This window comes from Dendrobates tinctorius, unplaced genomic scaffold (assembly GCF_039654945.1).
Source record: "Dendrobates tinctorius isolate UK_male_01 unplaced genomic scaffold, ASM3965494v1 ptg000129l, whole genome shotgun sequence".
NCBI lineage: Eukaryota > Metazoa > Chordata > Amphibia > Anura > Dendrobatidae > Dendrobates > Dendrobates tinctorius.
Window position 1 is genome coordinate 44,275,795 of NW_027361797.1, and position 72,089 is coordinate 44,347,883.

General features: G+C 42.0%; 3 protein-coding genes across 6 annotated transcripts in view; all 3 read left to right on the top strand.

Moving 5' to 3' along the window:
* Nucleotides 1–6,939, top strand: part of LOC141047776 (parvalbumin beta-like) — a 17,213-nt gene extending 10,274 nt beyond the window's left edge. For both annotated transcript variants that reach the window (XM_073543063.1, XM_073543064.1), the window contains 2 exons: nt 3,512–3,621; nt 6,741–6,939. In XM_073543063.1, coding sequence (XP_073399164.1) covers nt 3,512–3,621; nt 6,741–6,772 — 142 coding nt within the window. In that variant the 3' untranslated portion in view covers nt 6,773–6,939. The remainder of the gene's footprint in view (nt 1–3,511; nt 3,622–6,740) is intronic.
* Nucleotides 6,940–17,857: 10,918 nt separating this feature from the next.
* LOC141047777 (parvalbumin beta-like) lies at nt 17,858–35,127 on the top strand. 2 transcript variants are annotated; one of them, XM_073543065.1, is made up of 5 exons: nt 17,858–18,150; nt 19,085–19,152; nt 24,145–24,274; nt 31,697–31,806; nt 34,929–35,127. In XM_073543065.1, the coding sequence occupies exons 2-5, from the start codon at nt 19,089–19,091 to the stop codon at nt 34,958–34,960; spliced, it is 336 nt and encodes a 111-aa protein (XP_073399166.1). In that variant the 5' UTR covers nt 17,858–18,150; nt 19,085–19,088; the 3' UTR covers nt 34,961–35,127. The 2 variants fall into 2 exon arrangements, with proteins under 2 accessions (XP_073399166.1, XP_073399167.1); XM_073543066.1 differs by lacking the exons at nt 17,858–18,150; nt 19,085–19,152 and adding an exon at nt 23,138–23,222.
* Nucleotides 35,128–45,526: 10,399 nt separating this feature from the next.
* LOC141047887 (parvalbumin beta-like) lies at nt 45,527–59,294 on the top strand. Of its 2 annotated transcripts, XM_073543206.1 has the most exons (5): nt 45,527–45,776; nt 46,702–46,769; nt 51,857–51,986; nt 55,924–56,033; nt 59,040–59,293. In XM_073543206.1, the coding sequence occupies exons 2-5, from the start codon at nt 46,706–46,708 to the stop codon at nt 59,069–59,071; spliced, it is 336 nt and encodes a 111-aa protein (XP_073399307.1). In that variant the 5' UTR covers nt 45,527–45,776; nt 46,702–46,705; the 3' UTR covers nt 59,072–59,293. The 2 variants fall into 2 exon arrangements, with proteins under 2 accessions (XP_073399307.1, XP_073399308.1); XM_073543207.1 differs by lacking the exons at nt 45,527–45,776; nt 46,702–46,769 and adding an exon at nt 50,858–50,942 and having other exon boundaries at nt 59,040–59,294.
* Nucleotides 59,295–72,089: the final 12,795 nt, after the last annotated feature.

Here is a 72,089-nt window from a genome sequence, read left to right on the forward strand (position 1 = left end):
ATGATGGGACTACTACTGTCCCATCATTGGCTAATGTGTCAATCACTGTCATGGTAGCAGGCATCGCCAGATGGGACTTGTAGTCCCATCGGACGATGCTTGCACAGACCCCCGGACATCAGCACAGCCCCCCGGCAGGCCGGCACAGCCCCCCGGCAGGCCGGTACAGACCCCCACAGGGTGCACAGACCACCGGCAGGCCGGCACAGCCCCCCGGCAGGCCAGTACAGACCCCCACAGGGTGCACAGACCACCGGCAGGCCGGCACAGCCCCCCGGCAGGCCGGTACCGACCCCGGGCAGTCCACACAGCCCCCCGGCAGGCCGGCAGAGACCCCCGGAAGGCCCGAAATGATGGCGCATCATGATGCGCACACACCGCGCATCATGATGACGTCAGGCCGTCAATCAACTTTGAACTTCCGATTCCGATGCCGAATTCCGATATTGAAAAAATATCGGAAGTCGGTATCGGAATTCCGATACAGCAAGTATCGGCCGATACCCGATACTTGCGGTATCGGAATGCTCAACACTAGTAATAACCTGTCTTGGTATTGCAGACCCCCTAGTTCCCTAATAACCTTGGTCGCTCTTCTCTGCACTCGCTCCAGTTCAGCTATGTCTTTCTTATACACCGGAGACCAGAACTGTACACAATATTCTAAGTGTGGTCGCACTAGTGACTTATATAGAGGTAAAATTATGTTCTCCTCATGAGCATCTATGCCTCTTTTAATGCATCCCATTATTTTATTTGCCTTTGCAGCAGCTGCCTGACACTGGACGCTAAATGTGAGTTTGTCGTCCACCCATACACCCAGGTCTTTTTCAATGACAGTTTTGCCCAGTGTTTTACAATTAAGCACATAATTATACATCTTGTTCGTTCTACCCAAGTGCATGACCTTACATTTATCCCCATTAAAGCTCATTTGCCATTTATCAGCCCAAGCTTCTAGTTTACATAAATCCTCCCGTAATATAAAATTGTCCTCCTCTGTATTGATTACCCTGCAGAGTTTAGTGTCATCTGCAAATATTGAAATTCTACTCTCTATGCCCCCTACAAGGTCATTAATAAATATGTTAAAAAGAAGCGGGCCCAAAACTGACCCCTGTGGTACCCCACTGCTAACTGTGACCCAGTCCGAGTGTGCTCCATTAATAACCACCCTTTGTTTCCTATCCCTGAGCCAGCTCTTAACCCACCTACACATATTTTCCCCTATCCCCATTGTTCTCATTTTATGTATCAACCTTTTGTGTGGCACCGTATCAAAAGCTTTTGAAAAGTCCATGTACACCACGTCCACTGCATTCCCTTGGTCCAGTCCAGAACTTACCCCTTCATAAAAGCTTATCAGATTAGTCTGACAGGAACGGTCCCTTGTAAACCCATGTTGATATTGGGTCATAAGGTTATTCTTCTCCAGATACTCCAGTATAGTATCTCTTAGAAAACCCTCCAGGATTTTACCCACAGTTGAGGTTAAACTTACTGGCCTATAATTTCCAAGTTCAGTTTTTGTCCCCTTTTTAAATATTGGCACCACATTTGCTATACGCCAGTCCTGTGGTACAGACCCTGTTATTATGGAATCTTTAAAGATTAAAAATAATGGTCTATCTATGACTGTGCTTAATTCCTGCAGTACTCGGGGGTGTATCCCATCCGGGCCCGGGGATTTGTCAATTTTAGTGATTTTTAGACGCCGCCGTACTTCCTGCTGGGTTAAGCAGGTGACATTTAACGGAGAATTTTTGTCCCTGATCACGTTATCCATCATGGGATTTTCTTGTGTAAATACTGTTGAAAAAAAGTCATTTAGCATATTGTTTTTTTCCTCATCCTCATCCACCATTTCACCCAGACTATTTTTAAGGGGACCAACACTATCATTTTTTAGCTTCTTACTATTTATGTAGTTAAAGAATATTTTGGGATTATTTTTACTTTCTCTGGCAATGAGTCTCTCCGTCTCAATCTTTGCCGTCTTGATTTGCTTTTTACAGAATTTATTTAATTTTCTGTATTTATTTAATGCCTCATCACTACCTACTTGCTTTAATTCTCTAAATGCTTTATTTTTATCTCTTATTGCGCCCCTTACAGCTCTATTTAGCCATAGTGGTTTCCGCCTGTTTCTAACATGTTTATTCCAATACGGTATATATTGTGCACAGGTCCTATTCAGGATGCTAATAAACGTCTCCCATTTTCTTTGTGTATTTTTATGTCTCAGGATATCGTCCCAGTTAATTGCACCAAGATCATCTCTCATCCGTTGGAAATTTGCTTTCCTGAAGTTTAGTGTCCTTGTAACCCCTCTACTACACATCTTATTAAAGGATACATGAAAACTTATTAATTTGTGATCACAATTACCCAAGTGACCCCCAACCCTTACATTTGATATGCGGTCTGGCCTGTTGGTTAATATTAGGTCTAGCAGTGCCCCCCCTCTTGTTGGGTCCTGAACCAGTTGTGAAAGGTAATTGTCTCTCATAGTTGTCAGAAACCTATTACCTTTGCTGGAACTGCAGGTTTCGGTTCCCCAATGTATTTCAGGGTAGTTGAAGTCCCCCATAATAATGACTTCTCCTTGAGTCGCAGCTTCATCTATTTGCTTTATGAGGATATTCTCTGTTGCTTCCATTATTTTTGGACACTTATAACAAACCCCTATCAGTAATTTATTATTTTTCCCCCCTCCCCTTATCTCCACCCACAGGGACTCTACATTTTCATTAGATTCATATATATTATCACGAAGGATGGGTTTTAAGGATGATTTTACATATAAACACACGCCTCCCCCTCGCTTATTTGTTCAGTCATTTCTGAACAGACTATAGCCCTGTAAATTTACCGCCCAGTCATGGCTCTCGTCCAGCCATGTCTCAGATATCCCCACCATGTCATAATTATGTTCCAACAACATTAACTCCAATTCCTCCATCTTGTTGGCGAGGCTTCTGGCATTAGTATACATGCACTTTATGTATCTCTCTGTACCTCTATTCTTTCTTAAATTATTAACTGTTCTAACCCCACCCCCCATGCCACCCCCACCCCCAAATTGTGATATGAAAATATTACGGCCATGTTCACACATTGCATTTTTGCTGCACTTTTTGTGCAAATTTTAAGCTGCATTATGCAGTACCAGCAAAAGTTGTGAGATTTCAGAAATCTCCTGCACACACATTGTTTCTTGTTTCCTGACTGAATTGGAAAACTGCTGTGTTTTAGCAAACTGCAGCATGTCACTTCTTTCAGCATTTTTGCAATGTTTTTTTAAAGCCTTTTTTTCACCCATAGAAAGCAATAAGTGCAAAAATGCAGCAAAAAGTTCAGGTATCAGGTTTTGCAAAAACCTAAGAACGTTGCATCATGTTTTTTGGGGGGCTCTACATTTTACCAGCATGCACAAGAGGCAACAAAAACGCAGCAAAAACACAACATGTGAACATAGCCTAAGACTCACAACACATGTTCTTATTTTCAGAGATTTGCTGCAGAACTTTAGACATGATGCCAGGAAGCTGACTCCTGCTGAGACTGCAGCTTTCATGAAAGCTGGTGACCCTAATAACACGGGCAAAATTTCACCTGCTGGTAAGGAAGGTTTTTATTACATAAATTTTATACATGTTTAGGTTCCTGCCTAATGCATTGATAGTATATTCGCTGTAAATATACGCCGTACCACCTACTTAACTTTGCTATATAAAATAGATATGTTGTACAGTGCACATCATTCACACTTGCCAATTTTTAGGGACGACCTTTCAGGATTCTGAGGATTGTGGAGAGTGAAGCACAGTGTTCATTTTTAGTTTTATTTCTTGTGACCATGCCTCAATTTTCCAGGCATAGCACCTCACCAAATCTCATGTACGCCTGTTACTCACCCCCCTGAATTTTGCCAAATTAATTCCAGATGCTCTGCTTCTTAAGAGGTTTCTGCTATGCCCGACAGATTTGCCAACTATTCTGGGAGTTCCGGAGGACTCTCCTTTCTCTTGGAGCATTTTGAATATTCAAGACGAGCTGTAGTATGACTTTTTTTTAACTAAAGGAGTATTCTCAATTGTCTATTGAGCAGCTCAGAGCTATGCAATCTCCTTATGGTTTCCTCAGTTTTTGGTTTCTAGCAGGGCGGGCTCTCCTCCTTGAATGACAGTTCTGGTGAGTGGATCGAGTGCAATCAGATAAAAAAATTGGATTGCACGCTGACCAATGTTAACCTATGAGTCACTGCTAATCTGCAATTTTTTTTTCTCAGGTGACTTGGACTGAGAAAATAATTGTGGCATGCTAGGATTGTCCTCGTATCTTGGATGAGACTAGCCAATGCAAGTCAATGGGTGCGAGAAAAAAATAAAAAAAACCTCAGAATGGATCTATACACATAGAATAGATATAGAGATGTCAGTCATATAATTAGTACAGTGCTTGTGTAGCTTACGGTACAGGTATTGTTTTACATACTAAGTTATTTTCTGGTAAAAATGATGTTTATAGCATGGGACAGGGGTAATACACAGAGGTTCCCATGCTCTTAATATCAGCTCATAGCTCTATACTTAGCCTTTACTGGTTATTAAAATGGCAGACTCCTAAAAAAAAAAAAAATAACGCAGGGTCCCCTATAATTAATAGCCAGCAAAGGCTAGGCAGACTGCTGTGAGCTGGTATTAATAGCTTAGGAAGGAGCCATGTGTATTGGCCCCTCCCCGACTAAAAATACCAGCTCTCAGCAGCTCCAGAAAGGACGCATCCATAGGATGCACCAAATCTGGCACTCAGCCTCGCTCTTCCCACTTGCTCTGGTACAGTGGCAAGTGGGGTGATAGTTGGAGGGGTTGATGTCACCTTCGTATTGACAGGTGACATCAAGAACAGAGATTAGTAAAGGAGAGGCGTCTATGAGATGCCGCCATTACTATTCCCATAGTGATATTATATAAAAATAGACACCAAGAATAAAGTCCTTTAATTTAAAGAATAACACAGACTCCTTTAATTAATCTAAATTAAACCATACTCTCGTCCTCGCCCAGTCCAGTGAAGCCAATGTCTCCTGTAACAGAATTAAAATAATAAACAACAATATTCCTCAACTGTCTGAGAGGATAATTATCCATATGAGATGAACTCCTATGACCGGACATCACAGCGAGCGTGGGAAAGTTCTGACTCTCACAGTGCCATCAGAAACATCATGGGAAAAAGGCCTTTGAAGTTTGTTTTTAGGGTCTGAAGTTTCCATGTTTGGCCTTCAGTTTGGAACAATTTATGTGTAAATGATCCTGTTCAGTATAATGTAAAATAACTTCAATAAGGTGATGGATTTTGTAAAAATTGCTTTGTTCCTAGGGCAATCCCTTTAAAGGGAATATGTTGTGAATTTTTTCAGAAATGGATAAAATTTAATGCATTAATGTTTTAAGATTTTTTTTCAATATTAACTTTTTGAATGGTATAAAAATCATATAAACATTTAACCCCTTAACGACGGGGAAAATTTCCATTTTTGCCTTTTCACTTTTTCCTCCCCTTCTTCTCAGAGCAAGAACTCTTATTTTTCAGTCCACACAGGCATTTGAAATCTTGGATAAGTTGTACTTTTGAATGACACCATTCACTTTTCCACAAAGTGTACTGGAAAATGGGAAAACAATTCAAAGTGGGGAGAAATTCTGATGTTTTTTCTTGGAAATTGGTTTTACGTCATACATTTTGTGGTAAAAATGACTTGGTAATGTGATTTTGCTTATCAGTGCGATTACAGCGATACCAAACATGTCCATTGTTTCTATTATTTTAGTGGTGAAAATAAAAATCAGAAGTTTGCAAAAAATAATTTTTGGGGTTGTGTCGCCATTTTCCGACACCAGTAACACTTGTGTGTTTTGCATTACGAAGCTGTGTGAAAGCTTGTTTTTTGCAGGGTGAGCTGTCATTTTTATTGATGCCATTTTGGGATAGATATAACATTTTGATCTTTTGTTACACATTTTTTGTGGAATTGCAACGATCGAGAAAAGATAATTTGGGCGTTCTTGATTGTTTTCCATTTACGGTGTTTGCCTATCGGGTTAATTATTTTTATTTTTTCATAGATCAGACTTTTCTTTATCTTTATTTTTTATGGGAGGTAAAGGAGAGTGATTTGAATTTTTTTTCCCATTTTTTAAAACATTTTTTTTTAAATATCCTTTGTACATGTTAGTCCCCTTAGGGTACTTAAGCTGCAATCGCTTTGCATTGCTGTATATAGCAAAAATCACAGTTGAAGTTCGGCCACAGGCAGGGTTTCACAGGAGCTCCGTATTGACAAGCATGGAGGTCTACAGCAGACCCCCTGGTGTTATAGCAATCCAGTAGAGTCCCTCAAATACATCATGGGAACACCGATTTGTGTTTGGAATTATTCCGAATCAACTCACATTACGACTGCAGTAAAAGTGGGTGGGGTCTGCTCACATGTGTCCTATACTGATCCCACTCTAGAATCAAACTTTCCAATGCAAGTGTATGTGCCTGAGAAAATGCTAGACTGCCATCCTGATTGCACCTTAGTGCGGTCTTATTTTAATGCTCAATATATGTAATGGTAATAATACTAATTTTCAAAACTGTTCCATACTTTCAGGTTTCATTAATAGTATTAAATGAATTTATCGAAAGTAAAAAACATACAAATCACAATTCTGTTTCTTCTATTTCAGCTTTCTCTGCAATGGTGCAGGCATCAGATTAACAACACTAAAAAGAGGACAAGAATTTAACCCCTATTGTACTCCTAACAGACAACTTATTAATGGCTTGCAATGATCTGTGCATTTCTGTACTCATGGCATTGATAAATTGATAAAATGTCTGTGTGTAAACTCTTCTTGCAAATATTAAAATATCAACCAATATAAAGGGTTGTCCACTACTTTACATGTTCTATTCATGAAAACTAACTGCAGTAAATAAGCACTTCACTAAATACCTTGCTTTACCAAATACTGCTGTAACATGAGTTGTTCTTCGGGTCACCCGATTTCTGGCCGAGAATCTTCTGGCTTCATGTGATGTCAAGTCAGAGTCTTCCTCAGTTCCAGGCACTGGAAACTGACATATGAGAGGGGCTTGCCACACGGGTGGGCCATGGTGCATTCAGAAGAGGTCACTCTGTGTGTGTCAATCCTGCCAGCTCTCCCTGCACGCCCATCACTCCCTGGCATCTGTATGTATACAGCAATATGTGAATATACATGCACACACACTGCTGTATACTCTGTATAATGTATATACACCCTTCTGTATTCCATTTATAATTTGAATATTGTGGCATAAAGTCTGCTATGTGTGTTGGGGGACACTCAGCAGCGTATCAACATAATCAGGCATGGTTTTTCAGACAAAATAGTCCATACGCTTTATTTTAGCGCCATAAACCGCACTGTAAGCCAGGCTGCACATCACCAGCTTACACATAGTCCATTATTTCATCACATGTGGCTTTACAAAGCATTCACTATTCACACCTAACTCTCTCCAGTCACCGGGTGACCGCACAGTTCAGTAACTGACCATTGTCAATGCACATACCCCATACCCGGGGTTACCTCTCAGGAGCTCCTGCTCCACAGGCTGACTCCTCGTCAGTCCAAGGTCCTCTACAGGACAGCGTCTTTCTCAGTGTGGGGCCATCCCAGGCTCTGCACACACATGTAGCCTGTCCGGGTGCTATTCAGGACGTTCGTCCAACACCCAGGCCACCAGGTCCAAAGTCTCACCAAGTGCTCAAGGAATCCGATCCTTTTCCAAAGATCTTCCAACACAGACCTTCCAGGAGCTTGCACCCTGAACCACACACTCTGTCCATGTGACCTGACCTCAGTCACATTATATGGTTGTAACCACCCCCATGGATGGGCGGTGCATGTGTGGTTAGTCAATTCCCGCCCAACTTCCTGACTAACCCTATAAGCCCCCCTTATAAGTAATACACAAACACTTGTGGAACTAGAAGTCCCAGCATAACCATATCATTTTGGGCTTACAGCACAGAGAACCTCTGCGACACATACCGGCCATTTACAATAATGCCAGTCCCTAATTCACCATCATAATTACACCACCAAGCACATCCTGAAATGCATACACAGCGCCCCCTAGCTTTTACAGAGGTTACTGCATTACATACCCTCCCCCCTGTTCACACTTGTGGGGTTGAACATTTGTCACTCAGTAGGTGCCTCAAAACTGTGTACCCATTGTAACCTTGTTCTAGAAGTCGAGAGGAACGTCTCAGCCTGTTTTGGGCGTTATTCAGCATCATATCTTTGTTAGGCCTCCCCCAGCAGTCAGTATATCGGCTTTGGGCTTTGGCCCTCAAGTCACAGTCTGTCTGTGTCACCAGACCTTTCTTAGTCTCCACACTTTTCCAGTACGCCCCGTCACCTGACTTCTCTCCATGGCTGGCTCCCCTGTTGTGAGTTCATTTTCCCCTTCGTCACTGAGTTCTGGTGAACTCCCTATTCTGGTAAAGGAAGGTAATGAGCCTGATTATCAGGCACCTGAGCCTAATGATGATGATTGGCTGAGTGGAGTCACGGACTGGATATAAGGCTGCCGACGCCCTTCTGCCCTGCGGGTGATTTCTCTGTGGACTTCTAGGAAACCAGTCTGATTCCTGCTCCTCTAAAGCTAAGTTTTCTGCTTTGCCTGTTAGCATTTGTGTTTTGTTTTTGTTTGCCTTGCTTTTCTGGATTCTGCCATTCCCTGCTGGGGTGAGCTGATTCTCCTTTTGCCGGTTGCTCTGTCTTCAGAATATTCCTGAGTACTGACATAGTCTTTTTGAAGCCTAGCGTCTTCAGGGCCTTTTTCACTGTCAGTCTGTTGGCTCTTATTTTCATAGGGTTTTTCACGGATTGCAGACAGCAGCCTTCCTGTCCTTTCCTATCTAGTTAGCTTGGGCCCCGTCTTTGCTCAGTCTTTCTTCTTGCTTCACCGTCATTATATGTGGGGGGCTGCCTTTTGCTTTGGGGTCTGCTCTGGAGAAGTTTAGATTCCCCTTTCTGTCTTTAGGCTATTTAATTCTCCGGCTGTGATCGAGGGGTCTAGGGCATCGTAGAAACCCCCCACGGCTACTGCTAGTTGTGTTGATAGGTTCAGGGGTCTGCAATCCGATAGCTGGGCCTTGTTTTTTTACACGTTTTGATTTTGTGGTCTCTTTTCTTCCTGGAACTAAGAATGTCAAGGCAGACGCCCTCTCTAGGAGCTTCTTTGCTGATTCTCCTGTGGTGACCAAGCCTGCTACCATCTTAGGCGAAGGTGTAGTTCTTTCAGCCATCTCGCCTGATTTGAGACTTGCTCTGCAAGAGTTCCAGGAGGACAAACCTGAGCGTTGTCCCAGTGGAAAGTTGTATGTTCCTGACCAGTGGAAGAAGAGAGTGATGTCTGAAGTTCATTGCTCTGCATTGGCCGGTCATCCAGGTATTTTTGGTACTAGAGATCTGGTGAGTCGCTCTTTTTGGTGTCCCACCTTGTCTCATGATGTCAGGAATTTTGTGCAGTCCTGTAGGACTTGCTCCCGGTCTAAATCTTGTTCTCGCTCTAGTGGGTTGTTGATGCCTTTGCCGGTCCCCAGGAGGCCATGGACCCATATTTCAATGGATTTCATCTCTGATATGCCGGTCTCTCAAAGAATGACTGTTATTTGGGTGATTTGTGATAGGTTCTCTAAGATGGTTCATCTTGTACCACTCCCTAAGTTGCCGTCTTCCTCTGAGTTGGTGCCCTTGTTTTTGCAACAGGTGGTTCGCTTGCACGGGATTCCTGAGAACATTGTATCTGACAGAGGAGTTCAGTTTGTGTCTAGATGTTGGAGGACTTTCTGTTCCAAGCTGGGAATTCAGTTGTCCTTCTCCTCTGCTTTTCACCCTCAGACCAATGGGCAGACAGAGAGAACAAACCAGACCTTGGAGTCGTATTTGAGATGTTTTATTTCCGCTGATCAGGATGATTGGGTTTCATTTTTGCCCTTGGCCGAATTTGCTTTAAATAATAGAGCTAGTTCTGCCACTTTGATGTCACCTTTTTTTGTAACTTTGGGTTTCATCCTCGATTTTCTTCAGGGCAGGTGGAGCCTTCTGCCTGCCCAGGTGTTGACACTGTGGTGGAGAGAATGCACCAAATCTGGGACCAAGTGGTGGATAAGTTATCTCTCTCCCAGGAAAAGGCCCAGCGGTTTTCCAATCGACATAGGACCATTGGTCCCTAGTTTAAGATTGGTGATATGGTGTGGTTATCATCAAAAAATATTGCTATGAAGGTGGCTTCTCCTAAGTTTAAGCCTAGATTTATTGGACCTTACAAGATTTTGGAGATTATTAATCCGGCAGCATTTCCGAACCTGCTTACAGAGACACATATGAAAATTCCAGAAGACGTTTATTGTCAGGCTGAATTCTTGTATTATGCACAATAGTAACACCTATAGCAGGTGAAAAGATAATTCTAAACCAGAGATTTAAGGAGGTGAATCTTGAATGATGGCATAGTGGATTGGGGACAAATATACTGGAATGCTGAAAAAGAGGTCTTAAGGGTGGTGGCTGCACATTATAGTGAGAAGACCTGGTGATGAGTTCCCTTTAACCCCTTTCTGCCATCCGACGTACTATCCCGTCCACGGTACCCGGGCCCGTATGACCGGGGACGGGATAGTACGTCGGTGCGATCAGCGGCGCCCACGTGGTGAGCGCCGCTGATCGCGGCCGGGTGTCAGCTGATTATCACAGCTGACACCCGGCACAATGTGTCAGGGGCGGTCACGGACTGCCCCCGACACGTTAACCCCTTGCACACCGCGATCAAACACGATCGCGGTGTACCGGGGGTTAAAGGGAAGCATCGGCAGGGAGGGGGCTCCCTCCGTGCTTCCCTGAGCCCCCCACGGCTGCGCAATGTGCAGCGCTGCTGCGGGGGACTCCCTTCCTCCAGGCCCCCGAATCCAAGATGGCGATGGGGGCCTTTGGGGGCCTGCGGAAGCTGGCTTCCTCAGTGCCTGCAAAGCGCAGGCATGAGGAAGCCTTCTGCACTGCCTGTGTCAGATCGCTGATCTGTCACAGTGATCTGTGATGTGACAGATCAGCGATCTGTCACAGGACAGTGATGTCCCACCTGGGACTATTTAATAAAGTAAAAAAAAACAAAAAAAATAGTGTAAAAAAAAAAAAAATAAATTAGAAAAAAAAAAAAAATATTCCCCCAATAAATCCATTTTTTGGAAATAATAAAAAAAACAAAACAATAAAAGTACACATATTAGGTATCGCCGCGTCCGTAACGACCCGCCCTATAAAACTGTCCCATTAGTTAACCCCTTTAGCGAATCCCTTAAAAAATAAAAAACGAAGCAAAAAATAATGATTTATTATCATACCGCCAAACAAAAAGTGTAATAACGCGTGATCAAAAAGACGCATATAAATATCCATGGTACCGCTGAAAATGTCATCTTGTCCTGCAAAAAACAAGCCACCACACAGCATCATCAGCGAAAAAATAAAGTTATAGCTTGCTGAATAAAGCGATGCAAAAATAATTATTTTTTATATAAAATAGTTTTCATTGCATAAAACCGACAAAAACATAAAAAACGACCTAAATGAGGTATCGCTGTAACCGTACTGACCCGAAGAATAAAACCGCTTTATCAATTTTACCGCACGCGGAACGGTGTAAACGCACCCCCCCAAAAGAAATTCATGAAACGCTGGTTTTTGTTCATTCTGCATCCCAAAAATCGGAATAAAAAGCGATCAAAAAATTTCACGTGCCTGAAAATGGTACCAATAAAAACGTCAACTCGTCCCGCAAAAAATAAGACCTCACATGACTCGGTGGGTCAAAATACGGAAAAATTATAGCTCTCAATATGTGGTGATGCAAAAACTATTTTTACAATAAAAAGCGTCTTTTAGCGTGCGACAGCCGCCAAACATAAAAACCGCCATAAATAGTAAATCAAACCCCCCGTTATCACCCCCTTAGTTAGGGAAAAATAATAAAATAAAAAAAATGTATTTATTTCCATTTTTCCATTAGGGTTAGGGCTAGGGGTAGGGTTAGGGTTAGGGCTAGGGTTAGGGTTAGGGTTAGGGGCGTGTTGGGGTTCGGGTTGGAGTTAGAATTGGGGGTTTCCACTGTTTGGGCACATCAGGGGCTCTCCAAATACAACATGGCGTCTGATCTCAATTCCAGCCAATTCTGAGTTGAAAAAGTCAAATGGTGCTCCTTCCCTTCCAAGCTCTGCTATGCGCCCAAACAGTGTTTTACCCCCACATGTAGGGTATCGGCCTACTCAGGACAAATTGCAAAACAATTTTTGGTGTCCAATTTCTCCTGTTACCCTTAGGAAAATAAAAAAATTGGGGGCAAAAATATCATTTTTGTGGAAAAAAATGATTTTTTTATTTTCACGTCCGAGTGTTATAAACTTCTGTGAAGCACTTGGGGGTTCAAAGTTCTCACCACACATCTAGATAAGTTCTGTGGGGGGTCTAGTGTCCAAAATGGGGTCACTTGTGGGGAGTTTCAATAGTTTAGGTACATCAGGGGCTCTCCAAATGCACATGACACCCGCAGACCATTCCATCAAAGTCTGCATTCCAAAACGTCACTGCTTCCCTTCCGAGCCCCGACGTGTGTCCATACAGTAGTTTTCTCCCACATATGGGGTGTCAGCATACTCAGGACAAATTGGACAACAACTTTTGGGGTCCAATTTCTCCTGTTACCCTTGGGAAAATGAAAAAATTGGGGACTAATTGATCATGTTTGTGGAAAAAATACGATTTTTTTTATTTTCATGCCCGGGCATTGTAAACTTCTGTGAAGCACTGGGGGGTTCAAAGTGCTCACCACACATCTAGATAAGTTCCTTGGGGGGTCTAGTATACAAAATGGTGTCATTTGTGGGGGGTTTCCACTGTTTAGGTACATTAGGGGCTCTCCAAAGGCAACATGACACCAGCAGACCATTCCATCAAAGTCTGCATTCCAAAACGTCACTACTTCCCTTCCGAGCCCCGACGTGTGCCCATACAGTAGTTTTCTCCCACATATGGGGTATCAGCATACTCAGGACAAATTGGACAACAACTTTTGGGGTCCAATTTCTCCTGTTACCCTTGGTAAAATAAAAAAAATTGAACCTGAAGTATTTTTTTTATGAAAAAAAGTTAGATGTTCATTTTTTTTTAAATATTCAAAAAAATTCCTGTGACGCACCTAAAGGGTTAATAAACTTCTTGAATGTGGTTTTGAGCACCTTAAGGGGTGCAGTTTTTAGAATGGTGTCACTTTTGGGTATTTTCTATCATATAGACCCCTCAAAGTGGCTTCAAATGTGATGTGGTCCTAAAAATAAAATGGTGTTGTAAAAATGAGAAATCGCTGGTCAACTTTTAACCCTTATAACTTCCTAACAAAAAAAAATTTTGGTTCCAAAATTGTGCTGATGTAAAGTAAACATGTGGGAAATGTTAGTTATCAAGTTTTTTGTGTGCCGTATCTCTGTGATTTAAGGGCATAAAAATTCAAAGTTGGAAAATTGCGAAATTTTCAAAATTTTCGCCAAATTTCCTTTTTTCTCACAAATAAACGCAAGTTATTTGAATGAAATTTTACCACTAACATGAAGTACAATATGTCACGAGAAAACAATGTCAGAATCACTGGGATCCATGGAAGCGTTCCAGAGTTATGACCTCATAAAAGTACAGTGGTCAGAATTGTAAAAATTGGCCCGGTCATGAACGTGCAAACCACCCTTGGGGGTGAAGGGGTTAAATATATGACATTTTTGTGTTCATCTTGAGTGATATGCCTACTGTACGTATCTACCCACTATTGTTCCATTGTACTTCTAGTTACTGGATTAATAAATTTCAAAGCTCAACATTTTTGCTCACAATTATGGTTACAGAAACCAGATTGCTTGTATTTCTATTAATCTTCTTTCAACAGATAATAATTTTGTCACTTGTTTTGTTATTTATTGTGTTCTGCCTATATGTGGTGTATATATAGAGAGCGATGAGCCGTCTGTATAACAGAATATCTACTACATCAAGAATACAAGTGACAGGTGAGTATACTGCTGCGCACAACCAGGAAATCTGAAAAAAGACCGGCACCATCCAAAAGGAACTACCTCTATTACGGTCAGAGGAGACTGCTTACAGCTGGTCGATACCGCGGCTGACAGGTGCTCTACCTGATTGCAGAGAGTCTTGAGTATTTGTGTAGAAAAGTTGTCGGTGTCTCTCAGTCTCACATAAAACTCGAAACGGCCGTAGTTCGTAAGGAACCCGCTTCTCCAGATCCATGTTTTAAAGACTTTGCATAAAGAAGAGTTTTACGAGAGACTGAGTGCCACCTTGTAGTAAGAGTTATTTTTATGGTTTCAACACTCCAGTTAGTCAATACTAATTTTTATGGTTTCAATTAGTTTAATATATAATATATATATCCTTAGGGTACCGTTACACCTAGCGATGCACCAGCGATCCCGACTAGCGATATGACGCAGTCAGGATCGCTGGTGCATCGCTAGGTGGTCGCTAGTGAGCTGCCACTCAGGCAGATCTCACCAGCGACATCACTGGGGACGGGGATCGCTACTTACCTATCAGACGTGGCGATCCTGCGTCCTCCCGCCCGGCTCCTCGCGTCGCTCGTCGTCACAGCAGGAAGCGCCGCAGGAAGTGACCGACGGGGAATGATCCAGGAGCTTCTCGCGCGATCAGCGATAACCAGCAGGGAAGCCGGTCGGAGGTAAGTATCACATGCAGCGATATCGCTAGCAATATCGCTGCAACGTCACAAAATCGGTGACTTGCTAGCGATATCGCAGTGTGTAACGGGGGCTTTACTTTCAGGGAGGGTAGCAGAAGGTCATTTGTTGTTATCTTCTAACAAAGGAAAGTAAATGACCGGTTATTTGTTGTTAGTAAATGACCGATTTAAAAATGTAGATCAAAGCTTTTAACTGAGATACATTGGATGCTTTAAGATATTTATTTTTATTTATTTTACTCATTTGTATAGCACCATTAATTCCACAGAGCTTTACAGACATCATTGGCACTGTCACCGATGGGGCTCACAATCTAAGTTCCCTATCAGTATGCAAGTAATTCCTTGCAGATGTTGTCCTTGGTGGGATTTGAACTCAGGGCCCCAGCGCTGCAAGGCTGCAGTGCTAACTGAGCCACAGTGCCACCCCAAGAGATAACGGATGACTGAACTCTTGGGTAGGTAGGGACCTACAGAGACACACAGCTTGATGGACTTCTACCTCACACTTTGCACTGATGAGGGGCAGTACCCCGAAACACACTGGCTGCAAATTGAGATTCTGATTTGGCTTTTATCCTAAGTCATGTGACAAGGCTTGTTAGAGAGTCGATATTGACCCTTAGGATTGCTACTTCCAATAGGTGGCACTAGAGTTCTAGTTCTCTTTCTCTCTGAAGAGACAATTTGCACATTGGTTTTAAAAGGAACTATTTTCACCTTTTGGTTTACTAAATGTTGGATTGGGGGTGGGGTATCTAATTAACCTTTTGTTTGCAGGAGTGAAAGAGGAAACCCTTGGCCGTTTGATTAACATGTGATTGCAGTGCACATTAAATAGTTTGTTTTTGCAGTACTGAATATTTAGGAGTCCATCTACCTAAATTTAGATGATATTTTATTTGACCTCTATTTTTGAGTTTTTCACATTTTTAGTTTTTGGGCGCTTCAGTGCATATTGGGTATTGAAGAATGCATAGGTTAAAGAAATTATTCTAGTGAATGTTTGTTAATGTCTGTCTTTTGTTCTTGGTATAGTTTTGCACCAACACCTGAATAATACATTTCTATCCCATGTACAATATTCCTGTAACCTTGATTTATCAGGCAGGGTTCTTTTGGATTTATTTTAAGATGCTTTAGACACTATTTCCTTTATCTTATTTACCCTCTAGACCCTTTCTGGCTACTTATGACTTTAAGTTTACTGTGGTGTTAATATTTATTGTGCACTAGGGTTTTTTATTAATCCTATTTTGCCTGGTGCTCCATTTATTTATTGATATTTATTGTGGGTTCGGTCTACCTTGTCCCCTCAGGTATTTTTTGTGCAATAATGATCTATGTCTTTTATCATTTAAAAAAATTTATTAATAAATTTGTTATTTTAATCTTTACTTTAGTTCTCTTTGTTTGGTCGGCTGGTTAATTTCAGTCCTGACCATTTGGGTTAGTATAGTGATTTGAAGTGCCAATAATTGTTACTCAAAATAGGACAGTTCCTTGTGTAACTATATTGGTGCTTTTGGCAGTGTGGACAGGTGCCAAGTCCTGCTGGAGAATTAAATTTCCATCTCCAAAAAGCTTGTTGGCAGAAGGAAGCATGAAGTGCTTTAAAATGTCCTGGTAGACGGCTGCGCTGACATTGGTCTTGATAAAACACAGTGGACCTACACCAGCAGATGACATGGCTCCCCAAACCATCACTGATTGTGGAAACTTCACACTAGACCTTGGAAATCAAGGTCCCAGAGTCTGGAGGAAGAGTGGAGAGACAGATAATCCAAGCTGCTGGAGGTCTAGTGTGAAGTTTCCACAGTCAGTGATGGTTTGGGGAGCCATGTCATATGCTGGTATAGGTCCACTGTGTTTTATCAAAACCAAAGTCAGCGCAGCCGTCTACCAGGACATTTTAAAGCACTTCATGCTTCATTCTGCCAACAAGCTTTTTGGAGATGGAAATGTCAGTCTACAGCAGGATTTGGCCCCTGTGCACACTGCCAAACGTACCAATACCTGGTTTACAAACAATAGTATCACTGTGCTTGATTGGCAGCAAACTCTCCTGACCTTAACCCCATAGAGAATCTATGGGGTATTGTCAAGAGGAAGATGAGAGACACCAGACCCAGCAATGCAGACGAGCTGAAGGCTGCTATCAAAGCAACCTGGGCTTCCATAACCCCTCAGCAGTGCCACAGGCTGATCGCCTCCATGCCACGTCGCTTTGATGTATTGGTTGATGCCAAAGGAGCCCCGACCAAGTACTGAGTGCATTTACTGATCATACATTTCATTAGGCCAACATTTCGGATTTTAAAATCATTTTTTCAAGCTGATGTTATAAAGTATTCTAATTTACTGAGATAATGACTTTTGGGTTTTCATTGGCTGTAAGCCATAATCCTCAACATTAACAGAAATAAACACGTGAAATAGATCACTCTGTGTGTAATGACTCTATATAATATAGGAGTTTCACTTTTTGTACTGAAGAACTGAAATAAATGAACTTTTTGATGATATTCTAATTTTGTGATATACACCTGTGTGTAGATATATATCCTTACTTTCAGGGAGTGTAGCAGATGGTCATTTGTTGTTATCTTCTAGCAAAGGAAAGTAAATGACCAATTATTGACCGGTTATTTGTTGTTAGTAAATGACCGATTTAAGGAGGTTTCTCCCCGAAGATCAAAGCTTTTAGCTGAGATATATTGGATGCTTTAAGATATAAAAGATGACTGAACTCTTGGGGAGGTAGGGACATACAGAGACACACAGCCTGACGGACTTCTACCTTGACAAGCTAATGTATGAAAAATGCTTGTTTTCGATGCACATGTATTTATTTTACTTTATTGCTTTTATGTGTTATTCGAGTGACTGTTTATTTCTTATCTTTTATTACGTAAATTCAGTTTAGTTTCCTCAATTCTCGTGTTAACATTTCTCATTCATTTCACACATAAGCCTGATACTCTGATGAAGAAGCACGCTTTGCTTTGAAACGCATAGGTTTTTGGCCCCAGCTAGGCTCCGTAGCCTTAGCCTGTGACGTCACACGCTGTCAGTGCAGGACAGTGTCGGCCCCCCTCAGCTGTGCATCCAGGACGCTACCGGCCGGAGCTATCCTGCCTCTGCCCAGCTCTCTTCTTTACTTGCACCCCAGTCAGCCAGCTCATTCACTTCATCCTCCCAGCTTCTCACCTGCTTATCCAGCATTTCTGTGGATCATTCACTGTGATCAGCACAGCACCTTCATTCAGCAGAGCTAGGGTAAGTTTGTATAAGTCCTTTACCGTTCATCAGTGTATCTTGCTGTGGTAGATTTTTATCTCTTGCGTGCTTTGAGTATCGGGCTTATGTGTGAAAGGCAGGACTTTCACTTTTACTTTTACGTTATCATCTTTGAATCGTCCTGTGAGCGCGGTGCCTTTCTCTATTTACTTATTTAACCCTTTTTTGGCAGAACAAGCACAGCTTCAGTCTAGGCACCAGCAGCCCTCCCTTTCTATTGGTAGCGCCGGTGTATATCTGTATAATATTTCTCATTCATCACAATCACTGAATCCGTTACGGAACACTCTTTCATCTTTTCTATGCAAATTCTGAAGTATGAGTTATGGAAAAAATGGAAGTGATGTTATAGAATTTTATTTAAAAAAGTGAGATGGAAGTAGTATATTTACTGGCTGATCAGAAAAAAAAATACCATTTTTATGCTTTCCGTGGCCAGAGGATCTTTTATCAGGCAAGTAATGGCAGACCTGCCAGATGAATGATCCACTATCATTGAAAAACTTGCGTATATGATTCTTCTGGTAAGGTAATAAAGGTGTCACTACAGTAATACTTTTAACTTTTGGACAAAAATGTATTAAAGGGGTTTTCCAGGCTCAGGACAGAGGTTTATAGTCACTGTATGTGACTGCAGATATGTGAACTGCGGTAGGGGCTAGTCGGCGGCCGCGTGGCTGCATGTGCGGGATTTTCTCGAGCCTGGAGAACCCCTTTAGTGTCACATAAGTGTTCTGTAATGCGCATTGTCTGGTATATTGTGACCATCTGACACCGGGTTACAATAAGACATTTCTAAGCTTTTCCTGCTCCTTTCTCTGTTAGTTACAGTCACTGTAATCTGTGAAGCAGAAGAGTAAAAAGTTTTGGAGTTTTTCCAATTGTAAACTTTCTTTTTTCTATATACTTGCAGCACAATGGCGTCAATTAGAGACTTTTTATCTAAAGAGGCTATTGATAAAGCCTTGAGTGCTGTAAAAGGTAAGTGACAGATTCCAAGTGAAGAAATTATACTTGATTTATTGTTTATTATTGTGGTTATTTATGAAGCAAGGGTCAGATGAGCAGAATTTACCTGTGTTGGAATCGGATAGCACCAGGGGTTGGATTATACTATTCTCTTCCATTTTTCAGATGAAGATTGCCCATTCACAATCTTCATCCTTATTATATTAATTCTTTATGAATACTTACTTTTCATGCACTTGTCTGAACCTGATCTTACTGTAATTTCTTTATGTTGTGTAAATTTAGTAAAATAGATTTGAACTAAAGAAAATATACTGTAAATAATTGCCAATTGTTATGATTATTATTCAGCTAGGCTTCAGAAAAGGTTGTGCCTAGGTATAGAGAAAAGCTGTGGGCATTTCTAAGTTTTTTTCACAGGCCCTGATTCATCATTGTCCATGCAATTTTCCTGGAGTAAAATTGGTTCTATTAGTGACATTTATATTTGAGCTTATTGCGCCACTCCAGCCTTTTCTTATTTCAGCGCTGGAGTGGTGCCACTAATCTAAGCTCCCTGACCATAGTCTTACACTTTGTAGCTGCTGTCAGCTGCTTACGGACCACCCCAGTCCCGCGCTGTCATCTTGTGACCGTGTCTACTGACTGACCAGGAGTCAGAGGTAACGGTCACAAGCTCTCGGTGTAAATCTACGAGTCCCTCGTTCTGGCCGCATTCTGACTCTCAGACTTACATTGAGACGTGACTTCCGAAACAGTCAGCAAACACTGGAGCGATCCATGAAGTCAGAAAGTGCTGGAGATTGACTGGAGCGGTGCCTATAACCGATGAAGATGGCGGCTGGTATATATAAAACTAAGAGCAGGGAACTTAGATTAGTGGCAGCGGTCCAGCGCTGCAATAAAAAAAAAGCAACAACCCTGAAGTGATGCCGCAAGGCTACATGGACACATCTATATGAAGTGTTTAGGGTGTGTGCACATGCTGCGGATCCTCAGCGGTTTTGGTCCTGCGGATCCGCAGCAGCTTCTGCTGCGGTGTACAGTACCATTATTACCTATGGAAAACAAAAACCGCAGTGCACACAGTGTGGATTTTTCCGCGCAGATTTGCTGAGGTTTCAAATTTGCAGCATGTCATTTCTTTCTGCGGAATCCTCAGCGGTTTCACACCTTCTCCATTGTAGAGGTGTCATACCGCAGGGGAAAACCGCAGGCTAATCCGGAGATAAACCGCAGGTCTCTTGACCTGCGGATTTACCTGCGGATTTTGCTAAATCAGTGCGGAAAATTCCGCAGGTGAATCTGCAGCGTGTGCACACAGCCTTAGTGTGCTCTCAGTTTTTCTTGCACGGCACACAGACACATTGAGTATATTCTATTCTGATCCTCAAAATCCGATTAGAACAGGACCTGCACTGATTCTCTCGGATTTCGCACTCGGATTCATTTTTTTTGCTCACAAAATAGCAGCGAATACTGTAATACAGAAAAAATCAATCAAAAAAGCAAATCCTTCAATTAGTCTTTGAATAAGCTTCTTATTCATATCAATGTAAAATCAAGCCTATAATCAACAAGTCAGTTCTTGAAGTTTTTCAGCCTGAAAAACAGCCCAAAATTTATTTGAACACTGAATGATAAAAAAATAAGAAAATAAATTATATGCCAAAGCTGCATCAGAATCTATTATGGAAAAAAACTTTTGAAGTGTTTTTTATGTTGACTTTTCAGTCTGAAAATTCCTAGAAAAGAAACAGCATGAACATAACGCTAGTCCAGCTTTTCTAAAAGCTAGAGAGGAACTGTTACAAGAAAGGGCTCACTAGTTGAAGTAGATGCGCTAAAGTCAAACTCCCAGTGGGCACACAGGCCATGTGCATTGGTGCAACAGATGGGTAAGGCATGCAGAACACACACAGGTAACTGGGGGACTGAAAGCCGCAGGTAGCCAGGAGACATCCTGAAGACCACACCCAAGTTTCAGAATTACTGAAGTCCGCTGGTAAACAGGAGACTGAAGATCTGGAAGCAGCAAGCAGATTGGTGGCATCATGTAGACCGCAGACAGGTAGCAGAGAAAACTTCAGTGTAATGGTTCTAAATAACATGGAAACCGTAGGCAGCAAGGAGACATCCTGGAAACCGCTGGCGGACACACAGCAAAGGTCATTGAAGACCAGAAACAGATAGAAGACAGAACTCCGAAGTAATTAGACAGTTCAAATACAATGGAAGCTGCAGGCAGATAGGAGGCACTCTGGAAACTCTAGAAAGAAGCAGTGGTACTGAAAGCCCCAGGTAACTCAAGGACTGGAAACCTCTGGCAGCCAGGAGACATCCTGGATACTGTGAACAGGAACTGTGCACAGGCAAACTAAAAGTCTGCTAGAATGTCTTAATACTAGGACACACGAGCGCCTTGGGAAACATTATATTTGCCTAGCAAGGTCAACACAATGGACCAAAGCCTGATGTGGACCACAAGAAAGTTGAGCAGACTAGGGTGTAGGGAGCAGAACTGAGACCTGTGACAGGTGTGTAACAAGAACGTCCACAATCTGAATTTTATCTCACATAATACAGCTGCAACCATAATTAACCTTCTAAAGTAAAATTTTGGCCAAAAAGGGAACCTGTCACCAGGTTTTTGCTATCTAATCTGAGAGCAGCATGATATAGGAGCAGGGAGCCTGATTCCAGTGATTTGTCACTTACTTGGCTGCTTATTGTAGTTCCAATAAAATCAGTGTTTTATCATCAGAAGATTATCTCTAGAGGACTGTTTTTGTTTCATGCCATGGTCTCCTGCTATGTCATCCACATGCTCTAAATAACCAGAAAGCTGCCAATCAGTGGTCTGGATGGGGTTACACAGAGCATAACATTCCCAAAAAAAGTAATTCTGCTGCAGATAAAACAGGAATTTTATGAAAAAAATTGTACCAAACACTAAGTGATACATTGCTGGAATTATCATCCTTGCCTCTACATGATGGTGCTCTCAAATTACATGGCAAAAGCTGTTTCTGCCTGTGTCTCTTTGCCTTTACTCCCTTCTCTATAGAATTTAACCCCTTCCCGACATTGGACAGGAAGTTTAAGGCTTAGTGTTACAGACTGGGCAGAATTGCACCTGGCTGTATAACCCTCCAAATGTTGATATTAATAAAAATTGCAGCATTTAGAAGGTTGTGAGAAGGAGACTCCCTCTCTCAACTCTTTGCCACCCCCACAATGTGATCATAGTGAGCTGATTGTTGTCACAGCAGCTAAGGGTCAAATAATGACTTCCAGGTCTAAAAAGGAGGGTCTAACAGATGTTTTACCAGTGTGAAACTAACAGTTCTAATGCATTGCAATGCATTAAAAAAGCAATCAAAGACATATATGTTAAAGTCTCACAGAGGGAGTAAGTAAAAAAACTACAAAAAAGTAAAAGAAAAAATAATCAATGCAATTATTCAAATGCCATTGATTTATTAATTCTGCCTTCAAAAGATTGCAATAAGTCTCAGCTCACATTTATCCTGCACTCTACATTGAGCACAGTGCAGGTAGGTAGGTAGCAAATACCTGCCTGTTAGTGCTTGGGCACATTTATTTATATTTTTAAAGTCCCAGATATCCTCTTTAATATTTGTCTATTATATGTCGACTATTGTGTATGTGGCTGTAGATGTCCCATTCACTGTGGATATTGGTCTTGTACTGCGAGGTTATTTATGAACTGTCTTTCCATCTTTATGAATTATCTTGTATTCTATACTATATGTATGAATAAATAGTTACATTTAAGCATGTAACTCCTTTGTTCTCTTTTTTGCAATATTGGTAGTATTTGATGATAGATTTCTTATGTTTCAAGTTTGTACCTAACTGTTTTTAAAAAATAGACTACATGCCATTTTTTTTTTCTTTCCTAATGTTTTAGCAATTCTCAGTATTTATAATACCTATTTTAATTTATTTTCATTTTGATTTTTGCTTTCAGGTCAGTGCCGTTATATTGAATCAAATTATACCTTTGTTGATGAAATTCGTCTTGTGCTTCTTTTTTATTCCTTATTTTCCGTTTTTAGGTAATGATTTGCTCGTGTCCTAAGGCGGGGGTTCATGTATGTGGTGCTCTGATTAGCTAATCATAATGCAGACTGCTGACAGGCCACTGATCCCTCACTGACCTGCTCCCTAGTTTGCATAATGAATATACTAATGTGTGTTTGAAAAAAAAAGCATGTCACTTAATCAAAATGGCGGCACCTGCGTGCTTTCTCTTATCGGTTACTTCCTATTATCTTCCTGTGTTTCAAAGAAAAAAAAAAAATCACCATCAATATGGCGCCGTCAGGTGTGCCTGTGCATTAGCATCTATCATGTTCCGATAGATGCTACTGCACAAGCGCCTTTCATCGGCTCCTTTTTTGCTGCAGTCAAAAAAAAAATTACACTACAACAAAATGGCGCCGGAGGCGGATCTGTAGTAGCATCTATCTCGTATCAAGAGATGCTTCTGTGCAAGCGCCACCGTCAGCGCCATTTTTTGTAGTGTAGATTTTTTTGGCTGCAGCAACAAGGGAGCCTGTGGAAGGCGCTTGTGCTGTAGCATGTATCGGAACACAATAGATTCGAATGCACAGGTGCACCTGACGGCGCCATATTGATGGTGATGTTTTTTCTTTCAGTACATAGTGAACAGTAGCTGTAACCGCACCCCGACACTGACTGTCAGTCGGCTCAGCAGTGCTGACCACTATGCACTGAGCCGTGACTGAAGCCGCTCCGTGCATGCCTCTATATAAACAGGTCATTTACTCCTGGTACCCAGGCTTCCAGTGCTGCAGCTGCTCAGCTCTAGAGTGCTATTACATTACAGATTAACACCAAATCTGCAGACTAACAGCGTCTTTTTTTAACATGATAGATTCCATTTCATTCTAGTCTACCATAGTTATATTACTAAGAATTCTACTTTTTTTTTTTTTTTTTTTTTTTTTTATAAAGACTCTGACTCCTTCCTGCCCATAGAATTCTTCAACGCAATTGGTCTTAAAAAGCAAGTTGGTATAGTCAACAAGATCTTCAATTTCCTGGACAGAAACAAAAGTGGATTCATTGAGGAAGAGGACGCTGAGTAAGGATACAGCTTGAATGCTTTATTCTAAAATATCAGAAGTAGATGATTATATTGCACCATACATAAGTCAGATATTTTCGAAAACTTTTAATAAAGCACCAAATATTCTGAGCCTTCAATTATTGTAACATAGTAACATAGTAACATAGTTATTAAGGTTGAAGGGAGACTTGAAGTCCATCTAGTTCTTTTCAAATAATTTTTTTGGTTTTCAGTCATTAAACAGGGTAAGGGAAGGAAGGGAGGAAAGGGAATGGAAGTAAAGAACCTTGTACAGGTACGGAAAAAATTTAAAACTAGAGAACTCACAAATAGGCATTAAATAGCATATAGCAAATAACAAAAAAGGAAAAGAAAATCGACAATGCTTATTATGGGGTAACATTCTTGGAAGGAGATACGACATCCCGGTACTACAACGGCCATGTTTAGGCCTCAAAATATAATACCTCTTAATAGGTCTATTTGATATGGAAGTCCATCTAGTTCAACCCATATCCTATCCTAACTTGCCCTAACATATTGATCCAGAGGAAGGCAAAAAAAACCCATGTGGCAACAGTAAGCTTCACATTGGGGAAAAAAATTCCTTCCCGACTCCACATACGGCAATCAGACTAGCTCCCTGGATCAACGCAATATTAAGGTAACTAGTGTATATACCCTGTAATATTATACTTTCCAAGAAAGGCATCCAGACCCTTCTTAAATTTTAGTAAGGAATCACTCATTACAACATCATATGGCAGAGATTTCCATAGTCTCACTGCTCTTACAGTAAAGAATCCGCGTCTGTGAGTATGCTTAAACCTTCTTTCCTCCAGACGTAGAGGATGCCCCCTTGTCCCCGTCACAGGTCTAAGAGTAAAAAGATCATTAAAAAGGTCTTGGTATTGTCCCCGCATATATTTATACATTGTAATAAGATCACCCCTAAGCCTTCGATTCTCCAAACTAAATAACCCCAAGTGTAATAACTAGAGTTGAGCGATACCGTCCGATACTTCAAAGTATCGGATCGGAATGGATCGGCCGATCTTTAAAAAAAGTATCGGTATCGCCGATTCCGATACCGGAAGTCCCATTCAAGTCTATGGGACTTCCGGTATCGGAATAAGAAAAACCCTGTTTTTGCCTTGTACAGCCTCTCTGGGGTCTGTACGGGCCTTTCGGGGGGCTGTGCCGGCCTGCCAGGGGGTCTGTGCAGGCTCCGGTGGTCTGTGCCGGCCTGCCGGGGGGCTGTGCCGGCCTGCCGGTGGTCTGTGCAGGCTCCGGTGGGCTGTGCCGGCCTGCCGGGGGGCTGTGCAGGCTTCGGGGGTCTGTGCAGGCATCGTCCGATGGGACTACAAGTCCCATCGGGCGATGCCTGCTACCATGACAGTGACACATTAGCCAATGATGGGACAGTAGTAGTCCCATCATCCGGCTAATGTGTTAAATGTTAAAAAAAAAAAAAAACACTACATACATACTACATGCATGCTACATACATACTACATGCTACATACATACTACATGCTACATACATACTACATGCATGCTACATACATACTACATGCATGCTACATACTACATGCTACATACATACTACATATATACTACATACATACTACATACATGCTACATACATACTGCATGCTACATACATACTACATACATACTGCATGCTACATACATACTACATACATACTACGTGCATGCTACATACATACTACATACATACTACATACATACTACATACATACTACATGCTACATACATACCACATACATACTACATACATACTACATACATACTACATGCATACTACATGCATGCTACATGCATGCTACATGCATGCTACATGCTACATACATACCACATACATACTACATGCATGCTACATACATACTACATATATACTACATGCATGCTACATACATACTGCATGCTACATGCATGCTACATACATACTACATACTACATACATACTACATATATACTACATGCATGCTACATACATACTACATGCTACATACATACCACATACATACTACATGCATGCTACATACATACTACATATATACTACATGCATGCTACATACATACTGCATGCTACATGCATGCTACATACATACTACATACATACTACATGCTACATACATACCACATATATACTACATACATACAATACATTCATACAATACATACATAGACATACAGTACATATAACATAGAGTAACATACTTACCAATACTTGTCACATTGTTCCCCGAAGCCATTGTCTTTTCCGGAATAAATATTAACATAACAAACCACAAAAAATACTCACCCACGATCCGAAGCAGTCCACGAGTGTGTCCCACGACGATCTTGGGTAGAGAACTGCAGCATCAGATGATGCTGCCGTTCTCTACGGGCTGCAGGAATCCAATGACGGAAGGTAGGTATCCTTCCGCACTGTATTCCTCCGCCACTTAAAAAAAAAAAAGTCCCTAGTCTCACTTTATGCCATTGCTGCGTTGGAAATTTTTTTAAGTGTCGGAGGAATACAGTGCGGAAGGATACCTACCTTCCGTCATTGGATTCCTGCAGCCCGTAGAGAACGGCAGCAACAGCTGATGCTGCAGTTCTCTACCCAAGATCGTCGTGGGACACACTCGTGGACTGCTTCGGATCGTGGGTGAGTATTTTTGTGGTTTGTTATGTTAATATTTATTCCGGAAAAGACAATGGCTTCGGGGAACAATGTGACAAGTATTGGTAAGTATGTTACTCTATGTTATATGTACTGTATGTCTATGTATGTATTGTATGAATGTATTGTATGTATGTAGTATATATGTGGTATGTATGTAGCATGTAGTATGTATGTAGTATGTATGTAGCATGCATGTAGCATGCAGTATGTATGTAGCATGCATGTAGTATATATGTAGTATGTATGTAGCATGCATGTAGTATATATGTAGTATGTATGTAGCATGTAGCATGTATGTAGTATGTATGTGGTATGTATGTAGCATGTAGTATGTATGTAGCATGCATGTAGTATGTATGTAGCATGCATGTAGTATGTATGTAGCATGCATGTAGTATGTATGTAGTATGTATGTAGCATGCATGTAGTATGTATGTAGTATGTATGTAGTATGTATGTAGCATGTAGCATGTATGTAGTATGTATGTGGTATGTATGTAGCATGTAGTATGTATGTAGTATGTATGTAGCATGCATGTAGCATGCAGTATGTATGTAGCATGCATGTAGTATATATGTAGTATGTATGTAGCATGCATGTAGTATATATGTAGTATGTATGTAGCATGTAGTATGTATGTAGTATGTATGTGGTATGTATGTGGTATGTATGTAGCATGTAGTATGTATGTAGCATGCATGTAGCATGCATGTAGTATGTATGTAGCATGCATGTAGTATATATGTAGTATGTATGTAGCATGTAGTATGTATGTGGTATGTATGTGGCATGTAGTATGTATGTAGCATGCATGTAGCATGCATGTAGTATGTATGTAGCATGCATGTAGTATGTATGTATGTAGTATGTATGTAGCATGCATGTAGTATGTATGTAGTATGTATGTAGCATGCAGTATGTATGTAGCATGTATGTAGCATGTATGTAGTATGTATGTAGTATATGTGTAGTATGTATGTAGCATGCATGTAGTATATATGTAGTATGTATGTAGCATGTAGTATGTATGTAGCATGCATGTAGTATATATGTAGTATGTATGTAGCATGTAGTATGTATGTAGCATGCATGTAGTATATATGTAGTATGTATGTAGCATGTAGTATGTATGTAGCATGCATGTAGTATATATGTAGTATGTATGTAGCATGTAGTATGTATGTAGTATGTATGTAGTATTTTTTTTTTTTTAACATTTAACACATTAGCCGGATGATGGGACTACTACTGTCCCATCATTGGCTAATGTGTCAATCACTGTCATGGTAGCAGGCATCGCCAGATGGGACTTGTAGTCCCATCGGACGATGCTTGCACAGACCCCCGGACATCAGCACAGCCCCCCGGCAGGCCGGCACAGCCCCCCGGCAGGCCGGTACAGACCCCCACAGGGTGCACAGACCACCGGCAGGCCGGCACAGCCCCCCGGCAGGCCAGTACAGACCCCCACAGGGTGCACAGACCACCGGCAGGCCGGCACAGCCCCCCGGCAGGCCGGTACCGACCCCGGGCAGTCCACACAGCCCCCCGGCAGGCCGGCAGAGACCCCCGGAAGGCCCGAAATGATGGCGCATCATGATGCGCACACACCGCGCATCATGATGACGTCAGGCCGTCAATCAACTTTGAACTTCCGATTCCGAATTCCGATATTGAAAAAATATCGGAAGTCGGTATCGGAATTCCGATACAGCAAGTATCGGCCGATACCCGATACTTGCGGTATCGGAATGCTCAACACTAGTAATAACCTGTCTTGGTATTGCAGACCCCCTAGTTCCCTAATAACCTTGGTCGCTCTTCTCTGCACTCGCTCCAGTTCAGCTATGTCTTTCTTATACACCGGAGACCAGAACTGTACACAATATTCTAAGTGTGGTCGCACTAGTGACTTATATAGAGGTAAAATTATGTTCTCCTCATGAGCATCTATGCCTCTTTTAATGCATCCCATTATTTTATTTGCCTTTGCAGCAGCTGCCTGACACTGGACGCTAAATGTGAGTTTGTCGTCCACCCATACACCCAGGTCTTTTTCAATGACAGTTTTGCCCAGTGTTTTACAATTAAGCACATAATTATACATCTTGTTCGTTCTACCCAAGTGCATGACCTTACATTTATCCCCATTAAAGCTCATTTGCCATTTATCAGCCCAAGCTTCTAGTTTACATAAATCCTCCCGTAATATAAAATTGTCCTCCTCTGTATTGATTACCCTGCAGAGTTTAGTGTCATCTGCAAATATTGAAATTCTACTCTCTATGCCCCCTACAAGGTCATTAATAAATATGTTAAAAAGAAGCGGGCCCAAAACTGACCCCTGTGGTACCCCACTGCTAACTGTGACCCAGTCCGAGTGTGCTCCATTAATAACCACCCTTTGTTTCCTATCCCTGAGCCAGCTCTTAACCCACCTACACATATTTTCCCCTATCCCCATTGTTCTCATTTTATGTATCAACCTTTTGTGTGGCACCGTATCAAAAGCTTTTGAAAAGTCCATGTACACCACGTCCACTGCATTCCCTTGGTCCAGTCCAGAACTTACCCCTTCATAAAAGCTTATCAGATTAGTCTGACAGGAACGGTCCCTTGTAAACCCATGTTGATATTGGGTCATAAGGTTATTCTTCTCCAGATACTCCAGTATAGTATCTCTTAGAAAACCCTCCAGGATTTTACCCACAGTTGAGGTTAAACTTACTGGCCTATAATTTCCAAGTTCAGTTTTTGTCCCCTTTTTAAATATTGGCACCACATTTGCTATACGCCAGTCCTGTGGTACAGACCCTGTTATTATGGAATCTTTAAAGATTAAAAATAATGGTCTATCTATGACTGTGCTTAATTCCTGCAGTACTCGGGGGTGTATCCCATCCGGGCCCGGGGATTTGTCAATTTTAGTGATTTTTAGACGCCGCCGTACTTCCTGCTGGGTTAAGCAGGTGACATTTAACGGAGAATTTTTGTCCCTGATCACGTTATCCATCATGGGATTTTCTTGTGTAAATACTGTTGAAAAAAAGTCATTTAGCATATTGTTTTTTTCCTCATCCTCATCCACCATTTCACCCAGACTATTTTTAAGGGGACCAACACTATCATTTTTTAGCTTCTTACTATTTATGTAGTTAAAGAATATTTTGGGATTATTTTTACTTTCTCTGGCAATGAGTCTCTCCGTCTCAATCTTTGCCGTCTTGATTTGCTTTTTACAGAATTTATTTAATTTTCTGTATTTATTTAATGCCTCATCACTACCTATTTGCTTTAATTCGCTAAATGCTTTATTTTTATCTCTTATTGCGCCCCTTACAGCTCTATTTAGCCATAGTGGTTTCCGCCTGTTTCTAACATGTTTATTCCCATACGGTATATATTGTGCACAGGTCCTATTCAGGATGCTAATAAACGTCTCCCATGTTCTTTGTGTATTTTTATGTCTCAGGATATCGTCCCAGTTAATTGCACCAAGATCATCTCTCATCCGTTGGAAATTTGCTTTCCTGAAGTTTAGTGTCCTTGTAACCCCTCTACTACACATCTTATTAAAGGATACATGAAAACTTATTAATTTGTGATCACAATTACCCAAGTGACCCCCAACCCTTACATTTGATATGCGGTCTGGCCTGTTGGATAATATTAGGTCTAGCAGTGCCCCCCCTCTTGTTGGGTCCTGAACCAGTTGTGAAAGGTAATTGTCTCTCATAGTTGTCAAAAACCTATTACCTTTGCTGGAACTGCAGGTTTCGGTTCCCCAATGTATTTCAGGGTAGTTGAAGTCCCCCATAATAATGACTTCTCCTTGAGTCGCAGCTTCATCTATTTGCTTTATGAGGATATTCTCTGTTGCTTCCATTATTTTTGGACACTTATAACAAACCCCTATCAGTAATTTATTATTTTTCCCCCCTCCCCTTATCTCCACCCACAGGGACTCTACATTTTCATTAGATTCATATATATTATCACGAAGGATGGGTTTTAAGGATGATTTTACATATAAACACACGCCTCCCCCTCGCTTATTTGTTCAGTCATTTCTGAACAGACTATAGCCCTGTAAATTTACCGCCCAGTCATGGCTCTCGTCCAGCCATGTCTCAGATATCCCCACCATGTCATAATTATGTTCCAACAACATTAACTCCAATTCCTCCATTTTGTTGGCGAGGCTTCTGGCATTAGTATACATGCACTTTATGTATCTCTCTGTACCTCTATTCTTTCTTAAATTATTAACTGTTCTAACCCCACCCCCCATGCCACCCCCACCCCCAAATTGTGATATGAAAATATTACGGCCATGTTCACACATTGCATTTTTGCTGCACTTTTTGTGCAAATTTTAAGCTGCATTATGCAGTACCAGCAAAAGTTGTGAGATTTCAGAAATCTCCTGCACACACATTGTTTCTTGTTTCCTGACTGAATTGGAAAACTGCTGTGTTTTAGCAAACTGCAGCATGTCACTTCTTTCAGCATTTTTGCAATGTTTTTTTAAAGCCTTTTTTTCACCCATAGAAAGCAATAAGTGCAAAAATGCAGCAAAAAGTTCAGGTATCAGGTTTTGCAAAAACCTAAGAACGTTGCATCATGTTTTTTGGGGGGCTCTACATTTTACCAGCATGCACAAGAGGCAACAAAAACGCAGCAAAAACACAACATGTGAACATAGCCTAAGACTCACAACACATGTTCTTATTTTCAGAGATTTGCTGCAGAACTTTAGACATGATGCCAGGAAGCTGACTCCTGCTGAGACTGCAGCTTTCATGAAAGCTGGTGACCCTAATAACACGGGCAAAATTTCACCTGCTGGTAAGGAAGGTTTTATTACATAAATTTTATACATGTTTAGGTTCCTGCCTAATGCATTGATAGTATATTCGCTGTAAATAGACGCTGTACCACCTACTTAACTTTGCTATATAAAATACATATGTTGTACAGTGCACATCATTCACACTTGCCAATTTTTAGGGACGACCTTTCAGGATTCTGAGGATTGTGGAGAGTGAAGCACAGTGTTCATTTTTAGTTTTATTTCTTGTGACCATGCCTCAATTTTCCAGGCATAGCACCTCACCAAATCTCATGTTTGCCGGTTACCCACCCCCTGAATTTTGCCAAATTAATTCCAGATGCTCTGCTTCTTAAGAGGTTTCTGCTATGCCCGACAGATTTGCCAACTATTCTGGGAGTTCCGGAGGACTCTCCTTTCTCTTGGAGCATTTTGAATATTCAAGACGAGCTGTAGTATGACTTTTTTTTAACTAAAGGAGTATTCTCAATTGTCTATTGAGCAGCTCAGAGCTATGCAATCTCCTTATGGTTTCCTCAGTTTTTGGTTTCTAGCAGGGCGGGCTCTCCTCCTTGAATGACAGTTCTGGTGAGTGGATCGAGTGCAATCAGATAAAAAAATTGGATTGCACGCTGACCAATGTTAACCTATGAGTCACTGCTAATCTGCAATTTTTTTTCTCAGGTGACTTGGACTGAGAAAATAATTGTGGCATGCTAGGATTGTCCTCGTATCTTGAATGAGACTAGCCAATGCAAGTCAATGGGTGCGAGAAAAAAATAAAAAAAACCTCAGAATGGATCTATACACATAGAATAGATATAGAGATGTCAGTCATATAATTAGTACAGTGCTTGTGTAGCTTACGGTACAGGTATTGTTTTACATACTAAGTTATTTTCTGGTAAAAATGATGTTTATAGCATGGGACAGGGGTAATACACAGAGGTTCCCATGCTCTTAATATCAGCTCATAGCTCTATACTTAGCCTTTACTGGTTATTAAAATGGCAGACTCCTAAAAAAAAAAAATAACGCAGGGTCCCCTATAATTAATAGCCAGCAAAGGCTAGGCAGACTGCTGTGAGCTGGTATTAATAGCTTAGGAAGGAGCCATGTGTATTGGCCCCTCCCCGACTAAAAATACCAGCTCTCAGCAGCTCCAGAAAGGGCGCATCCATAGGATGCACCAAATCTGGCACTCAGCCTCGCTCTTCCCACTTGCTCTGGTACAGTGGCAAGTGGGGTGATAGTTGGAGGGGTTGATGTCACCTTCGTATTGACAGGTGACAGGTGACATCAAGAACAGAGATTAGTAAAGGAGAGGCGTCTATGAGATGCCGCCATTACTATTCCCATAGTGATATTATATAAAAATAGACACCAAGAATAAAGTCCTTTAATTTAAAGAATAACACAGACTCCTTTAATTAATCTAAATTAAACCATACTCGCGTCCTCGCCCAGTCCAGTGAAGCCAATGTCTCCTGTAACATAATTAAAATAATAAACAACAATATTCCTCAACTGTCTGAGAGGATAATTATTCATATGAGATGAACTCCTATGACCTGACATCACAGCGAGCGTGGGAAAGTTCTGACTCTCACAGTGCCATCAGAAACATCATGGGAAAAAGGCCTTTGAAGTTTGTTTTTAGGGTCTGAAGTTTCCATGTTTGGCCTTCAGTTTGGAACAATTTATGTGTAAATGATCCTGTTCAGTATAATGTAAAATAACTTCAATAAGGTGATGGATTTTGTAAAAATTGCTTTGTTCCTAGGGCAATCCCTTTAAAGGGAATATGTTGTGAATTTTTTCAGAAATGGATAAAATTTAATGCATTAATGTTTTAAGATTTTTTTTCAATATTAACTTTTTTAATGGTATAAAAATCATATAAACATTTAACCCCTTAACGACGGGGAAAATTTCCATTTTTGCCTTTTCACTTTTTCCTCCCCTTCTTCTCAGAGCAAGAACTCTTATTTTTCAGTCCACACAGGCATTTGAAATCTTGGATAAGTTGTACTTTTGAATGACACCATTCACTTTTCCACAAAGTGTACTGGAAAATGGGAAAACAATTCAAAGTGGGGAGAAATTCTGATGTTTTTTCTTGGAAATTGGTTTTACGTCATACATTTTGTGGTAAAAATGACTTGGTAATGTGATTTTGCTTATCAGTGCAATTACGGCGATACCAAACATGTCCATTGTTTCTATTATTTTAGTGGTGAAAATAAAAATCAGAAGTTTGCAAAAAATAATTTTTGGGGTTGTGTCGCCATTTTCCGACACCAGTAACACTTGTGTGTTTTGCATTACGAAGCTGTGTGAAAGCTTGTTTTTTGCAGGGTGAGCTGTCATTTTTATTGATGCCATTTTGGGATAGATATAACATTTTGATCTTTTGTTACACATTTTTTGTGGAATTGCAACGATCGAGAAAAGATAATTTGGGCGTTCTTGATTGTTTTCCATTTACGGTGTTTGCCTATCGGGTTAATTATTTTTATTTTTTCATAGATCAGACTTTTCTTTATCTTTATTTTTTATGGGAGGTAAAGGAGAGTGATTTGAATTTTTTTTCCCATTTTTTAAAACATTTTTTTTTTAAATATCCTTTGTACATGTTAGTCCCCTTAGGGTACTTAAGCTGCAATCGCTTTGCATTGCTGTATATAGCAAAAATCACAGTTGAAGTTCGGCCACAGGCAGGGTTTCACAGGAGCTCCGTATTGACAAGCATGGAGGTCTACAGCAGACCCCCTGGTGTTATAGCAATCCAGTAGAGTCCCTCAAATACATCATGGGAACACCGATTTGTGTTTGGAATTATTCCGAATCAACTCACATTACGACTGCAGTAAAAGTGGGTGGGGTCTGCTCACATGTGTCCTATACTGATCCCACTCTAGAATCAAACTTTCCAATGCAAGTGTATGTGCCTGAGAAAATGCTAGACTGCCATCCTGATTGCACCTTAGTGCGGTCTTATTTTAATGCTCAATATATGTAATGGTAATAATACTAATTTTCAAAACTGTTCCATACTTTCAGGTTTCATTAATAGTATTAAATGAATTTATCGAAAGTAAAAAACATACAAATCACAATTCTGTTTCTTCTATTTCAGCTTTCTCTGCAATGGTGCAGGCATCAGATTAACAACACTAAAAAGAGGACAAGAATTTAACCCCTATTGTACTCCTAACAGACAACTTATTAATGGCTTGCAATGATCTGTGCATTTCTGTACTCATGGCATTGATAAATTGATAAAATGTCTGTGTGTAAACTCTTCTTGCAAATATTAAAATATCAACCAATATAAAGGGTTGTCCACTACTTTACATGTTCTATTCATGAAAACTAACTGCAGTAAATAAGCACTTCACTAAATACCTTGCTTTACCAAATACTGCTGTAACATGAGTTGTTCTTCGGGTCACCCGATTTCTGGCCGAGAATCTTCTGGCTTCATGTGATGTCAAGTCAGAGTCTTCCTCAGTTCCAGGCACTGGAAACTGACATATGGGAGGGGATTGCCACACGGGTGGGCCATGGTGCATTCAGAAGAGGTCACTCTGTGTGTGTCAATCCTGCCAGCTCTCCCTGCACGCCCATCACTCCCTGGCATCTGTATGTATACAGCAATATGTGAATATACATGCACACACACTGCTGTATACTCTGTATAATGTATATACACCCTTCTGTATTCCATTTATAATTTGAATATTGTGGCATAAAGTCTGCTATGTGTGTTGGGGGACACTCGGCAGCGTATCAACATAGTCAGGCATGGTTTTTCAGACAAAATAGTCCATACGCTTTATTTTAGCGCCATAAACCGCACTGTAAGCCAGGCTGCACATCACCAGCTTACACATAGTCCATTATTTCATCACATGTGGCTTTACAAAGCATTCACTATTCACACCTAACTCTCTCCAGTCACCGGGTGACCGCACAGTTCAGTAACTGACCATTGTCAATGCACATACCCCATACCCGGGGTTACCTCTCAGGAGCTCCTGCTCCACAGGCTGACTCCTCGTCAGTCCAAGGTCCTCTACAGGACAGCGTCTTTCTCAGTGTGGGGCCATCCCAGGCTCTGCACACACATGTAGCCTGTCCGGGTGCTATTCAGGACGTTCGTCCAACACCCAGGCCACCAGGTCCAAAGTCTCACCAAGTGCTCAAGGAATCCGATCCTTTTCCAAAGATCTTCCAACACAGACCTTCCAGGACCTTGCACCCTGAACCACACACTCTGTCCATGTGACCTGACCTCAGTCACATTATATGGTTGTAACCACCCCCATGGATGGGCGGTGCATGTGTGGTTAGTCAATTCCCGCCCAACTCCCTGACTAACCCTATAAGCCCCCCTTATAAGTAATACACAAACACTTGTGGAACTAGAAGTCCCAGCATAACCATATCATTTTGGGCTTACAGCACAGAGAACCTCTGCGACACATACCGGCCATTTACAATAATGCCAGTCCCTAATTCACCATCATAATTACACCACCAAGCACATCCTGAAATGCATACACAGCGCCCCCTAGCTTTTACAGAGGTTACTGCATTACATACCCTCCCCCTGTTCACACTTGTGGGGTTGAACATTTGTCACTCAGTAGGTGCCTCAAAACTGTGTACCCATTGTCACCTTGCTCTAGAAGTCGAGAGGAACGTCTCAGCCTGTTTTGGGCGTTATTCAGCATCATATCTTTGTTAGGCCTCCCCCAGCGGTCAGTATATCGGCTTTGGGCTTTGGCCCTCAAGTCACAGTCTGTCTGTGTCACCAGACCTTTCTTAGTCTCCACACTTTTCCAGTACGCCCCGTCACCTGACTTCTCTCCATGGCTGGCTCCCCTGTTGTGAGTTCATTTTCCCCTTTGTCACTGAGGTCTGGTGAACTCCCTATTCTGGTTAAGGAAGGTAATGAGCCCGATTATCAGGCACCTGAGCCTAATGATGATGATTGGCTGAGTGGAGTCACGGACTGGATATAAGGCTGCCGACGCCCTTCTGCCCTGCGGGTGATTTCTCTGTGGACTTCTAGGAAACCAGTCTGATTCCTGCTCCTCTAAAGCTAAGTTTTCTGCTTTGCCTGTTAGCATTTGTGTTTTGTTTTTGTTTGCCTTGCTTTTCTGGATTCTGCCATTCCCTGCTGGGGTGAGCTGATTCTCCTTTTGCCAGTTGCTCTGTCTTCAGAATATTCCTGAGTACTGACATAGTCTTTTTGAAGCCTAGCGTCTTCAGGGCCTTTTTCACTGTCAGTCTGTTGGCTCTTATTTTCATAGGGTTTTTCACGGATTGCAGACAGCAGCCTTCCTGTCCTTTCCTATCTAGTTAGCTTGGGCCCCGTCTTTGCTCAGTCTTTCTTCTTGCTTCACCGTCATTATATGTGGGGGCTGCCTTTTGCTTTGGGGTCTGCTCTGGGGCAGTTTAGATTCCCCTTTCTGTCTTTAGGCTATTTAATTCTCCGGCTGTGATCGAGGGGTCTAGGGCATCGTAGAAACCCCCCACGGCTACTGCTAGTTGTGTTGATAGGTTCAGGGGTCTGCAATGCGATAGCTGGGCCTTGTTTTTTACACGTTTTGATTTTGTGGTCTCTTTTCTTCCTGGAACTAAGAATGTCAAGGCAGACGCCCTCTCTAGGAGCTTCTTTGCTGATTCTCCTGTGGTGACCAAGCCTGCTACCATCATAGGCGAAGGTGTAGTTCTTTCTGCCATCTCGCCTGATTTGAGACTTGCTCTGCAAGAGTTCCAGGAGGACAAACCTGAGCTTTGTCCCAGTGGAAAGTTGTATGTTCCTGACCAGTGGAAGAAGAGAGTGATGTCTGAAGTTCATTGCTCTGCATTGGCTGGTCATCCAGGTATTTTTGGTACTAGAGATCTGGTGAGTTGCTCTTTTTGGTGGCCCACCTTGTCTCATGATGTCAGGAATTTTGTGCAGTCCTGTGGGACTTGCTCCCGGTCTAAATCTTGTTCTCGCTCTAGTGGGTTGTTGATGCCTTTGCCGGTCCCCAGGAGGCCATGGACCCATATTTCAATGGATTTCATCTCTGATATGCCGGTCTCTCAAAGAATGACTGTTATTTGGGTGATTTGTGATAGGTTCTCTAAGATGGTTCATCTTGTACCACTCCCTAAGTTGCCGTCTTCCTCTGAGTTGGTGCCCCTGTTTTTGCAACAGGTGGTTCGCTTGCACGGGATTCCTGAGAACATTGTATCTGACAGAGGAGTTCAGTTTGTGTCTAGATTTTGGAGGACTTTCTGTTCCAAGCTGGGAATTCAGTTGTCCTTCTCCTCTGCTTTTCACCCTCAGACCAATGGGCAGACAGAGAACAAACCAGACCTTGGAGTCGTATTTGAGATGTTTTATTTCCGCTGATCAGGATGATTGGGTTTCATTTTTGCCCTTGGCCGAATTTGCTTTAAATAATAGAGCTAGTTCTGCCACTTTGATGTCACCTTTTTTTTGTAACTTTGGGTTTCATCCTCGATTTTCTTCAGGGCAGGTGGAGCCTTCTGCCTGCCCAGGTGTTGACACTGTGGTGGAGAGAATGCACCAAATCTGGGACCAAGTGGTGGATAAGTTATCTCTCTCCCAGGAAAAGGCCCAGCGGTTTTTCAATCGACATAGGACCATTGGTCCCTAGTTTAAGATTGGTGATATGGTGTGGTTATCATCAAAAAATATTGCTATGAAGGTGGCTTCTCCTAAGTTTAAGCCTAGATTTATTGGACCTTACAAGATTTTGGAGATTATTAATCCGGCAGCATTTCCGAACCTGCTTACAGAGACACATATGAAAATTCCAGAAGACGTTTATTGTCAGGCTGAATTCTTGTATTATGCACAATAGTAACACCTATAGCAGGTGAAAAGATAATTCTAAACCAGAGATTTAAGGAGGTGAATCTTGAATGATGGCATAGTGGATTGGGGACAAATATACTGGAATGCTGAAAAAGAGGTCTTAAGGGTGGTGGCTGCACATTATAGTGAGAAGACCTGGTGATGAGTTCCCTTTAACCCCTTTCTGCCATCCGACGTACTATCCCGTCCACGGTACCCGGGCCCGTATGACCGGGGACGGGATAGTACGTCGGTGCGATCAGCGGCGCCCACGTGGTGAGCGCCGCTGATCGCGGCCGGGTGTCAGCTGATTATCACAGCTGACACCCGGCACAATGTGTCAGGGGCGGTCACGGACTGCCCCCGACACGTTAACCCCTTGCACACCGCGATCAAACACGATCGCGGTGTACCGAGGGTTAAAGGGAAGCATCGGCAGGGAGGGGGCTCCCTCCGTGCTTCCCTGAGCCCCCCACGGCTGCGCAATGTGCAGCGCTGCTGCGGGGGACTCCCTTCCTCCAGGCCCCCGAATCCAAGATGGCGACGGGGGCCTTCGGGGGCCTGCGGAAGCTGGCTTCCTCAGTGCCTGCAAAGCGCAGGCATGAGGAAGCCTTCTGCACTGCCTGTGTCAGATCGCTGATCTGTCACAGTGATCTGTGATGTGACAGATCAGCGATCTGTCACAGGACAGTGATGTCCCACCTGGGACTATTTAATAAAGTAAAAAAAAACAAAAAAAATAGTGTAAAAATAATTAAAAAAAAAAAAAAAATCGCCAAATAAATTAGAAAAAAAAAAAAATATTCCCCCAATAAATCCATTTTTTGGAAATAATAAAAAAAACAAAACAATAAAAGTACACATATTAGGTATCGCCGCGTCCGTAACGACCCGCCCTATAAAACTGTCCCATTAGTTAACCCCTTTAGCGAACCCCTTAAAAAATAAAAAACGAAGCAAAAAATAATGATTTATTATCATACCGCCAAACAAAAAGTGTAATAACGCGTGATCAAAAAGACGCATATAAATATCCATGGTACCGCTGAAAATGTCATCTTGTCCTGCAAAAAACGAGCCACCACACAGCATCATCAGCGAAAAAATAAAGTTATAGCTTGCTGAATAAAGCGATGCAAAAATAATTATTTTTTATATAAAATAGTTTTCATTGCATAAAACCGACAAAAACATAAAAAACGACCTAAATGAGGTATCGCTGTAACCGTACTGACCCGAAGAATAAAACCGCTTTATCAATTTTACCGCACGCGGAACGGTGTAAACGCACCCCCCCCAAAAGAAATTCATGAAACGCTGGTTTTTGTTCATTCTGCGTCCCAAAAATCGGAATAAAAAGCGATCAAAAAATTTCACGTGCCTGAAAATGGTACCAATAAAAACGTCAACTCGTCCCGCAAAAAATAAGACCTCACATGACTCGGTGGGTCAAAATACGGAAAAATTATAGCTCTCAATATGTGGTGATGCAAAAACTATTTTTACAATAAAAAGCGTCTTTTAGCGTGCGACAGCCGCCAAACATAAAAACCGCCATAAATAGTAAATCAAACCCCCCGTTATCACCCCCTTAGTTAGGGAAAAATAATAAAATAAAAAAAATGTATTTATTTCCATTTTTCCATTAGGGTTAGGGCTAGGGGTAGGGTTAGGGTTAGGGGCGTGTTGGGGTTCGGGTTGGAGTTAGAATTGGGGGTTTCCACTGTTTGGGCACATCAGGAGTTTTCCAAACGCGACATGGTGTCCGATCTCAATTCCAGCCCAAAACGTCAAATGGCGCTGCTTCCCTTCCGAGCTCTGCCATGCGCCCAAATAGTGGTTTACCCCCACATGTGGGGTATCAGCGTACTCAGGACAAATTGCACAATAACTTTTAGGGTCCTGTTACCCTTGGGAAAATAAGAATTGAGGGTGAAAAGATCATTTTTGAGGAAAAAATATGATTTTTTAATTGTATGGCTTTATGTTATAAACTTCTGTGAAGCCCATGGGGGTTCAAAGTTCTCACCACACATCTAGATAAGTTCCTTAGGGGGTCTAGTTTCCAAAATGGTGTCATTTGTGGGGGGTTTCCACTGTTTTGGTACATCAGGGGTTTTCCAAACGCGACATCGTGTCCGATCTCAATTCCAGCCAAAAACGTCAAATGGCGCTGCTTCCCTTCCGAGCTCTGCCATACGTCCAAATAGTGGTTTACCCCCACATGTGGGGTATCAGCGTACTCAGGACAAATTGCACAATAACTTTTAGGGTCCTGTTACCCTTGGGAAAATAAAAATTGGGGTGAAAAGATCATTTTTGTGGAAAAAATATGATTTTTTAATTGTACCGCTGTACGTTATAAACTTCTGTAAAGCCCTTGTGGGTTCAAAGTTCTCACCACATATCTAGATAAGTTCCTTGGGGGGTCTAGTTTCCAAAATGGGGTCACTTGTAGGGGGTTTCCACTGTTTAGGTACATCAGGGACTCTCCAAACGTGACATGGCGTCCAATCTGAATTCCAGCCAATTTTGCATTGAAAAAGTCAAACGACGCTCCTTCCATTCTGAGCTCTGCCATGCGCCGAAACAGTCGTTCCCCCCCACATATCAGGTATCTGCATACTCAGGACAAATTGCACAATAACTTTTGCAGTTCAATTTCTCCTGTTACCCTTGGTAAAATAAAAAAAATTGAACCTGAAGTATTTTTTTTATGAAAAAAAGTTAGATGTTCATTTTTTTTTAAATATTCAAAAAAATTCCTGTGACGCACCTAAAGGGTTAATAAACTTCTTGAATGTGGTTTTGAGCACCTTAAGGGGTGCAGTTTTTAGAATGGTGTCACTTTTGGGTATTTTCTATCATATAGACCCCTCAAAGTGGCTTCAAATGTGATGTGGTCCTAAAAATAAAATGGTGCTGTAAAAATGAGAAATCGCTGGTCAACTTTTAACCCTTATAACTTCCTAACAAAAAAAAATTTTGGTTCCAAAATTGTGCTGATGTAAAGTAAACATGTGGGAAATGTTAGTTATCAAGTTTTTTGTGTGCCGTATCTCTGTGATTTAAGGGCATAAAAATTCAAAGTTGGAAAATTGCGAAATTTTCAAAATTTTCGCCAAATTTCCATTTTTCTCACAAATAAACGCAAGTTATTTGAATGAAATTTTACCACTAACATGAAGTACAATATGTCACGAGAAAACAATGTCAGAATCACCGGGATCCATGGAAGCGTTCCAGAGTTATGACCTCATAAAGGTACAGTGGTCAGAATTGTAAAAATTGGCCCGGTCATGAACGTGCAAACCACCCTTGGGGGTGAAGGGGTTAAATATATGACATTTTTGTGTTCATCTTGAGTGATATGCCTACTGTACGTATCTACCCACTATTGTTCCATTGTACTTCTAGTTACTGTATTAATAAATTTCAAAGCTCAACATTTTTGCTCACAATTATGGTTACAGAAACCAGATTGTTTGTATTTCTATTAATCTTCTTTCAACAGATAATAATTTTGTCACTTGTTATGTTATTTATTGTGTTCCGCCCTATATGTGGTGTATATATAGAGAGCGATGAGCCGTCTGTATAACAGAATATCTACTACATCAAGAATACAAGTCGCAGGGGTCAGGGGTCGCTACTTACCTGTCAGACGTGGCGATCCTGCGTCCTCCCGCCCGGCTCCACGCGTCGCTCGTCGTCACAGCAGGAAGCGCCGCAGGAAGTGACCGACGGGGAATGATCCAGGAGCTTCTCGCGCGATCAGCGATAACCAGCGGGGAAGCCGGTCAGAGGTAAGTATCACATGCAGCGATATCGCTAGCAATATCGCTGCAACGTCACAAAATCGGTGACTTGCTAGCGATATCGCAGTGTGTAACGGGGGCTTTACTTTCAGGGAGGGTAGCAGAAGGTCATTTGTTGTTATCTTCTAGCAAAGGAAAGTAAATGACCGGTTATTTGTTGTTAGTAAATGACCGATTTAAAATTGTAGATCAAAGCTTTTAACTGAGATACATTGGATGCTTTAAGATATTTATTTTTATTTATTTTACTCATTTGCATAGCGCCATTAATTCCACAGAGCTTTACAGACATCATTGACACTGTCACCGATGGGGCTCACAATCTAAGTTCCCTATCAGTATGCAAGTAATTCCTTGCAGATGTTGTCCTTGGTGGAATTTGAACTCAGGGCCCCAGCGCTGCAAGGCTGCAGTGCTAACTGAGCCACAGTGCCACCCCAAGAGATAACGGATGACTGAACTCTTGGGTAGGTAGGGACCTACAGAGACACACAGCTTGATGGACTTCTACCTCACACTTTGCACTGATGAGGGGCAGTACCCCGAAACACACTGGTTGCAAATTGAGATTCTGATTTGGCTTTTATCCTAAGTCATGTGACAAGGCTTGTTAGAGAGTCGATATTGACCCTTAGGATTGCTACTTCCAATAGGTGGCACTAGAATTCTAGTTCTCATTCTCTCTGAAGAGACAATTTGCACATTGGTTTTAAAAGGAACTATTTTCACCTTTTGGTTTACTAAATGTTGGATTGGGGGTGGGGTATCTAATTAACCTTTTGTTTGCAGGAGTGAAAGAGGAAACCCTTGGCCGTTTGATTAACATGTGATTGCAGTGCACATTAAATAGTTTGTTTTTGCAGTACTGAATATTTAGGAGTCCATCTACCTAAATTTAGATGATATTTTATTTGACTTCTATTTTTGAGTTTTTCACATTTTTAGTTTTTGGGCGCTTCAGTGCATATTGGGTATTGAAGAATGCATAGGTTAAAGAAATTATTCTAGTGAATGTTTGTTAATGTCTGTCTTTTGTTCTTGGTATAGTTTTGCACCAACACCTGAATAATACATTTCTATCCCATGTACAATATTCCTGTAACCTTGATTTATCAGGCAGGGTTCTTTTGGATTTATTTTAAGATGCTTTAGACACTATTTCCTTTATCTTATTTACCCTCTAGACCCTTTCTGGCTACTTATGACTTTAAGTTTACTGTGGTGTTAATATTTATTGTGCACTAGGGTTTTTTACTAATCCTATTTTGCCTGGTGCTCCATTTATTTATTTATTGATATTTATTGTGGGTTCGGTCTACTTTGTCCCCTCAGGTATATTTTGTGCAATAATGATCTATGTCTTTTATCATTTAAAAATATTTATTAATAAATTTGTTATTTTAATCTTTACCTTAGTTCTTTGTTTGGTCGGCTGGTTAATTTCAGTCCTGACCATTTGGGTTAGTATAGTGATTTGAAGTGCCAATAATTGTTACTCAAAATAGGACAGTTCCTTGTGTAACTATATTGGTGCTTTTGGCAGTGTGGACAGGTGCCAAGTCCTGCTGGAGAATTAAATTTCCATCTCCAAAAAGCTTGTTGGCAGAAGGAAGCATGAAGTGCTTTAAAATGTCCTGGTAGACGGCTGCGCTGACATTGGTCTTGATAAAACACAGTGGACCTACACCAGCAGATGACATGGCTCCCCAAACCATCACTGATTGTGGAAACTTCACACTAGACCTTGGAAATCAAGGTCCCAGAGTCTGGAGGAAGAGTGGAGAGACAGATAATCCAAGCTGCTGGAGGTCTAGTGTGAAGTTTCCACAGTCAGTGATGGTTTGGGGAGCCATGTCATATGCTGGTATAGGTCCACTGTGTTTTATCAAAACCAAAGTCAGTGCAGCCGTCTACCAGGACATTTTAAAGCACTTCATGCTTCATTCTGCCAACAAGCTTTTTGGAGATGGAAATGTCAGTCTACAGCAGGATTTGGCCCCTGTGCACACTGCCAAACGTACCAATACCTGGTTTACAAACAATAGTATCACTGTGCTTGATTGGCAGCAAACTCTCCTGACCTTAACCCCATAGAGAATCTATGGGGTATTGTCAAGAGGAAGATGAGAGACACCAGACCCAGCAATGCAGACGAGCTGAAGGCTGCTATCAAAGCAACCTGGGCTTCCATAACCCCTCAGCAGTGCCACAGGCTGATCGCCTCCATGCCACGTCGCTTTGATGTATTGGTTGATGCCAAAGGAGCCCCGACCAAGTACTGAGTGCATTTACTGATCATACATTTCATTAGGCCAACATTTCGGATTTTAAAATCATTTTTTCAAGCTGATGTTATAAAGTATTCTAATTTACTGAGATAATGACTTTTGGGTTTTCATTGGCTGTAAGCCATAATCCTCAACATTAACAGAAATAAACACGTGAAATAGATCACTCTGTGTGTAATGACTCTATATAATATAGGAGTTTCACTTTTTGTACTGAAGAACTGAAATAAATGAACTTTTTGATGATATTCTAATTTTGTGATATACACCTGTGTGTATATATATCTCCTTACTTTCAGGGAGTGTAGCAGATGGTCATTTGTTGTTATCTTCTAGCAAAGGAAAGTAAATGACCAATTATTGACCGGTTATTTGTTGTTAGTAAATGACCGATTTAAGGAGGTTTCTCCCCGAAGATCAAAGCTTTTAGCTGAGATATATTGGATGCTTTAAGATATAAAAGATGACTGAACTCTTGGGGAGGTAGGGACATACAGAGACACACAGCCTGACGGACTTCTACCTTGACAAGCTAATGTATGAAAAATGCTTGTTTTCGATGCACATGTATTTATTTTACTTTATTGCTTTTATGTGTTATTCGAGTGACTGTTTATTTCTTATCTTTTATTACGTAAATTCAGTTTAGTTTCCTCAATTCTCGTGTTAACATTTCTCATTCATTTCACACATAAGCCTGATACTCTGATGAAGAAGCACGCTTTGCTTTGAAACGCGTAGGTTTTTGGCCCCAGCTAGGCTCCGTAGCCTCAGCCTGTGACGTCACACGCTGTCAGTGCAGGACAGTGTCGGCCCCCCTCAGCTGTGCATCCAGGGCGCTACCGGCCGGAGCTATCCTGCCTCTGCCCAGCTCTCTTCTTTACTTGCACCCCAGTCAGCCAGCTCATTCACTTCATCCTCCCAGCTCCCTGCTTATCCAGCATTTCTGTGGATCATTCACTGTGATCAGCACAGCACCTTCATTCAGCAGAGCTAGGGTAAGTTTGTATAAGTCCTTTACCGTTCATCAGTGTATCTTGCTGTGGTAGATTTTTATCTCTTACGTGCTTTGAGTATCGGGCTTATGTGTGAAAGGCAGGACTTTCACTTTTACGTTATCATCTTTGAATCGTCCTGTGAGCGCGGTGCCTTTCTCTATTTACTTATTTAACCCTTTTTTGGCAGAACAAGCACAGCTTCAGTCTAGGCACCAGCAGCCCTCCCTTTCTATTGGTAGCGCCGGTGTATATCTGTATAATATTTCTCATTCATCACAATCACTGAATCCGTTACGGAACACTCTTTCATCTTTTCTATGGAAATCCTGAAGTATGAGTTATGGAAAAAATGGAAGTGATGTTATAGAATTTTATTTAAAAAAGTGAGATGGAAGTAGTATATTTACTGGCTGATCAGAAAAAATACCATTTTTATGCTTTCCGTGGCCAGAGGATCTTTTATCAGGCAAGTAATGGCAGACCTGCCAGATGAATGAGCCACTATCATTGAAAAACTTGCGTATATGATTCTTCTGGTAAGGTAATAAAGGTGTCACTACAGTAATACTTTTAACTTTTGGACAAAAATGTATTAAAGGGGTTTTCCAGGCTCAGGACAGAGGTTTATAGTCACTGTATGTGACTGCAGATATGTGAACTGCGGTAGGGGCTAGTCGGCGGCCGCGTGGCTGCATGTGCGGGATTTTCTCGAGCCTGGAGAACCCCTTTAGTGTCACATAAGTGTTCTGTAATGCGCATTGTCTGGTATATTGCGACCATCTGACACCGGGTTACAATAAGACATTTCTAAGCTTTTCCTGCTCCTTTCTCTGTTAGTTACAGTCACTGTAATCTGTGAAGCAGAAGAGTAAAAAGTTTTGGAGTTTTTCCAATTGTAAACTTTCTTTTTTCTATATACTTGCAGCACAATGGCGTCAATTAGAGACTTTTTATCTAAAGAGGCTATTGATAAAGCCTTGGATGCTGTAAAAGGTAAGTGACAGATTCCAAGTGAAGAAATTATACTTGATTTATTGTTTATTATTGTGGTTATTTATGAAGCAAGGGTCAGATGAGCAGAATTTACCTGTGTTGGAATCGGATAGCACCAGGGGTTGGATTATACTATTCTCTTCCATTTTTCAGATGAAGATTGCCCATTCACAATCTTCATCCTTATTATATTAATTCTTTATGAATACTTACTTTTCATACACTTGTATGACCCTGATCTTACTGTAAAAAAGCAAAAGAGATATATATAGGTGTCCATATTACATTTTGTGGGGTTTTCATTTCCGTCCTTTTAATGTTTTATGAGTGAAGCTAATATTAAAAATACTTTCTTTATGTTGTGTAAATTTAGTAAAATAGATTTGAACTAAAGAAAATATATACTGTAAATAATTGCCAATTGTTATGATTATTATTTAGCTAGGCTTCAGAAAAAGTTGTGCCTAGGTGTAGAGAAAAGCTGTGGGCATTTCTAAGTTTTTTTCACAGGCCCTGATTCATCATTGTCCATGCAATTTTCCTGGAGTAAAATTGGTTCTATTAATGACATTTATATTTGAGCTTATTGCGCCACTCCAGCCTTTTCTTATTTCAGCGCTGGAGTGGTGCCACTAATCTAAGCTCCCTGACCATAGTCTTACACTTTGTAGCTGCTGTCAGCTGCTTACAGATCCACCCCAGTCCCGCGCTGTCATCTTGTGACCTTGTCTACTGACTGACCAGGAGTCAGAGGTAACGGTCACAAGCTCTCAGTGTAAATCTACGAGTCCCTCGTTCTGGCCGCATTCTGACTCTCAGACTTACATTGAGACGTGACTTCCGAAACAGTCAGCAAACACTGGAGCGATCCATCAAGTCAGAAAGTGCTGGAGATTGACTGGAACGGTGCCTATAACTGATGAAGATGGAGGCTGGTAAGTATAAGACTAAGAGCAGGGAACTTAGATTAGTGGCAGCGGTCCAGCGCTGCAATAAAAAAAAGCAACAACCCTGAAGTGATGCCGCAAGGCTACATGGACACATCTATATGAAGTGTCAGGGTGTGTGCACATGCTGCGGATCCTCAGCGGTTTTGGTCCTGCGGATCCGCAGCAGCTTCTGCTGCGGTGTACAGTACCATTATTACCTATGGAAAACAAAAACCGCAGTGCACACAGTGTGGATTTTTCCGCGCAGATTTGCTGAGGTTTCAAATTTGCAGCATGTCATTTCTTTCTGCGGAATCCTCAGCGGTTTCACACCTTCTCCATTGTAGAGGTGTCAAACTGCAGGGGAAAACCGCAGGCTAATCCGGAGATAAACCGCAGGTCTCTTGACCTGCGGATTTACCTGCGGATTTTGCTAAATCAGTGCGGAAAATTCCGCAGGTGAATCTGCAGCGTGTGCACACAGCCTTAGTGTGCTGTCAGTTTTTCTTGCACGGCACACAGACACATTGAGTATATTCTATTCTGATCCTCAAAATCCGATTAGAACAGGACCTGCACTGATTCTCTCGGATTTCGCACTCGGATTCATTTTTTTTGCTCACAAAATAGCAGCGAATACTGTAATACAGAAAAAATCAATCAAAAAAGCAAATCCTTCAATTAGTCTTTGAATAAGCTTCTTATTCATATCAATGTAAAATCAAGCCTATAATCAACAAGTCAGTTCTTGAAGTTTTTCAGCCTGAAAAACAGCCCAAAATTTATTTGAACACTGAATGATAAAAAAATAAGAAAATAAATTATATGCCAAAGCTGCATCAGAATCTATTATGGAAAAAAACTTTTGAAGTGTTTTTTATGTTGACTTTTCAGTCTGAAAATTCCTAGAAAAGAAACAGCATGAACATAACGCTAGTCCAGCTTTTCTAAAAGCTAGAGAGGAACTGTTACAAGAAAGGGCTCACTAGGTGAAGTAGATGCGCTAAAGTCAAACTCCCAGTGGGCACACAGGCCATGTGCATTGGTGCAACAGATGGGTAAGGCATGCAGAACACACACAGGTAACTGGGGGACTGAAAGCCGCAGGTAGCCAGGAGACATCCTGAAGACCACACCCAAGTTTCAGAATTACTGAAGTCTGCTGGTAAACAGGAGACTGAAGATCTGGAAGCAGCAAGCAGATTGGTGGCATTTTGTATACCGCAGACAGGTAGCAGAGAAAACTTCAGTGTAATGGTTCTAAATAACATGGAAACCGTAGGCAGCAAGGAGACATCCTGGAAACCACTGGTGGACACACAGCAAAAGTCATTGAAGACCAGAAACAGAAGACAGAACTCCGAAGTAATTAGACAGTTCAAATACAATGGAAGCTGCAGGCAGATAGGAGGCACTCTGGAAACTCTAGAAAGAAGCAGTGGTACTGAAAGCCCCAGGTAACTCAAGGACTGGAAATCTCTGGCAGCCAGGAGACATCCTGGATACTGTGAACAGGAACTGTGCACAGGCAAACTAAAAGTCTGCTAGAATGTCTTAATACTAGGACACACGAGCGCCTTGGGAAACATTATATATGCCTAGCAAGGTCAACACAATGTACCAAAGCCTGATGTGGACCACAAGAAAGTTGAGCAGACTAGGGTGTAGGGAGCAGAACTGAGACCTGTGACAGGTGTGTAACAAGAACGTCCACAATCTGAATTTTATCTCACAGAATACAGCTGCAACTATAATTAACCTTCTAAAGTAAAATTTTGGCCAAAAAGGGAACCTGTCACCAGGTTTTTGCTATTTAATCTGAGAGCAGCAGCATGATATAGGAGCAGGGAGCCTGATTCCAATGATTTGTCACTTACTTGGCTGCTTATTGTAGTTCCAATAAAATCAGTGTTTTATCATCAGAAGATTATCTCTAGAGGACTGTTTGTTTCATGCCATGGTCTCCTGCTATGTCATCCACATGCTCTAAATAACCAGAAAGCTGCCAATCAGTGGTCTGGATGGGGTTACACAGAGCATAACATTCACAAAAAAAGTAATTCTGCTGCAGATAAAACAGGAATTTTATGAAAAAAATTGTACCAAACACTAAGTGATACATTGCTGGAATTATCATCCTTGCCTCTACATGATGGTGCTCTCAAATTACATGGCAAAAGCTGTTTCTGCCTGTGTCTCTTTGCCTTTACTCCCTTCTCTATAGAATTTAACCCCTTCCCGACATTGGACAGGAAGTTTAAGGCTTAGTGTTACAGACTGGGCAGAATTGCACCTGGCTGTATAACCCTCCAAATGTTGATATTAATAAAAATTGCAGCATTTAGAAGGTTGTGAGAAGGAGACTCCCTCTCTCAACTCTTTGCCACCCCCACAATGTGATCATAGTGAGCTGATTGTTGTCACGGCAGCTAAGGGTCAAATAATGACTTCCAGGTCTAAAAAGGAGGGTCTAACAGATGTTTTACCAGTGTGAAACTAACAGTTCTAATGCATTGCAATGCATTAAAAAAGCAATCAAAGACATATATGTTAAAGTCTCACAGAGGGAGTAAGTAAAAAAACTACAAAAAAGTAAAAGAAAAAATAATCAATGCAATTATTCAAATGCCATTGATTTATTAATTCTGCCTTCAAAAGATTGCAATAAGTCTCAGCTCACATTTATCCTGCACTCTACATTGAGCACAGTGCAGGTAGGTAGGTAGCAAATAACTGCCTGTTAGTGCTTGGGCACATTTATTTATTTATATTTTTAAAGTCCCAGATATCCTCTTTAATATTTGTCTATTATATGTCGACTATTGTGTATGTGGCTGTAGATGTCCCATTCACTGTGGATATTGGTCTTGTACTGCGAGGTTATTTATGAACTGTCTTTCCATCTTTATGAATTATCTTGTATTCTATACTATATGTATGAATAAATAGTTACATTGAAGCATGTAACTCCTTTGTTCTCCTTTTTGCAATATTGGTAGTATTTGATGATAGATTTCTTATGTTTCAAGTTTGTACCTAACTGTTTTTAAAAAATAGACTACATGCCATTTTTTTTTTTCTTTCCTAATGTTTTAGCAATTCTCAGTATTTATAATACCTATTTTAATCTATTTTCATTTTGATTTTTGCTTTCAGGTCAGTGCCGTTATATTGAATCAAATTATACCTTTGTTGATGAAATTCGTCTTGTGCTTCTTTTTTATTCCTTATTTTCCGTTTTTAGGTAATGATTTGCTCGTGTCCTAAGGCGGGGGTTCATGTATGTGGTGCTCTGATTAGCTAATCATAATGCAGACTGCTGACAGGCCACTGATCCCTCACAGACCTGCTTCCTAGTTTGCATAATGAATATACTAATGTGTGTTTGAAAAAAAAAGCATGTCACTTAATCAAAATGGCGGCACCTGCGTGCTTTCTCTTATCGGTTACTTCCTATTATCTTCCTGTGTTTCAAAGAAAAAAAAAATCACCATCAATATGGCCCCGTCAGGTGTGCCTGTGCATTAGCATCTATCATGTTCCGATAGATGCTACTGCACAAGCGCCTTTCATCGGCTCCTTTTTTGCTGCAGTCAAAAAAAAAATTACACTACAACAAAATGGCGCCGGAGGCGGATCTGTAGTAGCATCTATCTCGTATCAAGAGATGCTACTGTGAAAGCGCCACCATCAGCTCCATTTTTTGTAGTGTACATTTTTTTGGCTGCAGCAACAAGGGAGCCTGTGGAAGGCGCTTGTGCTGTAGCATGTATCGGAACACAATAGATTCGAATGCACAGGTGCACCTGACGGCGCCATATTGATGGTGATGTTTTTTCTTTCAGTACATAGTGAACAGTAGCTGTAACCGCACCCCGACACTGACTGTCAGTCGGCTCAGCAGTGCTGACCACTATGCACTGAGCCGTGACTGAAGCCGCTCCGTGCATGCCTCTATATAAACAGGTCATTTACTCCTGGTACCCAGGCTTCCAGTGCTGCAGCTGCTCAGCTCTAGAGTGCTATTACATTACAGATTAACACCAAATCTGCAGACTAACAGCGGGTTTTTTTAACATGATAGATTCCATTTCATTCTAGTCTACCATAGTTATATTACTAAGAATTCTACTTTTTTTTTTTTTTTTTTTTATAAAGACTCTGACTCCTTCCTGCCCATAGAATTCTTCAACGCAATTGGTCTTAAAAAGCAAGTTGGTATAGTCAACAAGATCTTCAATTTCCTGGACAGAAACAAAAGTGGATTCATTGAGGAAGAGGACGCTGAGTAAGGATACAGCTTGAATGCTTTATTCTAAAATATCAGAAGTAGATGATTATATTGCACCATACATAAGTCAGATATTTTCGAAAACTTTTAATAAAGCACCAAATAATCTGAGCCTTCAATTATTGTAACATAGTAACATAGTAACATAGTTATTAAGGTTGAAGGGAGACTTGAAGTCCATCTAGTTCTTTTCAAATAATTTTATTGGTTTTCAGTCATTAAACAGGGTAAGGGAAGGAAGGGAGGAAAGGCAATGGGAAGTAAAGAACCTTGTACAGGTACGAAAAAATTTAAAACTAGAGAACTCACAAATAGGCATTAAATGGCATATAGCAAATAACAACAAAAAAGGAAAAGAAAATCGACAATGCTTATTATGGGGTAACATTCTTGGAAGTAGATACGACATCCCGGTACTACAACGGCCATGTTTAGGCCTCAAAATATAATACCTCTTAATAGGTCTATTTGATATGGAAGTCCATCTAGTTCAACCCATATCCTATCCTAACTTGCCCTAACATATTGATCCTGAGGAAGGCAAAAAAAACCCATGTGGCAACAGTAAGCTTCACATTGGGGAAAAAAATTCCTTCCCGACTCCACATACGGCAATCAGACTAGCTCCCTGGATCAACGCAATATTAAGGTAACTAGTGTATATACCCTGTAATATTATACTTTCCAAGAAAGGCATCCAGTCCCTTCTTAACTTTTAGTAGGGAATCACTCATTACAACATCATATGGCAGAGATTTCCATAGTCTCACTGCTCTTACAGTAAAGAATCCGCGTCTGTGAGTATGCTTAAACCTTCTTTCCTCCAGACGTAGAGGATGCCCCCTTGTCCCCGTCACAGGTCTAAGAGTAAAAAGATCATTAAAAAGGTCTTGGTATTGTCCCCGCATATATTTATACATTGTAATAAGATCACCCCTAAGCCTTCGATTCTCCAAACTAAATAACCCCAAGTGTAATAACCTGTCTTGGTATTGCAGACCCCCTAGTTCCCTAATAACCTTGGTCGCTCTTCTCTGCACCCGCTCCAGTTCAGCTATGTCTTTCTTATACACCGGAGACCAGAACTGTACACAATATTCTAAGTGTGGTCGCACTAGTGACTTATATAGAGGTAAAATTATGTTCTCCTCATGAGCATCTATGCCTCTTTTAATGCATCCCATTATTTTATTTGCCTTTGCAGCAGCTGCCTGACACTGGCCGCTAAATGTGAGTTTGTCGTCCACCCATACACCCAGGTCTTTTTCAATGACAGTTTTGCCCAGTGTTTTACAATTAAGCACATAATTATACATCTTGTTCGTTCTACCCAAGTGCATGACCTTACATTTATCCCCATTAAAGCTCATTTGCCATTTATCAGCCCAAGCTTCTAGTTTACATAAATCCTCCCGTAATATAAAATTGTCCTCCTCTGTATTGATTACCCTGCAGAGTTTAGTGTCATCTGCAAATATTGAAATTCTACTCTCTATGCCCCCTACAAGGTCATTAATATGTTAAAAAGAAGCGGGCCCAAAACTGACCCCTGTGGTACCCCACTGCTAACTGTGACCCAGTCCGAGTGTGCTCCATTAATAACCACCCTTTGTTTCCTATCCCTGAGCCAGCTCTTAACCCACCTACACATATTTTCCCCTATCCCCATTGTTCTCATTTTATGTATCAACCTTTTGTGTGGCACCGTATCAAAAGCTTTTGAAAAGTCCATGTACACCACGTCCACTGCATTCCCTTGGTCCAGTCCGGAACTTACCCCTTCATAAAAGCTTATCAGATTAGTCTGACAGGAACGGTCCCTTGTAAACCCATGTTGATATTGGGTCATAAGGTTATTCTTCTCCAGATACTCCAGTATAGTATCTCTTAGAAAACCCTCCAGGATTTTACCCACAGTTGAGGTTAAACTTACTGGCCTATAATTTCCAAGTTCAGTTTTTGTCCCCTTTTTAAATATTGGCACCACATTTGCTATACGCCAGTCCTGTGGTACAGACCCTGTTATTATGGAATCTTTAAAGATTAAAAATAATGGTCTATCTATGACTGTGCTTAATTCCTGCAGTACTCGGGGTTGTATCCCATCCGGGCCCGGGGATTTGTGATTTTTAGACGCCGCCGTACTTCCTGCTGGGTTAAGCAGGTGACATTTAATGGAGAATTTTTGTCCCTGATCACGTTATCCATCATGGGATTTTCTTGTGTAAATACTGTTGAAAAAAAGTCATTTAGCATATTGGTTTTTTCCTCATCCTCATCCACCATTTCACCCAGACTATTTTTAAGGGGACCAACACTATCATTTTTTAGCTTCTTACTATTTATGTAGTTAAAGAATATTTTGGGATTATTTTTACTTTCTCTGGCAATGAGTCTCTCCGTCTCAATCTTTGCCGTCTTGATTTGCTTTTTACAGAATTTATTTAATTTTCTGTATTGATTTAATGCCTCATCAATACCTACTTGCTTTAATTCTCTAAATGCTTTATTTTTATCTCTTATTGCGCCCCTTACAGCTCTATTTAGCCATAGTGGTTTCCGCCTATTTCTAGCATGTTTATTCCCATACGGTATATATTGTGCACAGGTCCTATTCAGGATGCTAATAAAACGTCTCCCATTTTCTTTGTGTATTTTTATGTCTCAGGATATCGTCCCAGTTAATTCCACCAAGATCATCTCTCATCCGTTGGAAATTTGCTTTCCTGAAGTTTACTGTCCTTGTAACCCCTCTACTACACATCTTATTAAAGGATACATGAAAACTTATTAATTTGTGATCACTATTACCCAAGTGACCCCCAACCCTTACATTTGATATGCGGTCTGGCCTGTTGGTTAATATTAGGTCTAGCAGTGCCCCCCCTCTTGTTGGGTCCTGAACCAGTTGTGAAAGGTAATTGTCTCTCATAGTTGTCAAAAACCTATCACCTTTGCTGGAACTGCAGGTTTCGGTTCCCCAATGTATTTCAGGGTAGTTGAAGTCACCCATAATAATGACTTCTCCTTGAGTCGCAGCTTCATCTATTTGCTTTATGAGGATATTCTCTGTTGCTTCCATTATTTTTGGAGACTTATAACAAACCCCTATCAGTAATTTATTATTTTTCCCCCCTCCCCTTATCTCCACCCACAGGGACTCTACATTTTCATTAGATTCATATATATTATCACGAAGGATGGGTTTTAAGGATGATTTTACATATAAACACACGCCTCCCCCTCGCTTATTTGTTCGGTCATTTCTGAACAGGCTATAGCCCTGTAAATTTACCGCCCAGTCATGGCTCTCGTCCAGCCATGTCTCAGATATCCCCACCATGTCATAATTATGTTCCAACAACATTAACTCCAATTCCTCCATTTTGTTGGCGAGGCTTCTGGCATTAGTATACATGCACTTTATGTATCTCTCTGTACCTCTATTCTTTCTTAAATTATTAACTGTTCTAACCCCACCCCCCATGCCACCCCCACCCCCAAATTGTGATATGAAAATATTACGGCCATGTTCACACATTGCATTTTTGCTGCACTTTTTGTGCAAATTTTAAGCTGCATTATGCAGTACCAGCAAAAGTTGTGAGATTTCAGAAATCTCCTGCACACACATTGTTTCTTGTTTCCTGACTGAATTGGAAAACTGCTGTGTTTTAGCAAACTGCAGCGTGTCACTTCTTTCAGCATTTTTGCAATGTTTTTTTAAAGCCTTTTTTTCACCCATAGAAAGCAATAAGTGCAAAAATGCAGCAAAAAGTTCAGGTATCAGGTTTTGCAAAAACCTAAGAACGTTGCATCATGTTTTTTGGGGGGCTCTACATTTTACCAGCATGCACAAGAGGCAACAAAAACGCAGCAAAAACACAACATGTGAACATAGCCTAAGACTCACAACACATGTTCTTATTTTCAGAGATTTGCTGCAGAACTTTAGACATGATGCCAGGAAGCTGACTCCTGCTGAGACTGCAGCTTTCATGAAAGCTGGTGACCCTAATAACACGGGCAAAATTTCACCTGCTGGTAAGGAAGGTTTTTATTACATAAATTTTATACATGTTTAGGTTCCTGCCTAATGCATTGATAGTATATTCGCTGTAAATAGACGCTGTACCACCTACTTAACTTTGCTATATAAAATAGATATGTTGTACAGTGCACATCATTCACACTTGCCAATTTTTAGGGACGACCTTTCAGGATTCTGAGGATTGTGGAATGTGAAGCACAGTGTTCATTTTTAGTTTTATTTCTTGTGACCATGCCTCAATTTTCCAGGCATAGCACCTCACCAAATCTCATGTTTGCCTGTTACCCACCCCCTGAATTTTGCCAAATTAATTCCAGATGCTCTGCTTCTTAAGAGGTTTCTGCTATGCCCGACAGATTTGCCAACTATTCTGGGAGTTCCGGAGGACTCTCCTTTCTCTTGGAGCATTTTGAATATTCAAGACGAGCTGTAGTATGACTTTTTTTTAACTAAAGGAGTATTCTCAATTGTCTATTGAGCAGCTCAGAGCTATGCAATCTCCTTATGGTTTCCTCAGTTTTTGGTTTCTAGCAGGGCGGGCTCTCCTCCTTGAATGACAGTTCTGGTGAGTGGATCGAGTGCAATCAGATAAAAAAATTGGATTGCACGCTGACCAATGTTAACCTATGAGTCACTGCTAATCTGCAATTTTTTTTTCTCAGGTGACTTGGACTGAGAAAATAATTGTGGCATGCTAGGATTGTCCTCGTATCTTGGATGACACTAGCCAATGCAAGTCAATGGGTGCGAGAAAAAAATAAAAAAAACCTCAGAATGGATCTATACACATAGAATAGATAAAGAGATGTCAGTCATATAATTAGTACAGTGCTTGTGTAGCTTACGGTACAGGTATTGTTTTACATACTAAGTTATTTTCTGGTAAAAATGATGTTTATAGCATGGGACAGGGGTAATACACAGAGGTTCCCATGCTCTTAATATCAGCTCATAGCTCTATACTTAGCCTTTACTGGTTATTAAAATGGCAGACTCCTAAAAAAAAAAAATAACGCAGGGTCCCCTATAATTAATAGCCAGCAAAGGCTAGGCAGACTGCTGTGAGCTGGTATTAATAGCTTAGGAAGGAGCCATGTGTATTGGCCCCTCCCAACTAAAAACACCAGCTCTCAGCAGCTCCAGAAAGGACGCATCCATAGGATGCACCAAATCTGGCACTCAGACTCGCTCTTCCCACTTGCTCTAGTACAGTGGCTAGTGGGGTGATAGTTGGAGGGGTTGATGTCACCTTCGTATTGACAGGTGACATCAAGAACAGAGATTAGTAAAGGAGAGGTGTCTATGAGATGCCGCCATTACTATTCCCATAGTGATATTATATAAAAAGCAGACACCCAGAATAAAGTCCTAATTGAAAGAATAGCACAGACTCCTTTAAATAATCTAAATTAAACCATACTCACGTCATCACTCAGTCTAGTGAAGCCAATGTCTCCTGTAACAGAATTAATAATAAACAACAATATTCCTCAACTGTCTGCTGAGAGGATAATTATCCATATGAGATGAACTCCTATGACCTGACATCTCCGCGAGCGTGAGAAAGTTCTCACTCTCACAGTGTCATCAGAAACCTCATGGGGAAAAAGGCCTTTGGAGTTTGTTTTTAGGGTCTGAAGTTTCCCTGTTTGGCCTTCAGTTTGGAACAATTTATGTGTAAATGATCCTGTTCAGTATAATGTAAAATAAGTTCAATAAGGTGATGGATTTTGTAAAAATTGCTTTGTTCCTAGGGCAATTCCTTTAAAGGGAATATGTTGTGAAGTTTTTTCAGAAATGGATAAAATTTAATGTTTTAAGATTTTTCTTCAATATTAACTTTTTTAATGGTATAAAATCATATAAAAAACATTTAACCCCTTAATCTTGGATAAGTTGTACTTTTGAATGACACCTTTCACTTTTCCACAAAGTGTACTGGAAAATGGGAAAACAATTCCAAGTGGGGAGAAATTCTGATGTTTTTTCTTGGAAATTGTTTTTACGTCGTACATTTTGTGGTAAAAATGACTTGGCATGTGATTTTGCTTATCAGTGCGATTACAGCGATGCCAAACATGTCCAATGTTTCTATTTTAGTGGTCAAAATAAAAATCTGAAGTTTGCAAAAAATAATTTTTTGGGTTGTGACACCAGTAACATATGTGTGTTTTGCATTACGAAGCTGTGTGAAAGCTTGTTTTTTGCAGGGTGAGCTGTCTTTTTTATTGATGCCATTTTGGTTTAGATATAACATTTTGATCTCTTGTTACACATTTTTTGTCGAATTGCAACGATCGGAAAAAGATAATTTTGGCGTTCTTGATTGTTTTCCATTTACGGTGTTTGCCTATTGGGTTAATTATTTTTATTTTTTCATAGATCAGACTTTTCTTTATCTTTATTTTTAATGGGAGGTAAAGGAGAGTGATTTGAATTTTTTTTCCCATTTTTTAAAACATTTTTTTTTAAATATCCTTTGTACATGTTTGTCCCCTTAGGGTACTTAAGCTGCAATCGCTTTGCATTGCTGTATATAGCAAAAATCACAGTCTCCTTTGAAGTTCGGCCACAGGCAGGGTTTCACAGGAGCTCTGTATTGACAAGCATGGAGGTCTACGGCAGACCCCCTGGTGTCATAGCAATCCAGTAGAGACACTCGACTACATTATGGGAACACCGATTTGTGTTTGGAATTACCCCAAATCAACGCACATTACGACTGCAGTAAAAGTGGGCGGGGTCTGCTCACATGTGTGTCCTATTTTGATCCCAGTCTGGACTCAAACTTTCCAATGCAAGTGTATGTGCCTGAGAAAATGCTAGACTGCCATCCTGATTGCACCTTAGTGCGGTCTTATTTTAATGCTCAATATATGTAGTGGTAATAATACTAATTTTCAAAACTGTTCCATACATTCAGGTTTCATTAATAGTATTAAATGAATTTATGGAAAATGAGAAACATACAAATCACAATTCTGTTTCTTCTATTTCAGCTTTCTCTGCAATGGTGCAGGCACCAGATTAACAACACTAAAAAGAGGACAAGAATTTACCCCCTATTGTACTCCTAACAGACAACTTATTAATGGCTTACAACGATCTTTGCATTTCTGTACTCATGGCATTGATAAAATGTCTGTATGTATACTCTTCTTGCAAATATTAAAATATCAACCAATATAAAGGGTTGTCCACTACTTTACATGTTCTATTCATGAAAACTAGCTGCAATAAATAAGCACTTCATTAAATACCATGCTTTACCAAATACTGCTGTAACATGAGTTGTTCTTCGGGTCACCCGATTTCTGGCTGAGAATCTTCTGGCTTCATGTGATGTCAAGTCAGAGTCTTCCTCAGTTCCAGGCACTGGAAACTGACATATGAGAGGGGCTTGCCATACGGGTGGGCCATGGTGCATTCAGAAGAGGTCACTCTGTGTGTATCAATCCTGCCAGCTCTCCCTGCACGCCCATCACTCCCTGGCATCTGTATGTATACAGCAATATGTGAATACACATGCACACACACTGCTGTATATTCTGTATAATGTATATACACCCTTCTGTATTCCACTTATAATTTGAATATTGTGGCATAAAGTCTGCTATGTGTGTTGGGGGACACTCGGCAGCGTATCAACATAGTCAGGCATGGTTTTTCACACAAAATAGTCCATACGGTTTATTTAAGCGCCATAAACCGCACCGTAAGCCAGGCTGCACATCACCAGCTTACACATAGTCCATTATTTCATCACATGTGGCTTTACAAAGCATTCACTAGTCACACCTGACTCTCCAGTCACCGGGTGACCGCACAGTTCAGTAACTGACCATTGTCAATGCACATACCCCATACCCGGGGTTACCTCTCAGGAGCTCCTGCTCCACAGGCTGACTCCTCGTCAGTCCAAGGTCCTCAACAGGACAGCGTCTTTCTCAGTGTGGGGCCATCCCAGGCTCTGCACACACATGTGGCCTGTCCGGGTGCTATTCAGGACGTTCGTCCAACACCCAGGCCACCAGGTCCAAAGTCTCACCAAGTGCTCAAGGAATCCGATCCTACTCCCAGGATCTTCCAACACAGACCTTCCAGGACCTTGCACCCTGAACCACACACTCTGTCCATGTGACCTGACCTCAGTCACATTATATGGTTGTAACCACCCCCATGGATGGACGGTGCATGTGTGGTTAGTCAATTCCCGCCCAACTCCCTGACTAACCCTATAAGCCCTCCTTATAAGTAATACACAAACACTTGTGGAACTATAAGTCCCAGCTTAACCATATCATTTTGGGCTTACAGCACGGAGAACCTCTGCGACACATACCGGCCACTTACAATAATGCCAGACCCTAATTCACCGTCATAATTACACCACCAAGCGCATCCTGAAATGCATACACAGCGCCCCCTAGCTTTAACAGAGGTTACTGCATTACATACCCTCCCCACTGTTCACACTTGTGGGGTTGAACATTTGTCACTCACTAGGTACCTCGAAACCGGGTACCCATTGTCACCTTGCCCTAGAAGTCGAGAGGAACGTCTCAGTTTGTTTTGGGCGTTATTCAGCATCATATCTTTGTTAGGCCTCCCCCACCCCCACCGGTCAGTATACCGGCCTTGGGCTTTGGCCCTCAAGTCAGTCCGTCTGTTTCACCAGACCCTTCTTAGTCTCCACACTTTTCCAGTACGCCCCGTCACCTGACTTTTCTCTCCATGGCTGGCTCCCCCGCTTGGTGCGGTCGGTCATAAGTCCCATTTACAGTTGAACCCACTGTTTGGTCTGAGTTTGACCCATCTAGTACATCACAGGAGCTACTGTCCAGGTCTCTCAGTCTCCTACTGAGAGTAGAACTGCCACTTACAGATTCTTGACGTTCTTGCCTTGCTGAAAGTCTTTCGCTACCTGCCATTTCATTATTTGGAGGGTCCCTTCTGGTCCTTATACGTCGGGTTGAAGGCGGCCGCCACCTCATGTTCTGCATCTGTTTATTAATCTGCAGTCGGTCCAGCCTTAGCTGCTCTATCTCCCTCAGGTACGTTACCCGATATTCCAGGAGCATTCGGATTTTCCTAAGGCTTTCCACGGAGCCAACAACAATGATTGGAACCATGCCATCTTCACCAGCTACTTGGGCTTCACGATCAAGTGGGATCCTCACTCTCACCACACCGGATCTATTCACAAGCTCTTGCGTCACTCTTCCAAGCCTTCCAACGGCTTTCCCCACCAGATGTCTGGGTACCGGAATTACATCTTCCACAAAGCCCAGCCGATATTTAGCTTCCCTCGCAAGCTCCAGACATCGAGCAGCTTTCATATCACTCAACATGATCATCTGTTTCGTGCGGAGACATTGTAGATGCATATGCCTGAGGACAGCCACCCACTTCACTGTGTCTTCCCTGGTCGACAGTACGACCAACTGCTGAGTCTCAGGCGCCAAGTGCACACTACATGCTTCGACCACCTTTCTAAAGGCCTCATGCACACCCTCACAGGTACAGGCTTCCTGCACCTTTTCGGGTACCTCTATCATGCACTTGAAGATCGAGGGTTCACTCTCTTCATAGACAGAAGGCTCCCACTTGGCCACGGACTTTGCTATCAAGACCTCTACTACGACCGGTTGATTGTCTTGTTCTGTTCTCAGCGCACATTCTTCCTTAGTTTTGCACTCTTCAAGCCCCCTCACTAAGATGGGTATTTGTAGCTCCGCCTTATTACCCCTTGAATACGGTCACTGTAAGTCTTCGACCACCAACTTCCCTTCTTGCAGAAGACCTCTTAAAGCTTCTCTGAGTACTTCCACATCTTCCCGTAAGGCCTCATTTACACTTTGCCATGTTGACAAGTGACCTCTGAACTTCGAGACTTCCTTAACCAGCTCATCCACTCGGTACTCAGCCATCTGTCTCAGGGCCTTTTCTTGTTCAACATGCTCTTTTATTTTCTTCACTTTGGCCTGTAAAGCTGCCACCTTCAAACTCTCTTTCGCCAGATGTTGGCAGACCTCCTCGCACTCTTTGTCCAAGCTTTGGAGATGTGCTTCTACCTGGTGGAAACTGTCAGCCGTTGTTGTGTGACAGCTTTCGAATAGGACAGCTTCTCCGGCAGCTCTTCTTTTTTTTCTGGAAGCTGTTCTCCACCTGCTATTTTAGCTGTTGAAACCCTACCCTTGCCCTGGGTCAGTTTTATGTTTCTCACATCCTTGACTACCTCAGTGGTAAAGTGACTTCTTTCTCAAGGACATTAACCTTGTTAGCACCTGTCCCTGTCTCCTCTTATCTACCTTCTCAGAGGGTGCAGTTTGTTCAGCCCCTTTCCCACCTTTACGTCTCCAGCGACAGGAGGAAAACTTGCCATTTACACCCGAGTCAGTCTGACTGCACTCTTTTCCACTGTCGTCACCGTCTGAGTGTGAGTCACCACCCCACAATCGGTCATCCTGGAAGCAGTGGTCCCCATTTCTACCGGTGTCAGACCCTAATCCTGGAACTTCCCCGTCTTCACCTTGTGAAGCACTGTCATTCCCTTGTGTCCGAGCTTCTGTCTGCACACCATTGTACTCAGTCCTAGTTTTTGCTATTGGCAATAACACATCACAGTCACACCACACAGTATGGTGAACTCTCAAGATACTCTCTATCTGGGTGTCAGCTCCACTCTGTTTACTACTACATCTGTATCAGCCACACTGTCGTACACTTCAAGGGACCTCAGGTCAGTAATTTGGGCAGATGCATCCCTTCCTCCGGTCACCCCTACGTCTGACCCATCCATTTTGGGAGGTGTCACTGGTTTAATGTAGGCCACCCCATCAGTAGAGAGGCTTCCATCCTCCTGCTGTAGAGGAGCTCCCCCCTCCAAGTCTGCGAACAGCCTAGAGTCCCGGCCTACTATCATCGGACAGGTTAAGTTTGGGACTATAGCGATGTCATGACCTTTCATGTCCCTGACCATCTCGAGGACCACCCAGGCTACTGAGTAGTCCCTAGTGAACCCATTGATGCAGGTAACCGCGATCTTCCTTTTGGATATTATAAATTTATCGGGCACAGTCCTCACTAGGGTCACCGAGCTCCCAGAATCGACTAGTCCAAACACATCCTCTCCATTCATCAGCAGGGCACACCCCGAAGCCTCTTACTGGATGGGTAGTTTATATAACAGTTTATATAACAGCCTGGGCACACATAGTACACTTGCCCCTGGCAACAGTCTCTCTGCGACACTCCATTCCCTGGGACTCCAACCCTTTTTGGGAGTCTGACCCCTTTTGGGCAACTACTCCCTTTTTGGATACCGCCCCTTTTGGGACTCCACCACTTTTTGGGCACCCATCGCTGTTTGGTTACCACCCCCTTTTGGGACTCAACCCCCTTTTGGGCAACCATGCCGGTTTAGGGATCACCCCGTTGACCCAACAGCACTCTCAGGTCCGAGTTCATACAATACACTTAAACGTCTCTGGGCTTGTATCGGCCCTTTAAGAGGTTGCACGCACTGGACCTCTAATGTCCTTTTATGACACCCCACCAGCTTCTGATGGTACTGCCACAGCTTCTGCTGTAGCTACAAACCCGCCGGCACCTCTGGCTGCCGATTACAAGCTGCTGCTGGTGTCACTGCAGCTCCTGCTGCTGTAGAACCTCTTGCTGCAACTGTAACTGTGGCTCCTGCTACCACAAGGCCCTGCACGCTTCCGCTGCACCATCTTCATAGACCCGCCAATCCACCGCAACCTTCGTAACCCTGCCGAGTTACAGCCAGACGCTTGTCACCTTCGTGACCCGAGCCACAGCAAGCTGACTTGAGAAAAAAGCTTTGTGACCCTGCCGAGCCACAGCAAACACCTCACATGTCCTTTCTGAACAGTTGTCCGCATTCTCCACCAAATGTGGCATAATGCCTACTATGTGTGTTGGGGGACAATCACTTGGCAGCGGATTAGCGTAGTCAGGCACGGTTTTTCACACAAAACAGTCCATACAGTTTATTTAAGCACCATAAACCGCACCGTAAGCCGGGCTGCACATCACCAGCTTCCACATAGTCCATTACTTCATCATGTGTGGCTTTATAAAGCATTCACTAGTCACGCTTGACTCTCTCCAGTCACTGGGTGACCGCACAGTTCAGTAACTGACCATTTTCAATGCACATAGTTCTTTCCCCATACTCGGGGTTACCTCTCAGGAGCTCCTGCTCCACAGGCTGACACCTCGTCAGTCCAAGGTTCTCAACAGGACAGCGTCTTTCTCAGTGTGGAGACATCCCAGGCTCTGCACACACATGTGGCCTGTCCAGGTGCTATTCAGGACGTTCGTCCAACACCCAGGCCACCAGGTACAAGGTCTCACCATGTGTTCCAGGAATCCGATCCTACTCCCAGGATCTTCCAACACAGACCTTCCAGGTCCTTGCACCCTGAACCATTCAGGGACACACACTCTGTCCATGTGACAAGACCTCAGTAACATTATATGGTTGTAAGCACCCCCATGAATGTGCATGCGTGGTTAGTCAATTCCCACCCAGCTCTCTGACTAACCCTATAAGCCCCTCTTATAAGTAATATATTTTTTTTACACAAACATAATATACATAATACACAAACACTTGTGGAACTATAAGTCCCAGCATAACCATATCATTTTGGGCTTACAGCGCAGAGAACCTCTGCGACACATACTGGCCATTTACAATGTGAGTCCCTAATTCACCATCATAATTACGCCACCAAGCGCATCCTGAAACACATACACAGCACCCCCTAGCTGTAACAGAGGTTACTGAATCACAATATATTCGGATCTCTCCCCATCCAGTCCAATCCAATCTCATTGATACATTCCATCCCATTCATCCATCATCCATGTCAGTAAGGGGGAGTAGGGTATAATCTTATTGCCAAGGCTTGTGTAATGGTTCTTTGTGCATTACTTCTATTTCCTGCAGTGTCCAGTAATATAATATTTGAATAAGAAATTAATTGTAAAAAGAAGAAATTATAATAATTATGGGCAACAAATAATTCAATAATTACAAAAAATAATAAATAAAATTAAAATAGATTATACTTTCATTAAATTAGATAATAAATAAATAAAAAATAATAAAAAATACTTTATTTTGTCTTTATTTATATTTTTATTTATTATTTTTTATTTGTTATCTAATTTAATGAAAGTATAACCTATTTTAATTTTATTTATTTTTTGTAATTATTGAATTATTTGTTGTCCATAATTATTATAATTTCTTCTTTTTACAATTAATTTCTTATTGAAATATTTTCTTTATGTATGATCTGTATACTAATATTCATAATATCTATAGTGACAATCGGTCATATATAATGGTTATAATGTGATGATTTCCACTCTATTGTTTTGGATACTGTGCTCCTGGTGGAGCGCATGAGTGCTCCGTGTCCCTTTGTCCTGACTTGCTGCATCCACGAGACCTTGGTAAGGCCGGGCTTAGTTCCTGTGTGTTCCGTTCACGTGATCTGGCGCTTGGGACTATGGGACCTCCAGACTGCGCAGGTGCCATCTCCACACCCGGAGCACCGCTATCACCGCCATTATGTTGATCAGCGCCATTACATAGATCAGCGCTATTATGTAGCCCACATATAAACCCCCCCGGATCCATTATGTAGCCACCCCCTGATGAAGGAAGGATTCCGAAACGCGCGTCAGGGAGCGCGTTACAGGGACGTGGTGACCCTTAAAGGTATAGGATCCATTTTTGCAATCCTCTATATATATTTTTCTTGCACTTTACAAATAGAGTCACTGTGTTGTTCTATATAAATGCGCATGGTTAAAGTTTGCACATGCACACTGCACTTTATATGGCAGTGATTATTTTTCACTTATATAATTTTTTATATACAATATATGGTTGTTTTTAACATTGCTCTTTTTTCTGCAGCAATTTATTAAGCTACCAGTGGTCTTTTTTAATCTTTTTTTCTTTTTGTGAATATGATATAACAACACTTTGTTTTTTTGCACATTGCACACTGCACTCCTTATGGGAGTGATTTATTAAATGGTTGTGCTTTATTTAATTTTGCATGCACTTGCACTTTTTCATTGCACATTCTACTATTTTTTAAAAATTTTTTCACTTTATAATATATGAGGTATGCATATTAGTATATGAATTATATGTAATTGGGTCCAATTTTATCTTACAATTTTGTAAAATCGTTCCTATATGTGCACTTTGTTTTTATTTGTTTTTTATGTCACCACCTGTATAATAAAGATTATTAATTAAGTACACCCTGTCTGGTTTTCTTTGGTTAACAGGTCTTATGGTTGGTTGGTTTTTTGATTGTGGGAGGAGGAGATAAAAGGGGAGTATAGAGGGAGATCTTGCGAGGATCGTAGGTTGCGTGTAGGCAAGTACCAGGAGACTAGGTCACAGATACTGTATATGGAGGAGACAAGTTTTTGATCGCTTTGTATGCCAAAGTTTGGGTTTTGAACAGGAGTCTCTGGGCAATGGGGAGCGAGTGCTGGGATTGACAGAAGGGAGAATCCGGGAAATAGTGGGGTACCAGGTGTATTAGTCGGTCAGCAGGGTTTAGGATAGTTTGGATTGATGCAAGAGTGTTAAAAGGGAGGCCAAAGAGCAGGAGGTTGCAGTAAGTCAGGCGGAAGGTGATGAGGGCATGCACTAGTGTTTTTACAGATTCATGGTTGAGGAATGTGTGGATCCCGAAGTTATTTTTTAGTTGGAGTCAGCGGGAAATGGAAAGGGCTTAGGCTAGTTTCACACTTGCTTTTTTTTGCAGCGCGTTTTTCCCGCAAAAAAAACGCATTGAAAAAACGCATACAAAAGCATACAACTGCTGCGTTTTTTTCAAGCATTTTTATGAGCATGCATGAAAAAAACGCAGCGTTTTTATGCGTTTGTATGCATTTTTAGTGCGTTTTTACCGCGTTTGCGTTTTTTTCCAACATTAGGTGGCCCCTCACACTAACCCAAACCATGACTTTACTAACCCTAACCCTGACCCTAACCCTAACCCTAACCCTGACCCTAACCCTTAACCAAATCATACTTAACCCTAACCCAAACCCTAAACCCTAACTAACCCTAACCCTAACCCTAACCCTGACCCTAACCCTAACCCTAACCCTGACCCTAACCCTAACCCTAACCCTAACCCTAACCCTGACCCTAACCCTAACCCTAACCCTGACCCTAACCCTTAACAAAACCATACTTAACCCTAACCCTGACCCTAACCCTAACCCTGACCCTAACCCTAACCCTAACCCTGACCCTAACCCTAACCCTAACCCTGACCCTAACCCTTAACCAAACCATACTTAACCCTAATCCTGACCCTAACCCTGACCCTAACCCTTAACAAAACCATACTTAACCCTAACCCTGACCCTAACCCTAACCCTGACCCTAACCCTAACCCTAACCCTGACCCTAACCCTAACCCTAACCCTAACCCTGACCCTAACCCTTAACCAAACCATACTTAACCCTAATCCTGACCCTAACCCTGACCCTAACCCTTAACCAAACCATACTTAACCCTAACCCTGACCCAAACCCCAACCCTAACCCTGACCCTGACCCTAACCCTAACCCTAACCCCCCTTAACTAACCCTAACTCTAACCCAAACCCCTAAATTCCATGGTTAAAAAAAAAAAAACACATATGCAAAAAAACGCATACATGAGCATGCCAGTGCGCACATATGCGCATCCATAGGCTATAATGGCCATTTTTAGTGCAAAACGTGCGCATATGTGCGCATGCGCTTTTTTGCAGGGCCAAAAAATGCAACATGCTGCGTCTGGAAAATACAAACGCACACCCCAAAAAAACGCAGCGCATGAAAATCGCATACATGCGCTTACAAGCACGCAGGTATGCGCACCCATGTTAAATATAGGGGAAAAAACGCATGCGCACATATGCGTTTTTTTCCAGCGCTAAAAAATGCAAATGTGAAACCAGCCTTAGATCTCAGATTTGAAGGAGAGATCAGAGTCAAGCCTGTGGGACTGGGAAAAGTGGGCAGCCATTGACTTTGATAGATAGGTCAGTTGGGGTGTTTAAATCAGATGTTGGAAGATAATGAATTCGATTTTTTTCAATGTTAAGTTTTAGAAACCTAGCAGGGAAGAAAGATGAAATCGCGGATATACATTGTGGGATTTTGGTTAGTAAGGAGGTAATATCAGGTCCAGAGAGCTAGACCTGTGTGTCATCAGCATAGAGGTGATTCTGAAAGCCGTGAGATTCCATGAGATGTCCCAGGCCGAAGGTGTAAATGGAGAAGAGCATAGGTCCTTGAACTGAACTATGGGGGACACCGACAGATAAGGAGCGAGATGAGGAGGTTGCGTATGAGTGGGAGACATTGAATGGCCTGCCCGTTTGTTAGGTATGAGGATATCCAAGATAGGGCCAAGCTTGTGATGCCAAGAGATGAGAGAGTCTGTAGTAAGAGGGAATGGTCCACTGTGTTGAAGGCAAATGATAGGTCCTCCAGGAGGAGGACAACGTAGTGTCACTTGAATGGGGCAGTTAGCAGGGCGTTGGTGACTTTAGTCAGGGAAGTTTCAGTGGAATGGTGCTGTCGAAAGCCAAATCGTAAGTGACCAAAGAGGGAGCAGGAGGAGAGGTGGGAGGACATTTCAAAATGGACATGTTGTTCAGTAGTTTTGAGGCATAGGGGAAAAGTGATATGGGGCAATAGCTATACACAAATGATGGGTCAAGAGAAGGATTTTTGAGGTTGGGTGTGATTGAGGTATGTTTGAAGTATGAGAGGAAGGCAACAGTTTGTCATGATCCATGCTGGATCAGGACTGATAAAAAGCACAGGTAACCTTTTTTTTTCCTAAGCTGTGCTTAAGGTTGGTTTTTGCCCCCGGTGGCCATTAGGATTATTGCACTGTGGTGTTGTTTGTTCTAAGTTTGCCCCTGGTGGTGGTGAGCATCATTGCACTCTAGTTTCTTTAGTTAAGTGCACATGATTATAATGCAGGTGTGATTGCTGGCTCTGCTATAAAAGAGTCACAGGTGTTGCAGTCAGTGTTGGTGATAGTGTTCATTTCAACCATCCTTGGTGGAGGAAGGAGCTGGAGAGCGTTCCTTGCAGCACTGTCTTAGCCCTGGTGTGAAAGGAGTCATAGGGGATTTCCTTGTAGCTCTGACAGAGCTTGGTGGCAGCGATTCAGGAGGAAAGCTGCATGCTGGTGGTGGACTCTGTTGCCAGGAGCAAGTGCAACAGAGTAAAGCTAAGTGGTGTTTCCCTGTTTGTGTTTTTCCTTAGTGTGTATTAGTACAGCGGTGGGGCCAGTGCCTGCGCCACCCAGCTCCCTAGCAAGGGATAGGTGTAGGGTGTGCTAGGGCGACAGGTTCCTGATCGGCGCCTGGTGCAGAACCGGCATAGGGAACATTAGGAGCGTTAGGGACACTGACTCAGGGGAGTGCAGGAGGTCTCCACGTCCCCTTTCCCTATCGCTGGGCCCACCATTGTAACTGTTTCCCTTCCCCTTGTCTTGTTGTTTTAGTTACCGGCCTGCGAGCCGTGTCACACAGGACAGTATCACGTGCCACGCCCTGTTGTTCTAGTTACCGGCCTGCTGGTCGCATCACACAGGACGGGCAAACGTGACACAGTTGTTAGTGACAGGTTGAAGAGGTGGGTTAGGCATGGGATGAAGACTGTGATAAAGATTGGTATGAGGCGGGATAAGATTGGGACAAGTTCACATGTGGTGAGATGAGATTTGGAGAGAAAAGAGGAAAGTTGATCTTCTGTGATAATGGAGAAGTTGTTTTTAGAGGAAGAGAGTTGAGTATTTATGATGAGGGGCTGTGGGGATTTTAGGCAAAAGCTTTGACTTGTGTTGTCAATCTTCTGCTTGAAGGATCAGGCAAAGTCTTCTGTTGAGATGAGTGGAAAGGGAGGGAGAGCTGGGGGACGGAGGAGGGAATTGAAAGTGCTGAATAACAGTTATGAGACATGGATGATATGAGAGATGAGAAGTAGGTTTGCTTTGCTGCAGTGAACATTGTGCAGCATTTTGACAACTTCTGATACTGGATGGACTACTCGACTCCCTTTCCTTGGCAGCTGCAGAGCAGTACGCCTTGTAGATGAGGGCCAGAAATGCATGTGCTCCATTGGATGGCAAGCTTTTCATAAAGTGGCCTCTCCTCCTATTCCTCCACCTTAACATAACACATAGTACAGTCCTCGAATTGGCACCGAAATTATCCTTCTTTCCCCTCATGTCACAACTCTCCAACCGCCCAACTGACTAAGGGAACCACAGATGGGTGAGTCTGCAGAACTGTTGGCACATTCTAGTCCATGGCTTAGAGGTATTTCACAGACTCAAGAAGAGGAAAGCTGCACCAATGGTCAATACTTTTTTCATTTGGATCTGTGGCCATACTAAGCAGTGTCCAAGCAAAATCCAGACCCTCGCCACCAGATGTTAATCACTGGTGGTGGAGGTGATCCTGATAAGACTCAGATACCTAAGGCCCAAGCAGACTGTACTGTGCTGTCAGGGCAGGAAGAAAAGGATGGTGATTCTCATGGTGAGGAGGAAACCAGGGGAAGAGTCCTGAGGAGATCATTTGCATATTCCCAGTGCCTTCTGGGATAAGTGAAGAGTCTCCGCGAGCTCAACGATCACTGGGTTTTGGCCGTTGCAGCTGAAAAGAGGAAATCGGAAAACCAGGGGAAGAGTCCTGAGGAGATCATTTGCATATTCCCAGTGCCTTCTGGGATAAGTGAAGAGTCTTCGCAAGCTCAACGATCACTGGGTTTTGGCCATTGCAGCTGAAAAGGGGAAATCGGAAAACCAGGGGAAGAGTCCTGAGGAGATAATTTGCATATTCCCAGTGCCTTCTGGGATAAGTGAAGAGTCTCCGCGCGCTGAACGATCACTGGGTTTTGGCCGTTGCAGCTGAAAAGAGGAAATCGGAAAACCAGGGGAAGAGTCCTGAGGAGATCATTTGCATATTCCCTGTGCCTTCTGGGATGAGTGAAGAGTAGTGTTGAGCATTCCGATACCGCAAGTATCGGGTATCGGCCGATACTTGCTGTATCGGAATTCCGATACCGACTTCCGATATTTTTTCAATATCGGAAGTCGGCATCGGAATCGGAAGTTCAAAGTTGATTGACAGCCTGACGTCATCATGATGCGCGGTGTGTGCGCATCATGATGCGCCGTCATTTCGGGCCTTCCGGGGGTCTCTGCCGGCCTGCCGGGGGGCTGTGCCGGCCTGCCGGGGGGCTGTGTGGACTGCCCGGGGTCTGTACCGGCCTGCCGGGGGGCTGTGCCGGCCTGCCGGTGGTCTGTGCACCCTGTGGGGGTCTGTACCGGCCTGCCGGGGGGCTGTGCCGGCCTGCCGGTGGTCTGTGCACCCTGTGGGGGTCTGTACCGGCCTGCCGGGGGGCTGTGCCGGCCTGCCGGTGGTCTGTGCACCCTGTGGGGGTCTGTGCCGGCCTGCCGGGGGGCTGTGCCGGCCTGCCGGGGGGGGCTGTGCTGATGTCCGGGGGTCTGTGCAAGCATCGTCCGATGGGACTACAAGTCCCATCTGGCGATGCCTGCTACCATGACAGTGATTGACACATTAGCCAATGATGGGACAGTAGTAGTCCCATCATCCGGCTAATGTGTTAAATGTTAAAAAAAAAAAAAAAAAAATACTACATACATACTACATGCATGCTACATACATACTACATGCTACATACATACTACATACATACTACATACATACTACATACATACCACATATATACTACATACATACTACATACATAACACATATATACTACATACATACTACATACATACTACATATATACTACATGCATGCTACATACATACTACATGCTACATACATACTACATATATACTACATACATACTACATACATACTACATGCTACATACATACTACATATATACTACATACATACTACATATATGCTACATACATACTACA

Coding starts and splice junctions, on each gene's coding strand:
- LOC141047777 (XM_073543065.1), top strand. CDS start 19,089: ATGGCGTCAATTAGAGACTTTTTATCTAAAGAGGCTATTGATAAAGCC. Junction 19,153..24,144: donor AGCCTTGAGTGCTGTAAAAG/GTAAGTGACAGA, acceptor TTTTTTATAAAG/ACTCTGACTCCTTCCTGCCC. Junction 31,807..34,928: donor GGGCAAAATTTCACCTGCTG/GTAAGGAAGGTT, acceptor CTTCTATTTCAG/CTTTCTCTGCAATGGTGCAG.
- LOC141047887 (XM_073543206.1), top strand. CDS start 46,706: ATGGCGTCAATTAGAGACTTTTTATCTAAAGAGGCTATTGATAAAGCC. Junction 51,987..55,923: donor ATTGAGGAAGAGGACGCTGA/GTAAGGATACAG, acceptor TCTTATTTTCAG/AGATTTGCTGCAGAACTTTA. Junction 56,034..59,039: donor GGGCAAAATTTCACCTGCTG/GTAAGGAAGGTT, acceptor CTTCTATTTCAG/CTTTCTCTGCAATGGTGCAG.